The 72,089-nt window shown below is 35.9% G+C and overlaps 1 protein-coding gene across 1 annotated transcript; it reads right to left on the reverse strand.

Annotated features, from left to right (window-relative positions):
* Positions 1 to 5,881: 5,881 nt before the first annotated feature.
* On the reverse strand, positions 5,882 to 32,696 carry NMD3 (NMD3 ribosome export adaptor). Its single transcript, XM_079155560.1, is given in 18 exon segments — positions 5,882 to 7,432; positions 7,824 to 7,894; positions 8,763 to 8,869; positions 10,117 to 10,189; positions 10,986 to 11,098; positions 13,179 to 13,324; positions 14,299 to 14,416; positions 16,694 to 16,728; positions 16,731 to 16,775; positions 16,778 to 16,788; positions 17,366 to 17,444; positions 21,986 to 22,076; positions 22,374 to 22,502; positions 23,564 to 23,644; positions 29,016 to 29,112; positions 30,171 to 30,305; positions 31,761 to 31,816; positions 32,585 to 32,696. Coding segments are annotated over 17 exon segments (1,506 nt in total). The 5' UTR covers positions 31,805 to 31,816; positions 32,585 to 32,696; the 3' UTR covers positions 5,882 to 7,301.
* Between the last annotated feature and the right edge of the window lie 39,393 nt (positions 32,697 to 72,089).

The following is a 72,089-nucleotide window of genomic DNA, read 5'->3' on the forward strand; positions in this document are numbered from 1 at the left end:
AACCTTGCTGAAGGAGATGGGGGAAAGATGATGACCTAAATAACTCTGGAAATGAGTACAGTCTGTTAGGCTTAAGGCAAAAAGAACTGCACATAAGCATTTACTTAATAAAGTTAACAAAGTTTTTTCATGGATATATGTTAACAATTCTGATGCTGTGATACTTCTATAGTGAAACTAAACAATTAAGTAAAAGGATGACATATGAGAACCAGGTTTCTTTACTATTGAAGTGGGAGTTAAAGATAAACAAGGGAAGAAAGCTAGACTGATCCTTCTGGTAATTACTTTGACTTGCAGACATCAGTATGAACTCAGATTTTTCATGTAGATTCCAATTGGTTACACATAGAAGCATTTATAAATATATGTAAATACACAGGTTAGTGAATAGGCATCATTTTGCTCTGTCAGTTGAGAGGAACTGAAATGAAATGATACTTAGTAGCAGACAGCATACCTATTACCTAGATAATAGTCTCTTAAACCACTCTCTAGGAAGTGAAACCAGACCTTGGAAAAATGGATGATACTAGGGAAGTAAATACACAAGATGAGACTGCAGTAGTGTGTAGCAATAGAATATAAGGAAATACTCAGCATGTACACACATGCATGTGTACACACACACTACAACATTCTCCAGTTGGAGAATATCATAACAGCACAGAAATTTTTGAGTTCCCAATGGCCAAAACTACAATGATTCAAACAACCAAATAAAGTAATATCAGATTATAACTCAAAATATAAAATAAGTATCCGTAAGTCCATACTGCTGTGACTGAATAAATTAAGAAAGGACAAATCTTCCAAGAAGAATTTCAAATAAAATTTATGAAAATTTCCCATAGTATAACTCACTATCTCTTAGTTATATGGGCTGCACCCAGTGACTTCCTTCCAAAGTGTACAGTAAAGAAAGGGGGAAACAAGAATATCTTTTCACTGGCAAAGCCTGACAAATACTAACTCAGTCAACTGATCAAGGCCAACATCAACTATGATAAATCTTGTTGCTGTATGTTCCCTTGATTACATCATGAAAATGACACTTTGCCTCTGTGATCTTCTTCCTAATAACCCATAACCTCATTGTTATCATGATTAAAAGTATTGGACATATTCCAACAGTGGGGAATAAATTATCTGACCAGTACTCCTCAAAATCACAAGGTCACCACAAAGAAAAACTGTCATCATCAAGAGAACCATAAGAAAGTATGACAGTGGAATTCAATATGGTACCCTGGATAAGACTCTTGAAAAGAAAAAAAGTTCTAACCATTAGGTTAGAACTACAGAATGCTAAACTATTAGAGTTTAGTTAATAATAACATCAATATTGGTTGATAAATTACAACAGAAGTATTATACTGATGTTAACAGGGGAAATGGAATAAAACAGAATGCTATATTGTGATGATTTTTCTACAAACCTGAAACTGTTAAAAAAAATAAGGTCTACTGAAAAAGAAATATATCAAAATGTTAACCAGTAATTACCTTCTGTGGTGGGATTACAGATAATTCTTTTGTCTTTATAGTCCCCATACAGCTTCTAGAACAAGCTCTATGCTGCTAAGAAGTACATGGATAATTTTTTTTCTCAATCTATTTAAATACTAAACACTAAAGTTATCATTGTAAACTTAAAAGCAAATACTATTTGTTGAACAATTACATTTGATCACATACTTACTATGCTAAAGTTTTTAGCAATACTCTGTGTATTGAACACTATTATTCTCTTTTTAAAAATGAGGAAACAAGTGTTTAGAAAGCTTAAGTCACATATCCAGTAAGTGGCAGGTAACAAGACTCCAAAACATGTTTTTATGTCCTTATCATACAGACTTCCTGGAAATGCTTGTTTAGCATTTCATAAAATTGTATTAATACATACATCATCTTAAAGTACTTCACGACAATATTGTAGTTGTGAAGGTGTAGGTTATAAAGACCTGTATTTATATGAAACTGTCAGGACAATTTATGACAAGCGCCACTGTACTTTAACTTGGGGAAAAAAACAAAAACAACAAAGAGCATCCATCAGATGAAACAATGTAGGCAGCAGTGAAAGCAGCACAAGAAACACAGTAACTGCCCAAGATACTCCAAATAATTACAAATCTTGTTTTGTCCAAAGATACTTGGAATCATCTTCCCCTTAGGCAATAAGGTAATTCTTTCAAAATATATGAAGTTGAAGAACTAAATTGAATTTTCTGATCATACTACTTTAAAGAGGTATCTAGTCTGATTTCTTCCTTTCATCACAGCTCATAACTGCACTCATCAACAATTGGTAAGCTGAGAATTAATAGCTTTTACACCTGTTGCTTTTCATGAAACCATTTCAGGATTTCTTAAATCACACAGGACTGAGGCAGCCCTATTTCTAAATACACTGGTCCTTGTAAAGCAAAATAAGCCAAGCAGATTGCAGGTAGGGCCCACATAGAGAAATCCAAAACCTACCCAAAGAGTTACCTTATATCAGCATCCAAGAAAAAATCAAAGACATTGAAACACCTTTCCAAAAGACACAAGACCTAGTTTGAAGGTATACTCATTGGTCAATTCTGGGATGTGAATGTAAAAATAAAAAATCAAGTCATGGCTGGGTGTAATGTTGCATGCCTATAAATCCTAGCTACACAGGGGGTTGAGGCAGGAGGACTTCAAGCCCAGCCTGGACAATTTGGCAAGATTCTGTCTCAAAATAAAATAAAGGGCTGGGGATGTAGCTCAGAGGTAGACTGCTCCTGGGTTCAAGTTCCAGCACCAAATATTAATAAATAAACATCACAAGAGAATAAACAACCTGTTATTAACTGAATATTTATGTTCCCCCCAATTCACATTTGAAACCTTAATGCTAAAGTGGTAGTAGGTGAGCACTTTGGGAGTGGTAGATAATAAGGGTGGAATCTTATGAGGTAATTAGTGCACTTAAGAGGAAAATCAGAGATAGCCTGCTTCCTCTCCATTCTGTCATATGAAAACCCAGAAGAGGCCCCCACCCAGAACCTGACCATGCTGATACCCTCATCTTGGACTTTCTAGCCTCTAGCGCTATGAAAAGTTAAGTTTCTGTAGTTTAAACTACACAGTCTATGGTACTGTTGTAGTAACTGAAACTAAGACACAAAACAATTTTTAAAAAGACAAAAGATTTGAACAGCCATTTTTCCAAAGATATACAGATAACAATTAAGTACATAAAAAGATGCTCAGTATTATTAGTCGTTAGAGAAATGCATATAAAAATCACAAAAAGATATGAGCATTCACCTGTTAGATCAGCCTTAAAAAGTCTGATAAAACAAAGTGCTGGTAAAGACGTAGTCACTGAAGCTCTCACACACTGCTGCTGGGAAAGCACAGTGGCACAAGCTACTTTGGAAAACAGTTTGGCTAACTTTTATCAAGTTAAACACTTACTATAACAATCACATACCTAGTTATTTACTGAAGTAAAATAAAAATCTGTATAGAAAAGTTCTTAGCAGTTACCACTAATAATCAAAAATTAGACACATCAAATATGCCTCAATAAACTGTGATATATCTATACAATTCAACGTAACTCAGAAATAAAAAGCCAACTCTTCATTTATACAACCCGTTCGATGAATCTCAAGTGCTAAATAAAAAAAAAATTTTTCAGAAAGCAACATACTGTATGGTTTCATTCATTTATCTTGGAAGAAGTAAACTTTAACATGAGAAGTTGCCAAGAAAACTCATAGGGGGTAGCATGAGGGAATCTGTGGGCCCGGTGGTGAAGGGGGATAATGATGATAGAATTGTTCTCCATTTTGATTGATTACCTAAATCTATGTTTTAAAATTCAGACCTGTACATCAAAGAGCAAACTTCAGTGTCTGTAAATTGAAATGAATTTTATTTTAAAAATCAAGTGAAAATTAACAATTACAAGCAATTGAACCTCATGGGATTAAAATCCTGGAGTCCATACTCATATGAAGCTCTTCCTTACAGAAGAAATCCAGCTAATAATCCAAGGAGATTTGGGGATGTCTGGACTAATTGAAAGCACTGTCCCCTAATATAATGCATTGAGAATTTGGCATGACTTCTGGATCCTACCAAAGGGTATAACCCAAATCTAATCATGAGAAAACATGAGACAAAGCCAAATTGAGGCCATTCTATGAAACTGGTGTGACTCTTTAAAAAATGTCGATTACATAAAACATACTTAGGAACTGGTTCAGATTAAAGACAAAAGAGGTGTGCAAATCTAATACAATGTACAATCTCAAATTTATTTTTTCTGTAAATACTTTATTGGGACAAAACCTCCATATAGTTTACAGATTAGATAACAGTATTGAGTCAATGTTAATATTCTGATCCTGAACACTGCATTATGATTACAGGATTCCTTGTTTTTAGGGAAGATAAGCACTGAAATACTTAAGAGGATAAGGAAGCATGTCTGTATCTTACCTTTTGTTCTTCATGATGCAGGGAACTGAACTCAAGGCCTTGTGCATGCTAGGTGGGGTTCTAACTTTGAGCTACACCCAACCTGTATCTTACTCTAATGGCTGACTAAAAAGTAATTAGTAAGAAGGAAAAAGAAAGTAAACGAGGTTCAAATGTTTACATTTAGCTAATTTGGGTAAAAGGTAATTAAAGAATTCTTTGTAGTATTTTTGTAACTTTTTTTAAGTGTGAAATTATGGAAAAAATAGTTATTTCAAAAAATAAATGTTCATTGGCTAGAAGTAACAGGCCAAGCAAGCTAGAAATAACATATCAAGTAATCTAATCAATATAAACACGTTTACTAACATTTAAGATTCTAGTGATAATTTCTGGCATTGACTCAGTACTGATCAGGGAGGCATGTCCCATGGAGTCTGGACTTCCTGAGTTCCTGTGTTCTGTTGTGGCAAGGAATCAGTCTGACGCTGTTAAAAGTCTCAATTACACAGGCAACTAACTCTTGGCTTCAATCTCTTTCCTTGCTTAAAAATTACTTTTGACTAGAATACAGCTTCAAGTACAGGTCTGACTAGATTAAGATAATGATTATACTGACTTCTAAATTAGTCATATTTATAAATCTGTTATAAGTTAGCCTCTTGTACATTTGATTAATAATAGCCTTCTCAACCCATATCAATTCTGGGCTATTTCTGAAAGTGTTGGGGAACCACAGACCTCTCTAAAATGGAGATTTATCAGGTTGCTTAACTCTGTGCAAGCTCTTAAATGATACCTTTATTTGTATTCTCTTGCCTTGTCACAGTCTTCTAACTAGCAGGTTTCAATACTCGTAAAGATAAAACATCAAAAATAAATAAGACTGGCTAGGCTTGGTGGTACACTCCTATAATCTCAGTGACTCAGGAGGTTGAGGTATGAGGATTACAACTTTGAGGCCCGCCTGGGCAAGTTAGTGAGATTCTGGCTCAAAATAAAAATAAAAAAGGGCTAAGGTGTAGCTCAATGGTAGAACACCACTGAGTTCAACCTCAGTACCAAAACAAATAAATAAGACCACTAGGTGTGGCACATGCCTATAATTCTAGCTACTCATGAGGTTGAAGGAGAAGGATTACAAGTTCAAAGCCAGTCTGAGCAACTCAGGAGAATCTTTTTACAGAATAAAATTTTTTAAAGTAGGGAGGCTATAGTTCAGTGGTAGAGCACTTGCCTAGCATGTGAGGACCTGCATTCATTCTTCAGCGCTGCAAATAAATAAGACTAAATAAAGTTAGATACTAAATTTTTCAGGGAAAATCATGACCAATACATGAATAACATTAACAATTCCACTTTGGAAAACTGAATGAGACACTCTCATGTAAATGACAACGACCATTTCAAGGACACAAAATAGGGAAGGCTATTTTTATTTTCATGCTTTTTAATATCTTGACATAGAAGAGAGAAAGAACTTGTTGCGGCCATGCTCACCTATGAAGAACTAAGACAAGCTATCACCAAGAATAGCATATGCCTTTTACATTCAACTTTAACTAAATATGCAGACAGAAAAGGAATCAATTGGAAAATTCAGGATTTCATTCATAATTTCAAAATTGGGGAGTTCAATCTCAAAAAAGTAAACATTCTATTCAGCACTTGCTCAATCTATTTAGTGGAAGGCATATAATTAATGAAGTAGCACTTAGTTTGGTATAGTTAGTAAGATCTTGCTGCTACAGAAATAGAATTATAATACTTCACTCTCAGGACACTAAAATTCAAGCCAAGTCTCTTTCTTAAGAATGTGGAAGGATTCTACATTCAAACCCGATTCATGGATTTTAAAGCATGTACTTCAATTTTATTATTTTACCAACTACATGCTGGAATCTAATATTCTTTTTGATGGAGATGTGTTCAAATGATGAAACTTAGAGAAAATTTATTTCTTCTCAATCTGTAAAGCAAAATTTTAAAAGCAAAATCTTTTAAGTGATAGGAAGATATTTTTATGACACAGACTACAGCCCTAAGCTGCTGGTCCAGGCAAAAATAACAAAAGAAGAAATTATTATTTAACCTTTAAATAACAACTCCATATGAGCTACAAATATGTAAACATTTTATATATATTTCTTTGTACTACAGTAGAAGTTAAATGTTTAAAAACTTTTGCAAGACTGGGAATACAACTCAGTAAGAGTTATATAGCAAGCAAATGCCAAGCTGTGGATTTGATTCCCAGCGCCACACAAAAAAAGAAATAAAAAGCTTCTGAAAATGTTAATTTTATGATGAAATAAAAAAAGATTAACTTCCCTCTTGAATGTCCAGTGATAAATTGAACCCCAATTTCCCTTCACTAAGGACATAAAAATGATCTAAAGTGGATCAAAATGCTTAACAAGTTCATATTAAAAATGACCTTCCATATGCTCATAAAATGATCAACATAAAAAGAATGTAAAAGCTCGTTTTATACTTGAATATTTAGTTAACAGCCAAAGAATCACTACATTTGAGCTTTTAAATCTAGTACTACAGTATGTAAAAATACTACAGTACATAAAAAAAGCAGTGATAAAACTGCACACATAAAAATGGCCCAAATATCAGCAACAATTATATTCTTCCTAATCTTTTATTATCTAGAACTTCAAAACTATCAAATCTTTTTAATGCTTAAACAATCAAAATAGTTTTATTTATTCACATTTAAAACTAAATTTCTCTTCCTGAAATACGGAAGCATAGAAGCAATACACGATAAAAATCATTTTGTTCCAACTTCCTGAGCCACAGATGGTACAGTCTATAACATGATCTCATTATGTCATCATTGATGCACCTTCTTCACCAGTGGCATCTTGGGAAATATGAAGATCTTCAAGCATCTCAGCCAAACTAATTCGAGGTGCTCCTTCATCATCTGTGTCACTTTCCACAGGTATAGTTGAATCTAAGAATCAAAAGGAGGATTTCAAATACAAATATGAAATTATACAAATATCAGCTCCTACCACTACTAGTATTATCTAACTATATGGTATTAGAAGTTCTTGTATTTTACCTAGGGCTGGCATTCAAAAATTCACTGAATGAATGGACTGAATAAATGTATAAATAAATTTCTACCAGTAAAGGAGCTATCATGATAGGAAAAAATTGATATAGAATGTGGTATAAGAAACAATGTAGTTAAGTTTTACTATTCTATAACTAATTTATTAGTAAAAGTTTAACTACAGTAGTTTAAAAAATAAAGAAGTAACATACAGGAATCAAAGTTTAAGATACCAAAATACTCTCCCTGGTATAATATATGACTTAAACACTCCTAAAACACCAACCTCTATAGATGTTGATATTTTTTCTAATTGCCTCATCTTCTTCAAGATCTTCAAGGAAATCTTGATACTGCCTATAGGATAAAGAAACATTTACATATTTCACCTTCACCAACAAAGTATGAAGTTCTCTTCATTTTCAGTACTGCAAGTTAAATGTGCTCTAAGCATTAAAAAAAGTCAAATATGGATGCCAATTAAATATTGATAGGCTGAAAACAACTTTTCTTTCAAAACTACATGAAAACGAAACGGTTGAAAATAAAGGTGAGGTTAAATAAAAGACAATGAGAAGATACTCCTCCACCAAAAAGTCTTATGACCAAGTTGAAATACACTTTCATTTTACAGATGAAGCAGAGAAATCATACTTAGAGAACTTAATTAACATGTTATAAATTTATGCATATCTTAACTGTAAGGTTATATTTTAGAAATACTGCTGTTTTCCTATTTCAAATTTCATAAAACAGTTTTATTATAAACTCTCCATTTTTTCCCAAAATCAGTGGTACACCATCATCACTAAGAGCACTTTTGAGTCATTCAAAAATCTTTTTTAGAACACATTATCTTGCTTCTGGTTGTTTCAAAAATAACATTTGATTTCAAAAAGCTGTTTTCTTTTTATCTCAAATCATAAGTACTCATCTGCTATTTGTGATATCCTTATTATTTATTATATCCTTACTATTTATTATATTTTAACTTTTCACCTGAATTATTTACATAATAGTGTAATTATAAGGCAATAACCCAGGATATAATTACTAAATCTGTTATATTCTCTTAAATTTATTCCATCAAAACCTAGACAGGAATCCAAAATTAATACTGAGTGCAAGGATCAACTGTGTGATGCCTACTTCTTTACAACATAAAATCAATTTATCCTAAAGATTTTCTCTGACACAACATATAAGGTTAAAATCAAAGTGGGACCTTTCATCATCTGTATCCACGTTTTCTCTATCTCTTGCAAGTTCTTTCAGTTTCCAGTTTCTACGACGCTGGCGTTTGGTGCGGTCATAGCTCTTCTTGATTAGTACCTGTAACAGAAATATCTGCAAAGTTATAAAACACAAGCACTACAGTCAGACCACAAAATCCAATTAAGTTTTAAAAAATGAAAGGTTATAGGAATACCAGAAAAGTCTTGAAACCGATGGCAGTGGTTACACCACAAGAGAAAGGTACTGAGACCAAGAAGCATTGTCAAGGGAACTTTTATAACTTTTTCTCCACGTATTTATGTGAGAATGCATTTGGGCACTATTTGTATAACTTAGAATTACTAAGTAAAATTTTCCAGTGAATGAATATTAAATTTTTAATACCAAAACTCTGCAGCTTTTTTTTTTTAACTTGAACTTCAATTTTCAGCTACCATTAATATGAACTATTTCAAAATATCATAGGCATTTTTTCCTTTTTTATTCCCACTAATAAGCACTTACAGAACTATTTACAACTTTCACAACAGTATGTCTTAGAACACCTTAATAACTGTGGAACAGGTGAAAATAATTTTACAAAATACAAAATCTTGTAACATCTCCATGAGTTCCTCTTATGACCTTGTTAGAAATATCTACTTTGACTTACACCCAAATCATCCTTCTCTTTCCTAATTTCATCAGTTAATTAAAACACAACTGGGTGATGATGGTAGTTGTGGGAAGGAGGGTGTCTTTCTTTTACCATGACTTTATTTTGGCCACAGCTAAAGAAATCAATGTTAATTTTAAAAAATTAAGCAATTAGGAGATAGGGTCTTTCACACTGATTTCATTCACTATTGTTCATGATACTTAATCATGTTTGAACTTAATAGATTTTCACAAGTAACAGTCTTTACTCAAGACTTGATAATGTGAAGATTATTTTCAACTGCAATTATATTTAACTGTGAACAATGGTCTTAATTCTAAATGTCTTCTTAGCTGGACAATATACATGAAATATGCTGAACGTAGATCAGCGTAAACATGAGTAAACTCTAAAAGTCACCATTTCTAGCAACAAACTTATTTTTGCTCTATAGATAAGTACCAAGTATTTTGACAGAGAATAAAATTTTAAAGAGCAACAACAAAAAAATTCAAACCTTGAATTTACCCCAAGAAAAATGATTTAAAATGAATATTCCTGCTATTATGCCTTAACTATACTTTCAAAGATATCTCTAAGTTGATTTGTTATTTTCTAAAGTGTGAACTCATGCATCTGTCTCATAAGAATTACAAGAATCCTCCTCAACACAGGAAAAAAAAAAAAAAAAAATCGAAAGCCTTACCACATCTGGAACTCTATCTGAGTTCATTTTATTGACATGCTCATCATTTAAGTTACAGTTGGCCAAATCAAACCTGAAATACAAACAAGGAAAAATTTGCTATTTCCCTCTGTGTGTTATTTTTTATTTTAGGGATGTTACCTAAAACTTTCTCTTAAGTCAAACATTTAATGCTTTTCACTTTAAAGTTTTGCAATTTACTATACAGTGAACACGGCTCTGTACATTCCAGAAAAGACGATACTCCAAGTTTTACACATTATCCATTACTGTCTACCTTACTATATGCTTTTACTATATGCTGCTGTCTATCTTACTATATGCTTTTGTTAAAGAAGCAACACATACATACATCCATCTAACTCATTTCGTGGAAATGAACAAAACAAAATAAAAACACTTCCCATTCTCCAGCAAAAGGAAATGAAACCATCAAGGTAATGTTTAAAGTACACTGATTAGCTTTGATTGAGAAAGGATTGTTCCATGACATTATAAAGATTTTGCATATATGGCTACCATTTCTTAAAAGTGAAATATTTGAGGAGAAGCATATGCACAATAAAAAACTACCCACTCCCCAGAAAAAGCTGCAAATATGGATCTAACTATATACATTCAGAAGTCAATTACCAAAATCTTAGAACAAATGACTCCTAGATGATGGTCAAACCAGAACAACTATAAGCTTCTCTCCAAGTCAGAGTTTAATTTAGATATTAATATTTTTAAAAAGCTGTAAGACTCCCAAAAAACTCTTAAAATATTTTTGGAATGAGCAACTTTAGTATTTTAGGTAGCTTTGTTGGCACCCAAAGAAAATTTTTAATGCTAATTGGAAGTTTAAAATACTGTAAAATAATACAAACCCCAATACCAGGTCTCCAGGATTTAGAAGGTGTCCCAAATGAGTGCGACAAAAGTACTGTTTATCTGTATTCATTTCAGATGTTTTTTGTACCCAGACTTCCCCGAGGGTATGCTTAACAGGAAAGAAAATGTGTTTTTCAATAATCTGAACATAACTCAAGAAACATCTCATAGAAAAATTAAATACAATATTGATTTTCAGTTTTCTAGTTTTCATTTTAACAAGAATTTTTCTTTTATTTTCCATAGTTTTGAAACACAGTCAAAACTAATAAATTACTGAATCATGGGTATGAAAAAAGACTCAGAAGGAAATCATAAAAATGAATAATTGATTTTTGTTAAGTTTATTCAAGGCTCTTATAAAACATTAACAATGTCCTCTGAAAAATACATAAAGACTTTTTGAAAGAAGTGTTTTTCACAGGGAGATTGGGCATATGGACTGGGAAAATAAGATAGCTGAAAAGGTAGAAGAATCTTAAAACACGAAAATATTCTAAACAAACATTTATTGACATAAGGGGTTAAAAAAAATGTGTTCATGACAAAACAATCTTGGAATCCCAGTAGTACACCACTACAGAATCCAGATCTTCATCAAATTAATTTTGAGGTACTACTAGTTCATAGTATAATTTTTTAAAAAGTATTGCTGCAGAAACAACATCCTGAATTTGAAAGTTTAAAGAAGAAAACTCTCAGGTTTACAAAGGACAAAAAAAAAAAAAAAAAAATTACCAGAGAAACTAAGTAGTATTTAACAGGATTCACTTTCTAGTTCTTATATTGCTCCTAACTATAAAAGACTTAAGGATTTGTTCTAGTTAAATGTATTTTTTGAAAACCAAGAAAACATACTATCTGGTTTTTCTATATTTATTATAAATGAAAAGTTAGCTCTTCACTATATTACTTTTTAAATAAATATATAGAAAGTGATGTCTTCCACTTTCAGTGATTTTTTTCCCAAGTTATCTGATGTTATTTTTGTCTCAAAAAGCAGTATTAACTCAAAGAAAATGAGCATACTTAGAACCCAGATTGGAGGTCTCTAAATACTATATCACACTAGAAGAATCCCAACTTCTATTCTTGAAAAACTATTTGATTTCAGATAGGGGTTAGGTATCATGCATGCAATGTGAATTCTAGGACACCAGAATTCTGTTTTGGGCTTTCACAGAAAGCAAGCATGCTTTTAGACTAAGAAAGACATCTCAAAAAAACATAGGAACCATTCTGAAGGGGCTCTCACTGCCCAAATTAGGGCAATCTGAATATTTTAAAAGAAAAAGAATAGATCTGTGAGGATGGAGGAGGAATAAAATATAGTAAATACATATAACTTCATAAGCTCATGATGATAATCACAGATGATAATCACTGTCAAACACAAAAATAAGTCTAAAACAGATTTTTTTCACCACTGAAAGATAAACCAGACCAACTCCTTATTCTGAAAATGTCAAAAGAGAGAGAAAGAATTAAGAATTAGTGCAGAAGAAAAATATGTCAGGGAAACCAAATAGCCCTATGTGATAATGGACAGCTCTTCCTTAATAAAGAATGTTGGCTAATAAATGTATAAGAAATAATAGAAAGGTCACCACTTAATACTAAATAAAATAATTAATTTAGGCAAGAATGCTAAAGACAAAACACACACACATACACACATAGATAATAAGAACTTGATATGTACATAATACGACAGTATCAATTCACAGATTACTTGCTGGTTACAAGGTGGAAAAAACATCCTAACAAAATGGAGGGATCTGGCTATCACTATTTTAGTCAGTAAAATAGACATTACTTGTCTTGATATAATACCATAAAAAGTATACAGCATCACTTCTCAGATTCTGGCAAAAAATATTTAACTTAAATTTAGCTAATCCTTTATATCCAGTTTTCCATTTACAGGAAAAACAAGAGATTTAGAGCAAGTTAAATGACATTATGAGAAAACAGTAAGATATAGTTCTAGAAGGGTAGAGTACAGAATAAATGTTCTATTTGTCTAAGCAAATTAGTATTACGACCAAAAGAAACAAAAACAAAAACAATGCACTTTTAATCAAATGTGGTGCTACCTTCGTTTGGACTCCACATTTTGAAGTTAAAAAAGAAAGACTGAAACAATAGTAAGACGAAAAAAAAAAGGTGGAGGGTAGGATACCGCTTACCTTTTTTGATATCATTCCAGCACCTGCATTGCGTTTTACATTTCTAATGATGCTGCATTCCATCACAATAAACTCCTCTAACTGTTTGGGATGGCATAAACTATTGAAAGGATGACTCCAGAAAGTGCTCCCATCAATATCTGCAACTAAAAATAAGCACAGAAAACTAAAAGACAAAAGAACTCATGTATTTCAAAGAGTCATTAAATGTGTTAACTAGGGAGGAGATAGTATATACTAACTGGGAAGTGTCAGGTCAACAGGAGCTACAATGCCAACTCAGCCCCAAACTCATAGCATAAGAGAAAATCAGGTGTCAAAACATAGATGATGTTGTTTTTATAATCAGAATGCTAAAGACCTAAGTAGCTTTTAAATAAGCTCAGATTCAACCAGTTGTATACTTATTTCACGTGCTATCATTTTATTTTAGAAACATTTTAGTTGCTTTGTTTATAGGAAATAAGGCCTAGCTCTACTGACAAACAATGTCTACACTAATACTACAAACAGACCTTTAATTGATGAACTTTAATTGATAAGGATATGAATGACTTTTGGAAAATATCAAAATATACTCAAGTTTTATAACAGAAAACTTGCAGGAAACTTATTAAAAAGATTAAGTATGAGATACAGCCAAATACTGAGACACCTATCAATGAGGCCTTTACAAAAAAAAAAAAAAAAATTTTTTTTTAACAAAAAAATATGATAATGATAAAATTTGTGAAAGTTCACATGCAAACTAAATGTTCCACCAGGTCACAAAAAGTCACGTGTTTCAAAATTTAAAATATCTGTCAAATACTGAAATTCAGCAATAAACATATGTAATTAGTCACAAAACTTAAATGAGGCAAATAAGTCAATTTTAGTAAAAATTCATGACATAAAACTAGGAAATCTATTAAAATTCACAGAATTGTTTCTTTAAATAAAAAATATATAAGGGTAACTAATTCAAATACTTTATAATTATACAGCATTTCATAAGTATTCAACAGTACAAATTTTAACTGTCCCAACGTAACATTATTGAGAACAAAATTAATATTATAAATTATTATTGCCCATTGTACAGGACAAAACTGTCAAGGTAAATTTAGTTTTCAGTTACCTTGTAGGGTGTTTGGATCTATGAGGTGGATGGCACTGGTTACTCGAATACATACACAGATCTGGTTCATATTTCCCAGACTTTGTGCCAGTTTTGGAGACAAACAGACAACATTATCCTAGACATAAGAATAACATTTTAAATGATATAAATCCTAAATAAGTCACCAAAAAACACTTATTAATGTAAACCCAATCCAACTGTAATTCCCCAACCAAAATTTTAGTTTTTACTTAGTACCAACAAAGAACCTAAAGAAAAGAATCAAACCTTAAATTGAAAATAAGTTATACCTTCTTAAGGCAGGCATATCTGCCTTAATTAAAATGCTTTAAAAAAAAGTCTTTTAGGACCTAATCTCCAAGTTGTTAAGATTACTTCAATTTTATTGCAATTCAAATGCTTGCTTATCACTCTAAATGTTAGTATTGTGTACTTCCTAAGTAAAGTGTAACATCAGTAGTAGAATGATTTTGTATATCTACTTGTGAATTCTTTTAATATCCATAAAAATTTCTAAGGAATAACATTTGTCTTAAATGGTACATGTACAAATATGTTAATCAATGACTTAATTGCCCCAAAAAGTCACACATGTCTACATGTATATTGGGATATACTGTAGTAACTAGTAATATAATTATGTTTTTAAACAACATTAAAATATAACAAGGGTCTGGGTTATATTTTAAGCTCTATCTATTCACATCCATAGACTCCTCCACTAAAGGAACACTATGTGCATACTAGTTCCTCTTTAACCCTTGGTTTTCAACTCAAGAGTTTTAGGGCTGGGGATATAGCTCAGTTGGTAGAGTACTTGCCCTTGCCAAGCACAAGGCCCTGGGTTCAATCCCCAGTACCAAAAAAAAAAAAAAAAAAAAAAAAATTGTGGTCAACTCAAGAGTCTTCCAAAGAAATGAAGGAATATACAGTTAGCCCTCAATATCACATGTTCCACATATGAGGATTCAACGAACATAGAATCAAAAATATTTTTTTAAAAACCTGCATTTGTAATGAATGTGCATGTACTTTTTTCTTGTCATCATTTCCTAAACAATACAGTACAACATTTACACAGCATTTACATTGTATTAGGTATAAGTAATCTAGAAGTGGTCTGAAGCATAAAGGAGGATGTGAATAAGTATATTCAAATACTATACCATTTACATAGGGACTTAAGCATCCTCAGATTTTGGGACCTGCAGGGGTACCAAATATTTTATTCAGAACCCAATCCCCTATAGATACAAAATACGACTGTATTTCACACTATGCATTCCCCTAGATACTTGTATGAGTCACTCAAAGCAGTTAATACACAGGGGTAAATATGTTCTCATACCTAAATTCCTATTTTCCTGGCTTCAGGTTCAGTTTTAAATCAGGGTTGGTAAAAGATGGCAGTCAGGACAGATTTGGCCCACTGCTCATTTTTTGGAAAGCCTTGCTAGACACAGCCCTGGCCATTCACTTTTATGTTATTCACGGCTACTGCTATGCAAAATATTTACTAAACGGCCCTTTACAGAAAGTCTGTTAATGCTGTTTTAGAATATCATTTCATTCCTGGTAAAAGCTTTAAAGTTACAGATCTGGGTGTAAATACTGGTCTTATTGTTTTGTGGTTATATAACTTTGAGAAAGTCATCTAACCTCACCAAGCTTCAGTTTCCTCATTTTCAAATGATAGAGCTTACTTCAGTTATTGACACATGATGAAGTGAAAATATAACAGCACCTATATAACAACTTTCTGTAGAATAGTTACCCAAAAATATCATGGCAGTTAGCATTACATGTAATTTAATATCGACATGTAAGTTTCTACATGGTAAAGACCTACATTATCCTTATACAGCCTAAGATGATCAATAAACTGTTTAATTTTAATTCATTTATATTTTGAAGCAAGGTTTCATTTCTTACAACTAAATGAAATAATCTACATTCCAAATGTTTTATTCAGATTATGTTTTCAAGTAAAAATAATTCTATGATCTAATTTCCACAATATTATTTAATCTTACCAATTGTTTGCACATGTACCACAAACTGGCTCACTTTTTTTTTTTTTTTTTAAACGTCATTTCTTTCAATTCAAAGTTTCAATAACTGTCATATGTTCACTAGGATCACAAATTTTAAGGAATAGGTACTTATAAAACCACAACCAGGTCTTTCATCTTAATACATCAAATGAGAGACATGCCAATTCATAATTAAAAGCATGATTATTTTTATCTTTTTTGTAACAAGGCTGAATGTGTCATGAAATCATTTAAGAAAGTCTAAATGTTAACCACCTCTAAAGGAAACCAGAAGATTTAAATCACCTATCAACCAACATGTGTACTCTTTAAATATGAATTAAGTGAAAAAAATATACCTTGCATATTGGAACAATTTCCACAGAAAAAGTGCTTTGTAATTGTATGTGTTACTATGAATATCCTGAGAGATCAGTCTTGTGAAGCTTTATATCTATTAAGAAAAAAGTTAATAGTAATAGAAAGGCAAAGGTCTTTACTTATATAGGACTCAAGAATATCAATTTTCATCAAATCAAATTATTGCCTATAGGTCTTAAACAGTTTCCTGGTGCCTGCTTCCAGTAAGGGCTAAATTCATCCACTTGTTATCTCAAAACTTTCATCAGTATGACTACAATCTAAGACCTACTTAATACCTCCAAATATGCCAATGGCTCAGGACCATCTACTTTACATAGCATCCATTAAAAGTCATGCTAATGCCCATCATAAGTCTTTGTTCATGGTAAATTCACCTTTTGATATAAATTCCGCCTATGAAAAATTTCCCCATCTTGGAGTGTAAGTACTACCTCCTCTATAACTCTTGTACTCAAAGCCCTCTTAACCCATCTTTCCTTTTTCTTATCATTTAAATAGTCATCAATGGTTCAGCACTATAGTAGTGTTAGGTCTAGCTCTCCAAGGAAATTCTTACATACATGTTACTAATGTATCTCTTGAAGAATAGATGTGACCTATACCCATTTTCAGGTCCTGAACTAGTTGCATTTGGGTTCACAACATACCTACAGGGAACTGTACACTGAAGAAATTCTACCATCTTCTGAGCATGTTGTTTTGAGGAATAATAGAAATCCAGACCATCTTTTTAAAAAAAAAAAAAAAAAAAAGCTTCATAAAAATAATTCTTCAGAACAAGATATTCCTCTACTAATATGACTACATTGCACATTCATATTAAACAAATCAAATTATTAGAAAATATTTAAAATTTAGGAATGTCACTTAAATTGTTTGGCAAAGAACAGACTAAATAAGACAAATGCTAACAAATGAAAAACAACATGATTAATTTTAATTCTAGAGGGAAAAAAGGCTGGTTCTAAGGGGAAGGAAAAAAGAATAGTTCAGTGTGATAGTGCATGCAATTAAGCCCAGCTACCTGGGAGGCTAAGGCTGGAAGACGGCAAGTCTGAGGACAGCCTGAGCAACTTAGTGAGAGCCTACCCAAAAATTTAAAAATAAGACATAGCTGGGTACAGTGGCACTCACTGGAAATCCCAGTGATTTGGGGGGCAGGGGAAGAAGGGGTCCAAGTTTGAGGACAGCATCAGCAATTTAGAAAAGCCCTTAGCAACTTAGCAAGACCCTGTCTCAAAATACAGAATAAAAATGGCTGAGAATGTAGCTCAGTGGTAAAGCACCTTTGAGTTCAATCCCCAGTACCCAAAAAAGAAAAGAAAAAGGGTTGGGGATGTAACTCAGTGGTACAGTACTTGCCTAACATACACAAGGCCTTAGGTTCAATCCCTAGCACAAAAAAAGAGAAATATTTTATGTAACGAATTTAACAAACATTTATGTAATAAAATCTACCAAGAACATAACTGGAATCCATCTGAGATTTGAAATGCAAAAGAAAGTATATATTTGAAAAAGCTTCAATAAACCCCAGACAGCTAAAATCATATTATCTGTTCACAATGCAATAACATTAAAAACTGTCAACAAACAAAAAGCTAAAAGCAAACTCACTAAGAAATATTTAGAGACATTTTTGTAAATAACTACATGGGAAACTAAAATTATCCCTAATTGCCAAAACAATTTTGAAGAAACTGAACAAATTCATAGGACTCACACTAACTAATCAAGACAGTTTGGTACTGGCATAAGGACAGATATAGAAATCAATGGAATATATGATATCCCAGAAACAAAACATATATTTAGTCAACAGATATCTGACAAAGAATACAAGATATTCACTAGGGAAAGGATAGTCTTTTAGTTGGGACAAAGAACATGTATACAGAAAGATGAACTTACACACTTAACTTCACATCCTGCACAAAAACTAACTCAAAAGAATTAAGATCTAAATATAAGAGCTAAAACTAGTGAAAGAAAACATAGGAGAAAATTTCTGTGACCTTGATTAGACAAACAGTTCTTAAGCACAACACCAAAAGCATGACTTACAAGAAACAAAACCTGATAAACTGGACTTCATCAAGATTCAAAACTTTCACAATTCAAAGGACACAATTAAGAAAATGAGCCCAGCACAGTGGTGCATGACTAATCCCAGTGACTTAGGAGGCTGAGGCAGGAGCATCAAAAATTCAAAACCAGCCTCAGCAACTCATTGAGGCCCTAAGCAGCTTAGTGAGACCCTGTCTCAAAATAAAAAGAGCTGGGGATGTGGCTCAGTGTAGGTACCCCTGGGTTCAATACCTAGTAACAAAAAAAAAAAAAAAGGACTATTTTGGAAGACAATCTATCAGTATGTAATAAAATTTAACATTTGCATATTGTCCAGTAATTCCACTTCTTTAAATCGATCCCAAAGAAAACCCACTTACATATGTACAAAGAAAAACATATAAGGCTATTACAGTGCAGCTTGCAGCAGCAAAAAAATGAACTGGTAAGCCCGTTAATGAAGAAATAATTAAATTAAAATACACACTGATTAATGAATACCACACAGTAACGAAAAGTAATGAACAAAACTACAGACAATGTGTGCAAGTTTCCAAATATCTTAAATAGAACAGTAAGTCACAGAACATTACAAAAAAATCCCACTTGAGAGGAAATCATTATATCACAATTTACAAAGAATGTCTTAATTTTAAGGAGTATACTATATATAAGAATGCCAGGTAGATAAAAATGAAGTGAAAATCCTTCATTTATATATACTTCCATTTTTAAATTTTTGAGTATTATTTTATAAATGAAGTTATAAATAAGAAAACAAGCCAGAGATTATTATCAAACCAAGAACAAACAGGAAAAAAAAATTGCTCTAGATTATAAAAGACAAGTTCTTAAACCTATGGCACTTTTGGTTTTGAAAGTAATTACAAAATATATCCAATTCTTTTCCTACCAAAAAAATTCTGTGTGAGAATGCATCTACCTACCATGGCAGTAAACTATAATAATAGGATTTTGCATCCTTAGACAATTTGAGTCTCTGTATCCCCCAAAGAATTATCAGAACAAAGTTAAATAGAACAACAGTGTTATCTCTGTCTGGTAACTAGTCAATAAGGGACCTTATCCACATAAGTATTAACTAAACCCATTTCACAAAGTTAGACTGTCAATCCTGAGTCTACTAATAATACACTCAATTCTGAGAGAAAGCTTAAAAATGTTCTCCAGGAGAAAAAACTAGTATTTGCCCTATTTAAGGACAAAGAATCACACTTTGACATACTTTCCTTAACATTTACAGACAAATAAATAACAGATCAGTAACAATGGAACTCATGGTTTTAAAATAAAGAATACAATTTAAGAATTTGGCCATTAAACCTGTATTTTGGAAAGAGACTACAAAAACAATTCACATCTAGCAATAGCAAGTGCGATCCAAAAACATAGTTTCTGTGGGATTTCTGAAATTGATAATATAAAACACAAATATTTTTACCACTTTTTAAATAAATCTTTATAAAATCATAAAGATGTTTGTGTTTTATGTTACAAATTTTAGAAATATGTATTCACCACCAATATGAGTAATTATACTACATCAAAACAGTAAGTGCTGCAGGCTTATGGGATAAACAGTGGCAGACGACTTGCATACCATTGTGCAAGGGCTTGGGCTCAACGCCTTGCACCACAAAACAACAAAAAAGCAGGAAGTGCCTAGACAGAACCATGATCTAAAGAACCCCTATGAAAAATATGCAACAATTTTAAACTTCCATCAAGAATTCTACTCTTTGTAGGTGGGGTTGTGACTCAGTGTAGAGCAGCCTAGCACATGTGAGGCACTGGGTCCAATCCTGAGCACCACATAAAAATAAAAAATAAAATAAAATGAAGACTAAAGAAAAAAAAAGAATGTTTTAATAAATTTTTTTAAAAAAGAATTCTGCTATTTGTATATAATTTTATTATTATTGAGTTTAGACTTCTGAATTAACATCCATCACAAGTAGTGCTCAACATATAAAAACATGAAACCACAACAAAAGAACTTAAACATCTCAAAAATAATAAGGTTCTTCCAATCAGAACTGATCTTTCCATTATATAAAACAGGTTTTTAATGAATTTTCTATCACAGCACTTTACACTTTCATTAATGTAAACACTGATTTACTCTTCTAGTAGCAAGATGAGCAGCCTACTGAGGGCAGAAATTAATTATGTTCTAAGAACCCCAAATGGCATCTATCACAATCCAGATGCTTGATAAATGTCTTGAACTGGGAAAAGAGGAGAACATCAAGGGAAAAAAAATTTATTTCTCTAGATATGTGATATCCAACAAAGAAGACACTAACCACATGTAAATTTAATATAAACTTATATTAAAATGTAAATTTAATAAGGCAGACTCAAAGAGTTGAATGTTATATATGGAGAAGGTAGATCAAAACAAGGGAAAGAGGGCAGTGGGGGAGAGAATTGGATATCATAAGGATTTAGGGAAGATTAGTGGAATAAAAGGAGAACAAGAGATGTGAGAGAGAGTGAGAAAGACAGACAGACAGACATGGAGAGATGAGGGAGAGGGGGAAGAGAGAGAGAAGGAAGAAGGGAGAAGGGAAATGGAATGAATTTACCAAAATCATGTTATATACATATACAAATGTACTGAAGGGAATCTCACCTTTATGTGTATGTAGAAAGTACCAATCAAAAATAAATAAATAAGAGCTGTGAGGTGGCTCAGTAGGAAAGCACCCCTGAGTTCAATCCCCAGTACCAAAAATAAATAAGAAAAAGGAAGATCAGTAGAGGAGGAGGAAAAGGGGGAGGGAGGAAATGAAGGGGATGGGGATTGAAATCATATTCCTTGTATTTACAATTTTGTCAAAATGAACCCAAATACAATATCAATTAAAATGTTCTAGTTTAAAAAAATGTGGAATAAAACTGATTTCCTATACCCCCCAAAATATAAATTTAATGTAACTTTAAATTAAAATAGAAGAAAATTCCAAACTCAGTTCCTCAGTTGTACTAGCCATCTTTCAAATACTCAATATATTTCAAATACTCACGTAGCTAGTAACTTCATATTGACAGTACAGATATAAAACTAAAATTGTTTTCTTCCTAACAAAGTTTTTTTGGATAGTACTAATCCAAATGTTATCAGGAAAGATAAGTAAGTTGAAATAAAATTGAAGTTATTTTAAATTTTAACTCACCATGAATCTCTTTGATACGAAGTATATTCTGATGCATTCCATATTTCAGAATCAACTGTTCCAGATAGTAGAATGTTTTTTTGTGTAAAGTCTAAATATAAAAGCATTACTGGATCAATAAACTGAACACCAAAATAAGTCATTTATAAATATACTACAAATGTACCATCTATAGGTATAGCACACTGATTTTTCAAATAAAAACAACATTTAAAGATTACGTAAAATGTAAAATAATTATCTATTTCCAAAGCTGAATGCTCCAGGGATCTAGAATCCCTGGTGCTTAAAGGACTTGGAAAGAAAGGGAAAAAGAGGTTTTTTACTACTGTTTATAACTGACAAAGATTAAATACAATGTAGAATTTACTCATCTTTTTCTCATTACCTTTTGCCTGACTTGAATCACAGCCTTCCAGAAATCCTTGGCTTCTACTCTGTGACAATCTCCGCACATTTGGGACTGAACAACATAATCCACCACAAACACTTGCTGAAGGATAGCACCATTCATCACCTGGGAAAGAAAACAGTTACATTTCTTCATCCTTACAATTGTTTCATGATAAATACCTTTTTTAAAATAATGCTTTAATAATTTAAAATCTTTTTCTTTTTCTTTTCTTTTTACTTTCTTTTTTTTAATTTTTAATTTTTACAGACTGCATTTTGATTCATTGTACACAAATGGGGTACATCTTTTCATTTCTGTGATTGTGCAAGATGTAAAGTCATATCATTTGTGTAATACATGTACACAGGGTAATGATGTCTGTCTCATTTTACCATTTTAAAAATCTTTTCCTACATTTGGGGATATTAATATGTTGAGTTTAAAGACAAAAGTAAGTCATATTATTTTAAGATAGGTATACAAGTTTAAATTCTTAACATTTCAAATTTACCTTTAGTTGAAATGATTGTGAGGATATTCTCTGAAGAATGTGTATACACATGTACATGCATTTGTGTGGGCATAAATGTGTACCTTCTTTGAATGGAAACAGAATTCACACTTAGAAGAAAAAAATAAGAAGGAAAATTCACAAAAAGGAAAATGTTCCTTAATTTAACAGCTCCCCAACATGACCAATCAAAAATCACCTAAGCCTTTTCAACATACAAATAGGTTGGGGATATAGCTCAGTGGTGGCATGCACAAAACCCTGGGTTCAATCCCAGCACCACAGTGAAAAAAAAAAAAAAAAAAAAAAAAAAGAAAAAAGAAAGAAAAGAAAGAAAGAAAGACTATATTAGATTCCAGATCCTCACATCCAGAGATTCTGATTTAGTTACTGTGAGTCATTATGGTGATCGGGCAAGTTTGAGAATCATTACCTTAGCCCATGTTTTTACTTTAGTCCTTTTGACAAATTACTTAACCCACTAATGATGAGCAACAGCTGCTCTTACCACTGACCAAGCATTTGTACAGATGATCAGAGGAAAACAAAAGACTAAAATTAAGATAGTACACTTTTCCTTTTAAGCTATTTAAGGTATAAAATAACTTGCCTCTAGGCCCTCATTGTCATTTCCTACACTTTAACCATATTTAGAAAATAATGTATAGCTTACCTCTTTTTGAATAGTCAGTTTAACTTTAAGTCTCTTAGAATGGGGCTCAGTCCAAACAAAGCCCGCATCTACAAGGCGTACCTTCGATGAAACATAAACGAAAAGAAACATGAGTTCCTACCTGAAGGGCGGGGGGGGGTGAAATAATAACTATTTAGTATTTAGTGTAGCATCACTATAAAAAAAAGTTTCATCATCAGGGGTATGGAAATGACAGCAGCAAATAAAAGGACAAACTAATGGCTGTATTAATACAATTGATACAATTCAAGAAAGTAAGTATATGCATAGGAAAAATCATTTTCTCTTAACTGTATTGAACTTTCTATGGAAGTTACATTTTTTTTTTTGTTTTTGTTATAGAAAGCAAAGAATTGGTGACTTCATTACTTACAAGAAACCTCATGAACAAAATTTCCACTTGGATTATTCTCTCATAAAGTCTAAAATCTGTGGCTTTTTTTTTTTTTTTTTGAATGGACATTCATTAGAGGAAGTTTAATGCATCCAATACTGAATCCACAATTGGAACTCACTTCCCAATCATAACTCACTGCCAAATCTGCAGTACTTACAGAAGCCAAAAAAGAATTCACTATATGTGAGAGACTGGATATAACTAGAATGCGGGTTTTAGGACAAGAGGAATGGGAAAACAAGAATGTAGGATGTTGCAATAATTTGAGAAGAAGTTGTAGGTAACCTGAACTAAGAATTGGGAATAACAAGAAAATCCAAGAGCTACTCAGGTGATGAAATCTGTAGAATTTAATAAATGAATTTGAGAAAGAAAACAAACTCTTGATTATTAAGTATCAAGTATTAAACATGATTATTAAGTATCCAACTTGGGCATAGGTAATACAGTTTTTCTGACATGAAGAACAGACTTAATTGGGAGAAATGTTGCATTTAGTTTCAGACATTTAAATTTATGGCATATCTGAGATATCCAAGTGGATTTGTTCAATGGATGGTATGATACATATTGATCTACGGATCTATGGAAAAATCTGTGCTATAGATAACAGATCTGGGAGGTATGAGAAAGCAGATTATAATTTTATTCAAGTACATTTGATGAAAACTCGTCTAGCTAGCGTAGATGCAACACTCCAGAGTAAAAACTTCCTTATGTAACTGGTTGTCCTAATGCAAAACCTAGTAGTCAACAAGCTGCCAGGTACAGAGTAACACGCAGCTTCCTATTCCTATGTCTCCATCTACAGAATGGAGATAGGGTCTTTGTCAGTCACTCAACATTCCCCAAACCAGTATTACCACACTAACTGTCCTTAAACCACCACAACTCATCAATCTTATTGGGCCTTTTATCTTCTTTACCATAGACCCAGATACCTCAGTCATCCCTCATTTTCCACACTCCAATTTTCATATGGTTCCACATACATCCTATTATGTCCTCATCTAACATTTTCTCTCAAATCCTGTAACCCTTTTATTGGACTCTCTAGAACCCAATACTTGCTAACAAAACCTCCTAAGTCCTCAACCATTTTGCTGAACATTCATCTTCTAGATCCCCTGATTATACTGCTCCCTTATAGCTAATGAAAATGTTGACTGATTTTTTTACTCATTTTCTTTCTATCACTAGACCAGGAGCCAGACAAATGTCTTCTTTGTTCTTCATTGCTAATGCTAGACCATTCTCCCTGCAGCCTCATTCAGTATACTGAGACTGAATCTAAAGTCATCAGACTCTACCCACCTATTGCTCTCTTTGGTATAGTTATCCTTGTACTGCTTGCTCTCATTTCTTAAGGATTTTAGCTCCTGGCTCACTCACTGTCAGTCTTTCCAACATTAATATTTAGCAATTTCTATAATAACATACCCTAACCCCTCCATTATTTGAGTTCTATCCCCCCAGTGTTTTTCCCCCCTTCCTATCGCTAGTATTCATTTCCCTTTATTACCAACAACGACAACTTCTCTAAGATCTTAATTCCAAACATCCTATTCACTGACTACCACCTCTCTCTCTAGCTCATTACTTCTATTCCTAGGCACCAAAAATCCTTCAACACAACAGAAAATCCATTCATACTTTTCACTAGCTCTCATCAGCCTTCATCTACTCATTTCCACCCTATCCTAGTTAATTTCCAAACCAAACACCAAAATTATTCCCGTGTATACACTCTCAATTTCCTTGGTCCCTCTTTCACTTCACTGTATTAACCAGGCTAAATCATAATTTAGTTCAATTCAACCCTTTGCCTGCTCTATATGCATGATCTGTGCAGCTAAAGGGATCAGAGAAACACACATCATGTGACTGATCTTTAAATCTCTAACAGTAACTGTCAGCACTGCCCAGCACCTATTCAACACTGTTCTAGTATATTCCCTCTTCTTCTCTCCTAGGACTATTTTAAATCTGTCTTCAAACATCTAATAGCTCTTCCCTCATGGCTACTTCCCTTGCATCTGTTTTCTTAGAATTTCCAGAAGCTCCCACTTATCAACAACTTTCCTGTTACCACAGATGAACTGCCCGTGTTCCTAACATCAATTTCTAGAATGTCCCAATAGATATTTCAGGCTTCCAAAACTGTACCTGTCAGAAAGTAAGTACTGGATAAATGAAAGAACAAACAAATGTATTCTTCCACTATCTGCTGTATTTTATCTCTTTCTACCCTAAAAGGATACCTCCAGCCAATTATTGTCTCCTTGCAGTTTAACAAAAATTTTCCTTTGTATATTATCATTTACAGAGCTTACAAATACACTGTTAAATCTCTTACATCTTCTATCTTCCCCAATCTCCTCTCTAATCGTTGCTCCATTTCTGAGTCCTTTTGCAGCAAATCTCAAAAGAACTGTCTATATCTACTGCCTCCAATTCCCTCTGCCATTGTTTCACTTCCACTCAAAGCACATCTTTAACATCACCACTAAACAGAAATTGTTTCCAGAGTTAACTAATAACATCCACATTGCTAAGTCTATAGAACTCACCATTGCAAAGCACACAGTCAGCAACTCCCTTCTTCGTAAAACACTACCCCTTGCCTTCTAGGATATCATACTCACTAATTTTCCTGCCTTCCTAGCAGTTCCTTTTAGTCCCCTGTGCTGGTTACTCCTTTTATCATTAAAGGACTCCAGGATTCAGTCCTCCAGTTTCTTCCCTTCTCAATCTAAACTTCCTAGGTAATCTTATTCAAGGCATGGCTTTAAGTACTATGTATATCCCAAATTCATTATCTCTAGTGTGGACTACTATCCTCATTTATCTAGCTGCCCACTCAATATTGCTACTTAAATGTCTGGTAGACAATTATCAATTACAGATGAGCTCTTATCTCCCCCACTCTGACCTATTTCTCTTGAAGCCTTTCTTACCCCACTAATGACAACTCCCTCCTTCAGGCTGCTCAAATTGACAAAAGTGGAAGTTATCCTTAACTCTTCTGCCTCTTACACACCCATCCAGCTACACCAGTAAATGTAACTGACCAGCTTCAAAATAGATCCACAATCTGTCCACTTCCCACCATCTCCATTTCTGATTCCAAACCATCAGTTCTCAGTATTACTTCAATCACTTCCTAAGGCCTATGCACCTACCTTTACGACCGCCATATGCACACTCCACTTCTATTCTAAACCAGCAGCTAGAGAACTAACAAATCAAACCATATTATCTCACTATTCTGTCTTCTTAAGATCCTTTACATCTATTACACTTGGAGTAAAAACCAATCCTCAAAAAGGTCTATAAGGAAAGGTATACTCTGATCTTCCATAATTTCTTTGACTTCATCTTCAACTACTTTTCCTCTCCACCACTCCACTCTACCCACACAGATGTGCTCTCACCTCTGGTCTCTACATTTCTTGCTTTGCTTTAACCATAATGCTTTTCTATCAGATTTCTACATAGCTCCCTTTCTTACCATCTTTAATGTTTATTTAAAGGTCACCTTCGCAGTGAGGTCTCCCCAGATACCCTATTTTAAATTGCAACTCTTCCACTAATAATGATTTCCTTCCTAGTTTTTTTTTTTTTTTTTGCACAAAATTCATACTTTTTAATAGGTCATATAACATACCTATTTTAATCACTGCTTATTCTACACACTACTCCCTCCCCCAAACTAAAAGAGAAGCTGACACAAGGATTATTTTCTCTTAATCACTACATGTTCCCAACATCAAAAAGCAGTTTTGGCACACAGCTGTTACTTGTTAAATATCTTTTGAAAGAATTTACAAATTATTAAAATTCACAAGACATGGGGCAAAATATGAAGTATAAAAGTGAAAATCTAAGATGCACAAAAATGGAAAAATCAGGGAACAAAAGTTAAGTTTTAAAAATATCCTACCACAGGTTAAGCATTCCACAATCTGAAAATCAAAAATTGAAGTATGTCAAAATTCAAAACATTGAGAGTGCTGGCATAATGCCACAAGTGGAAAATTCCACACCATGAAACACAGATTACTTAAAATATTATATTGAATTACCTCCAGGCATATATATAAGGCATATATGAATAAATGAATTTTGTGTTTAGTTTGTGTTAACTCAGTACTGTACATATAAATAATAAAAAATCTTAACTCAGAAATTTGAAACAATTCTTGTTCCAAACATTTTGGGTAAGGAATGCTCAACCTGTTCAAACTCCTTTGAAAAACTCAAAGACAAAAATGCATCAAGAACATGAAAGATTCCAGAACTTAAAAATAAAGTTATTTTAAAATATGAAGGGTTTTAAGCCACGAAGACCAACATGTGACAACAAAAATTACAGAGTACAGAAGAAATAAAGGGATGAATTTCAAAGAACTATTACATGAAATTGTATAAGAGCTTAAGGAATCAAAAAAGTCTTCAACTGAAAGACTCCATTTCAATTAAAAACATATATGGTAGAAGTGAGCCATAAAGTTTTAACGAAGAAAACTGAAAGTGTATGTTAAATAATTAGGACTCTACAAACAAATAATATTTGGATTTTTTTTTTTTTTTTTTCCTTTTTGGAGACATTTATGCATTGACTTAAAATAATAGGCAATTTTCTTTCCAGACCAACAATGAAAACAAAAAATAACCAAATAGCACATTCCCAATACTACAATCTACTTGATTATGTATAGTGATAGTTTTATATAAAGATTTTCAGAAAAATTAATATTACACAGAAAAGGTTCTCAATAATGAGAAGAGTTGATTCTGTCTTTCAAAACAAATAATTTCATTTTCCATAAGAGTATGTATGTATGTGTGTGTGTGTATCTGTGTGTGTGTGTATAAGAATAAAACACTTTTAATTAAAATATTTGTAGTGGAGTAATATTGGTAACAACAGTGGCATTTAATACTTTTGAAAAACCCACTGCCCGACTTTCTGACAAAGAGAGTTTTAATCAAAGGGTACCTATAAACACTAATATTAGCTGTTTGACATACCTTACTCAGAGGAGTTTTGATTTTTTTCAAACACAAAGCAAGAAGTTCCCTGGATTCTAAAGCACACTGTACCCAAGTTCCTGGTGGCTGAAAATATCTAAGAAGATAAGACACTGAAATTCAACATATCAAGGAAAAACAAAACTTTTCATGTGAATAGTCAGATGTAATAATGATTATTTACCAGGAAATAACAACACCCAAAGTTGCTCTGAAGCATTAACCCAAAGAGTTCCAGAACTAAAAAACCAAAATTCTGACTGAGAAAGCCAAACTGAAATAGCCTATTAAAATGGTCTTATTCCTTCAAGAGTTGACCATTGAGATTTTCACTTTTCAAGGTTCTATCAAAAACATTACACAGATTCCCCTTTGCTTATAAGTACACTTTTGGAGCTAGAAAGGGTTTCCCAAATCATCTAATAAAATTTCTTCACTATGGTGAGAAAACAGAGATGATGAGTTACCAAGAGTTTAAAAAAACTAGTTTGTAAGAAATCCAAAACAAACTAGGCCTCTTGATTCTTTGTCTACTACTTTTAAAATTCTACCATGCTTTTAAGAATAGCAAATGTTTATAATAAATTATCACACTTGCCAGGCTCGTACACTATTAAATCACTAAAAGTCTGTATATCTATGTATATGGAACATTTTCTGGGAAGACAGTTTTCAAATTTTCCAGAAATCCTTGAACCACCTCTATACTATAGTCATTTTAATTACATGTGAATATTAAGAGTTTTTTTTTTTTAAAATTGCTAAATTACTTAAAACATAAGGTGGGTTTTTTTGTTTGTTTGTTTTTATCATACAAAGCTCCTAATGAAACAACTTCATGGACATAAAGGTAATATATCCTTAATAATCTGCTCTTACCCTTATAGACATCAACTCTTATCTATCAATTATATGCATCAAATCTATTAAATTCTTCAACAGAAAAAGAACAGATTCAAATACCTTTACACTTTCTTTACCAGATTAGTAGAGCAAACTAAAAATTATATTTTAAAACACAAATTCTAAAGTCTTTGGCAACACCAAGTAAAAATTAAATCTAAATTGCATGTGCTTTATTCTGTGCATCTTGGTATATCTCAATGGATCTCTATGTAAATCCCAACTTTAGGGTAAAATAGTAACGCACTATACCTTTGACATTGTTTGCAGAAAGAAATCGAGACTTGTTTTGGAATACCTTGGCTGATGTCTACTTTACTTCGCAAACAGGCCACACAAATATTGGCAGGATTTGGACTAATTGGGACACCACACTCACAGCACAAGCTTGAAAAAAATAAAAGATAAATTTTCCAATTTACTTTTTAACGTACTAGTTATATAAAAAGTTACCAAACAAAAGACTTCAAGTTAGGCCATATTTCTGCCTTTTTAAAAAAACATTACATAGAAACAGCAATCTTCAAAGATACAGTAAAGAACAACCTTGGAGCAAACATCAAAAAAATCTGATGGCTACAGTTTTGAAAATGCTTAAAATAAGGCAGATGTTGTAAGTAGTCTAGAGAGTCAACACTGTCCAACAGAACTTCATGTAATGATAGAAATATTCTATTTCTGCTCAGTTCAATAAGGTAGCCATTAGCTACACATGGCCAGTGGGTCAGCTGCAGTGACTAGTGCAGTCACTAGGAACTAAATTCTTTTAATTTACATTCACATTTAAATAACCAGAAAAGATATGAATAAACATTTCCTATGAAAAACAAATGTTAATATGCTTCATTAAAGTGAATGGAGACATAATGATAGAAAATACAAAACTTGCACTAATCTCAATTTCAAATACTTAAATATTAAAATGCAAAGAAAGGTTAAAGTTCTCTTTACCACACTCAACCAAGGCCACCCACAGAGATTAACAAACATAACTAACCATTTACATATGCCCTTCCAGACATATTCTATAAAGACACAAATATGTATATTAATTTTTACCCATAAAAAGACTTAACAATAAATCGCGCAATTGCGAATGCAATAGTAGAGCCTACAAAAGACCTCACAGCTTTTTTGCACATATCACACACCCAAAAAAAAAAAAAAAAAGTTTTGAGGGAAAATGTATGACCTCAGAATATACCAGTGGAAAGTGATATCTAAATCATTTCTACTAGCCATTAGCAATATACTCCAAAGGCTATTTTCACACACACACACACACACACACACACACACACGCGCACACACACACACACAAATATTTACCCAAAGGAGAACTTTTTTTAAAAACAGGATAAGAAGTGTATCAATGTCTAATGATCCATTTTAAGTGATGGGATTATCATGATTCCAAGTACATTGGGAGCAGAAAGTTTCGAAATCATTGGTACAGATCAATATTCTCCAAAAATTTGATACTCTTCCAATGCTGGCTACTGAGCATCTGAAATGTAGCTAGTATGATAGAGCAGCTGAGCTTTCAACTTTATTCTAATTAAATTTAAATTTAAATAGACGTATGGTTAGTGACTACATATTGGACAGTGTCATCTACAAGACGCATAGGAAATATTTTAACCTTCTTAAGCATGTATTTACTGAAACAAATGTTATAACTAAACATGAGTTTGATTTTCTGCAGAAATAGACTTTCATTTTTTCCCATTTTAAAAAACCCTCTCACCATCACCACCAAAAGTTTTCCACTATTATGGCAGTACGTTTCAAGAACTCACTGTAAGATCTTAAAATTGTAGAGGGATTAGTGTCACAACTCACATGTGTCCAGGGCTGCGGTCGGTGGATTCTGTCATATACTCCATTGTTTTGTATACCTTAATTTAAAAAAATAATTCGGGAATGTAAATCATTCGCCTAACCTCCTCTTTACTCTTTTTTGCCTCTCTGAATAAGCAACGGAGCTTCGTACGAGGCAGGGAAAAAGGAAAACCACCTCCAAATGGTAACTTCAGAAGCAACTTTTCTAGACTTAAGACCTACTCCATTTCTGCAGTCTCCCATCTGCCCTCACGGTGCTCACATTTTAAGATGAGACTAAGAGTCCATAAGTAGATACTGTGCTTAAAGATTTACAGCAAAAAGTGAGAGAACTGGCACCCGAACTGCAGTTCTCCATACCCATACCCTCACCCCACAGGCTGCCTTTCAAGGCTCAGGCCATCTATTCCATTCCGTGCTATTCTATCCGAGCTCTGCCGCGGACCTCAGGCCTGGCCTGGGCGCCAACCTGGCGGACCCACGCCGAGGTCTGCGCGGTCAGCGGACGCCGGGGCTCTGCCCACTCCACAGGGTCCCTACCCGCACACAGCGCCCGCCCTCGGACCCGAGCTAGAGGAGTCCCCAGGCGGCGTCACGGCGCCTGCCATCACCCACCTGGACCCCAACTCCAAGCCCGGACTGGAACCCGGCCGGCGGCGAACACGCTGCACGCACGCGGCCTGAGCCGGCCCGAACCCGGCGCTGGTCCCCGCTCCCTCCTCAGGAACCCTGCTGGCGCCAGCACCCCAGGTCTCGGCCCCTGGGACCTAGTTAATGCCTACGGGATCGGCCTAAATTTATGGAAAATCAGCAACAAAACCAACCCTCGTCTCACTGTCAGTTGCCAACACAGCCAGACTGGTTAGGGCGAAATCTCGCGAGAGAGGTCTCCAAACCCCGCGAGCTGAGAGACAAGTGCTGAAGGAGCAACGGGGAGGAGAAATGGCACTGATGAAAGGAAGAAGGAGGGGCGGAGGAGAAGGGGCGGAGAAAGGGGCGGAGGGGCGGGGGAGGGGCGGGGGAGGGGCGAGGGAGAGGAGGAGGGGCGGGGCGGAGGGGCGGGGCGGAGGGGCGGGGCGGAGGGGCGGGGCGGAGGGGCGGGGGAAGGGGCGGAGGGGGAGGGGAGGCGGAGGGGCGGAGGGGGAGGGGAGGGGGAGGGGCGGAGGGGGAGGGGAGGGGGAGGGGCGGAGTTGCTGGGACAGATCTCCTGTGGCCTTTTTTAGTCTCGAGTTCTTGCTTTTGAGTTATCTTTCTTCCCGATTTTCCATGGCCAGAGTTCATTCCGAGTCAGCTTCGCCCGTATATCAATCTCTTTTCCGATATCTCGACTGGGAGCTTGCTTCTTGATTTATATAAAGGTTATTTGTAAGCAGTGCAACATTACACAAGGAAAGTAAAACACCATTAGAGCAGTGTTTTTGTTTTATTCACTATCCTATGCCTAACACCTGCCACATCCTATCCGTTCAAATGATTATTTGTTGAATGGTTGAAAGAACGAATTGTAAGACATAATTATCTGTGAACTCTATTTTTACACTAATTATTAGAATGTGCTTCCTGATAGTGTATTAATATTTCCTTAAGACTTTATCCCTTGATCTTAAATCAGCTTATGCCATGCCTAGTTGCTCTTTCTCATGATAGTACTTCAAATATTTTAAGAGCACAACCATTTTTTCCCAAGGTCTTCTCATCCCAAATTTAAAGGAATAAGCGAGGTCACTTTAGGGACAGTGATCAAAGAATGCTTCTTAATCATTTGTTGGCCAGGATATTTAAGTTATCTCCTGACTGTTATCCCTACTTAGAGACTCTGACCCATCCTTCTAAAAGGCAATTCTAATTTTGCCACACTCCCCTCTTTTAACCCTTAAGAGGTCGCTGATTACCTTCAGGATTATTTCCAATTTCTTTGCACAGAAAGAAGATCCTTCAAGATCTGATCTCCAAATATCATGTAACACACCTAAGTACACAGACACCTGGCAGGTCCTCATGGGAAATAGTCTACCTTTGCCTATGCCTGGAACACACTGCCTTGAACATTAAACCAGTACTAGTTTCCTGTTACTATTTCAAGAGATTACCACAAATTTAGTTAGCTTAAGATACACAAATTTAATATCTCACAGTGCTGGTGATCACAAGTCTAAAATAAATTGGCAAACCTGCATTCCTTCCAGAGGATCTAGGAAAGAAGCCATTCCCTTGCCTTTTCCAGCTTCAAGAGGTTGCCCACATGCCCCCAACTTGTGACCCCAAGTCATTTTGCTCTTCCATCTCTTTCTCTTAGCCTCCTGCCTTCTAACCAGATAATCCAGAATAATCACCCTATTTTAAGATCCTTCATTTAATGATATCTGCAAAGACCTTTTTACCATGTAAGGCAATGCAATCACAGATTTCAGGAAATGAGACCTGACATCTTTGGTGAACTATTATTCTGTTCACTGCACATCCCCTCTCTTGATTCCCTCTTTCCCTAAGGACCAGAGGATTAGATGCTCCTTTACATGTGGTTCTATTGTAACGCATTTTATGGGAGGTGTATGTCTACCTGCTAATGCTTTGAATTGGACAATAAATTTTCTGCTCTGCATGTTCTGCGATTTCAAATTACTTGAAAACAATTTGGGACTTGTTCTTTTAAATGTGCCCTGCATTTAGCAGAGTGCATGGCACAAAACAGATCATTGATATTTGTTCACAAATTAAATTATCTGTTTGAAACTCACAACAACTCTGAAGAAACTCCCCAGTTTTCTCCCCAGTTTCCCTATTCACACTATACCTTCAACCAAACGTTCCTAGAAATACAGCTAGATGGGTTGTGTTTCCTACTCTTTGAAACACAGACACACATCATGAGAAGTCATATGTTTCCATAAGAGAGTATGATATGCTTTGGATATAGTTTGTCCCCTCCAAAACTCATATTGAAATTTGTTTCCTAATGTCAGAGTGTTGAGAGGTGGTAGGAATTTTGCCAGGAGTTTGGGTCATGAGGGCTCTGCCCTCACAAAGGTATTAATGCTGCTTTTTCAGGTTAATTCTTTTTAAAATGAGTTCTCACTGTCCTGAGACCCGATTAGTTACTGCCAGAACAGGTTGTTTTAAATGGTGCCACCCCTATGTTTTGGCCCTTTTGCATGTATCCACTTCCACTTCTGCTTTTACACCATGTTATGACACAGCATGAAACTCTTATCACATCTAACTACTCTTTCAGCCTCCAGAACCATGACCCACAAAACATTTATTTTTAACAAATTATGTGGTCTCAGGAATTATTTTATAGCAACAGAAAACAGACTAAGCCAGGGTATATGAAAAAGCCTATTTTAGGATTTGGGCTTTAGCTGGGTGATTTGGAAGAGGGTCTAAAGAAAAAGGGGTTTGCTGTAGATTGTATGCTGTAAGAAAGTAAGGGCAATTTTCTGACTGTACATCTCAATAAATCTTATCCATTGGAAGTGAGGCAGGAGGATAAAGTGGTAATTAGCAAAGAAGTAGCAGTCATTTTGACAAAGAAAGTGAATGTTGGGTATTTTGTGGGTAGTATAGCCGACTTGTTTATAATCTATGCTTAGATGAGATTATGAAATGGTCTTGCTTTGTCTCAACATGGTTGCAGAATAATCTTGTGTAAATTGTTTATATCTAATAGAAAAATGTGGCCTAGCTCTGGTCACCAGGCCAACTTCTAAATGTCAAGGGCTGCTTTTCTATTCCTTACACATTCCTTCCATGTTTATTTGATTTGGAATGTGATATCACATTGCCAGAACTTGTTAAGCACAGATATGATGTCTGCCCTCATGGTGCTCATACTTTAAGATGAGGCTAACATTCCACAAGAGTAGATAATGTGCTTAAAGATTTATAGCAAAAAATGAGAGAACTGGCACCTGAAATGCAGTTCTCCTTACCCATACCCTCACCCCACAGGCTGCCTTTTAAGGCTCAGGCCATCTATTCCTATCCATGGACTTTTGGTAAATGAAATATTCATGCAGTTCCATAAATATGTACAACTATTATGTGTCAATTAAAGATTGTATATATTTTAAAATGGCATGCAACAGAAAGCATCTCTTTCTTTTCCTCCATCTCCCAATCCCTACTACTAAGATATCTAGATGTCAGAATTAAGGGCTTGATTTTAATTATCTCTGCCACAAGTGTAGGATGGACTTGCTGTGATTAGTCTCAGTGTGAGGATAATGTCAGCAAATTATCCACTTCAAAACCTCACTTTGTACTTATTGTTTAATTTTCAAATCATACCTGAAAAAAAAAGTGTTCCCTGTCCCATAGTCTTTGCACTTAGAATATTTGACCTTATTCAAATCTATGTTTTAATATACTTTTACAAACTTAAAGTCCATGTTTTGACCAGAATCATGGTTCATGGTAAAAGAGTGAATACATTCCCTTTAAGATTGGGAACAAGGCAAAAACATTCACTTTCACCAGTCTTATTCAAACTTAGTGCTAGAACTTCTAACCAGTATAATAAGGCAATAAAAAGAAATAAAAGGCATCTATATAAGAAAGGAAGAAACAAAACTGCCCTGAAAAAAATGCAGATAATTACTTACATGGGAAATCCCAAGCAATCCACACGCATACACAGGAAAAAAATAAATAAATAAAATTAAAACAGAAAATAAACTAGTAAGTGAGCTCAACAAGTACAATATACAAGAAAAACCTACAAAAATCAATTCTACTTTATACACTAATAATAGAAATGTAGACACCGAAATTCAAAATACAATTTACAATTGCTCAAAAAAAGATATACACAGGTAAATCTAGAAAAACATGCATAGGACTTCTATGCTAAAAACTACAAAAAGATGATAAAAGGAATTAAAGGAAGCATAAACAAATGGAGAGACATTCCCTGTTCATGGATTGAATGACATAACAGTCAATTCTTCTAAAATTGAAAGAGGTTTAATACAATTCCTATTAACTTTCCAGAAAGATGTTTTTGTTGTTGTTGTTGTTGTTGTTTGTTTGTTTGTTTTTGTAAGTGTAGACAAGATTATTCTAAAATGAGTTTGGAAAAACAAAGGAACAAGAGTAGCTAAAATAATTTTGGGAAAAAAAAAAGTAGGAAAAAATATCAGTCCACGTGATTTCAAGACTTATTATGGAACAAAAGTAATCAAGATCATGTGATATTGACTCAAAATTAAGCATACATACTTTGGATTAGACAAAGGGGAGTGAAGAGAAGGGAGGGGGTATGGGGATAGGAATGATAGTAGAATGAATCGGACATTATTACCCTATGTGCATATATGATCACACAACCTGTGTAACTCTGCATCATGTACAACCAGACGAATGAGAAGTTATACTCCATTTATGTATGATTTTTTTATTGATTTTTTTGATGTGTTTTAATTTTTTAATTTTAATTAAAAATCATAAATTTACATAGGGGAATGTTGTTTGATTCATTGTTATTTTTTTCCCTTCCCCCCCCTCCCATCCCACCCCTTTTTGCCCTCTATACAGTCCTTCCTTCCTCCATTCTTACCACCCTCCTTATCCCGAACCCTAAACCTAACCTTAACCCTAACACTAACCCCTCCTACCCCTCCCTTATATGTCCTCATCCGATAATCAGCGAGATCATTCGTCCTTTAGTTTTTTGAGATTGGCTTATCTCACTTAGCATGATATCCTCCAATTTCATCCATTTGCCTGCAAATGCCATAATTTTATCATTCTTCATGGCAGAGTAATATTCCATTGTATATATATGACACAGTTTCTTTATCCATTCATCAACTGAAGGGCATCTAGGTTGGTTCCACAATCTGGCTATTGTGAATTGAGCAGCTATGAACATTGATGTGGCTGTATCTCTGTAGTATGCTGATTTTAAGTCCTTTGGGTATAGGCCAAGGAGTGGGATAGCTGGCTCAAATGGTGGTTCCATTCCAAGCTTTCTGAGGAATCTCCACACTGCTTTCCAGAGTGGCTGCACTAATTTGCAACCCCACCAGCAATGTATGAGTGTACCTTTTTCCCCACATCCTCGCCAACACGTATTGTTGCTTGTGTTCTTCATAATCGCCATTCTAATTGGGATGAGATGAAATCTTAGGGTAGTTTTGATTTGTATTTCTCTTATTACTAGAGATGTTGAACATTTTTTCATATGTTTGTTGATTGCTTGTACATCTTCTTCTGTGAAGTGTCTGTTCATTTCCTTAGCCCATTTGTTGATTGGGTTATTTGTATTCTTGGTGTAGAGTTTTTTGAGTTCTTTATAGATTCTGGAAATTAGTGCTCTATCTGAAGTATGAGTGGCAAAGATATTCTCCCACTCTGTAGGCTCTCTCTTCACATTACTGATAGTTTCTTTTGCTGAGAGAAAGCATTTTAGTTTGAATCTATCCCAGTTGTTGATTCTTGCTTTTATTTCTTGTGCTATGGGAGTCCTGTTAAGGAAGTCTGCTCCTCACCAACAAGTTGAAGGTTTGGACCTACTTTTTCTTCTATAAGATGCAGGGTCTCTGGTCTGATTCCACGGTCCTTAATCCATTTTGAGTTGAGTTTTGTGCAGGGTGAGAGATAGGGTTTTAATTTCATTCTGTTGCATATGATTTTCCAGTTTTACCAGCACCATTTGTTGAAGAGGCTATCTTTTCTCCATTGCATATTTTTGGCCCCTTTGTCTAGTATGAGAAAATTATATTTATTTGGGTTTGTGTCCGTGTCCTCTATTCTGTACCATTGATCTACCTGTCTATTTTGGTACCAATACCATGCTGTTTTTGTTACTATTGCTTTGTAATAGAGTTGAAGATCTGGTATTGCGATACCCCCTGCTTCGCTCTTTCTACTGAGGATTGCTTTAGCTATTTTGGGTTTCTTATTCTTCCAGATGAATTTCATAATTGCTTGCTCTATTTCTGTAAGGTACATCATTGGGATTTTAATTGGAATTGCATTGAATCTATATAGCACTTTTGGTAGTATGGCCATTTTGACAATATTAATTCTTCCTATCCATGAACATGGGAGATCTTTCCATCTTCTAAGGTTTTCTTTAATTTCCTTCTTTAGTGTTCTGTAGCTCTCATTGCAGAGGTCTTTCACCTCTTTTGTGAGTTTGATTCCCAAGTATTTTATTTTATTTTATTTTTTTGATGCTATTGTGAATGGGGTAGTTTTCCTAATTTCTCTTTCTGAAGATTCATCACTTATGTATAAAAATGCGTTGGATTTATGAGCATTGATCTTATAACCTGCTACTTTACTGAATTCACTTATGAGTTCTAAGAGTTTTCTGGTGAAATTTCCAGGTTCCTCTAAATATATAATCATGTCATCAGCGAACAGGGATAGTTTGAGTTCTTCTTTTCCAATTCGTATCCCTTTAATTTCTTTGGTTTGTCTAATTCCTCTGGCTAGAGTCTCAAGAACGATGTTGAATAGAAGTGGTGAAAGAGGGCATCCCTGCCTTGTTCCAGTTTTTAGGGGGAATGCTTTCAGTTATTCACCATTTAGAATGATATTGGCCATGGGCTTAGCGTAGATGGCCTTTACAATGTTAAGGAATGTTCCCACTACCCCAATTTTTTCTAGTGTTTTGAGCATGAAAGGATGCTGTATTTTATTGAATGCTTTTTCTGCATCTATTGAAATAATCATGTGATTCTTAACTTTTAGTCTGTTGATATGGTGAATGACATTTATTGATTTCCGAATGTTGAACCAACCTTGCATCCCTGGGATAAAACCCACTTGATCATGGTGCACTATCTTTTTAATATGTTTTTCTATGCGATTTGCTAAAATTTTGTTGAGAATTTTTGCGTCGATGTTCATTAAGGATATTGGTCTGAAATTTTCTTTCCTCGATGTGTCTCTGTCTGGTTTAGGTATCAGGGTGACATTGGCTTCATAGAATGAGTTTGGGAGGGTTCCCTCCTCTTCTATTTTATGGAGTACTTTGAGAAGTATTGGAATGAGCTCTTCTTTAAAGGTTTTGTAGAACTCGGCTGAGAACCCATCTGGTCCCGGACTTTTCTTTGTTGGTAGGCTTTTGATGACCTCTTCTATTTCATTGCTTGAAATTGATTTATTTAAGTTGTGTATGTCCTCCTTGTTCAGTTTAGGTAATTCATATGTCTCTAGAAACTTGTTGATGTCTTCGAGGTTTTCTGTTTTGTTGGAGTATAGATTTTCAAAATAGCTGCTAATTAGGTTTTGTTTTTCACTCCTGTCTGTTGTGATATTTCCTTGCTCATTCCAAATTGTAGTAATTTGAGTTTTCTCCCTCTTTCTCCTTGTTAGCGTGGCTAAGGGTTTATCAATTTTGTTTATTTTTTCAAAGAACCAACTATTTATTTTGTTAATTTTTCCGATTGTTTCTTTTGTTTCAATTTCGTTGATTTCGGCTCTGATTTTAACTATTTCCTGTCTTCTACTACTTTTGGTGTTGGTCTGTTCTTCTTTTTCTAGGGCTTTGAGCTGTAATGTTAAGTCGTTTATTTGTTGATTTCTACTTCTTTTGTTGAATGCGCCCCATGAAATAAATCTTCCTCTAAGTACTGCTTTCATAGTGTCCCAGAGATTTTGATATGATGTGTCTTTGTTCTCCTTTACTTCTAAGAATTTTTTTATTTCCTTCCTGATGTCTTCTGTTATCCATTCATTGTATAATAGTGTATTATTTAATCTCCAAGTATTGGAGAAGTATCTGTTTTTCATTCTGTCATTTATTTCTAATTTCAGTCCATTATGATCTGATAGAGTACAAGGTAGTATCTCTATCTTCTTGTATTTGCTAACAGTAGCTTTGTGGCATAAAACATGGTCTATTTTAGAGAAGGATCCACATGCTGCTGAGAAGAAAGTGTATTCATTCTTTGTTGGATGGTATATTCTATATAAGTCGGTTAAGTCTAAATTGTTGATTATGTTATTGAGATCTATGTTTTCTTTATTCAATTTTTGTTTGGACGATCTATCCAGTGGTGAGAGAGGTGTGTTAAAATCGCCTAGTATTATTGTGTTGTGGTCTATTTGATTTCTGGAATTGACAAGGATTTGTTTGACGAACATGGATGAGCCAATGTTTGGGGCATAGATATTTATGATTGTTATGTCTTGCTGATTTATGGTTCCCTTAAGCAGTATGTAATGTCCTTCTTTATCCCTTCTGACTAGTTTTGGCTTGAAGTCCACATTATCTGAAATGAGGATGGATACTCCAACTTTTTTGCTGTGTCCTTGTGCATGGTAAGTTTTTTCCCATCCTTTCACCTTTAGTCTATGGGTATCTCTTTCTATGAGATGGGTCTCTTGCAGGCAGCATATTGTTGGATTTTTCTTTTTAATCCAATCTGCCAGTCTATGTCTTTCGATTGATGAGTTCAGGCCATTAACATTCACGGTTATTATTGTGATATGATTTGTATTCCTAGTCATTGGACTCATTTTTGTTTTTTGACATGATTTGGTTTCTCCTTTATTTGGCTATTCCTTTAGGCTAGTTCCTCCCGTTGCTGATTTACATCGTTGTTTTTCATCTCTTCCTCATGGAATATTTTGCTGAGAATGTTCTGTAATGCAGGCTTTCTTTTTGTAAATTCCTTTTGCTTTTGTTTATCATGGAAGGATCTTATCTCATCGTCAAATCTGAAAGTAAGTTTTGCTGTGTATAAAATTCTTGGTTGGCATCCATTTTTCTTTCAGGGCTTGGTAAATGTTGTTCCAGGCCCTTCTAGCTTTTAGGGTCTGGATTGAAAAATCTGATATTCTTATTGGTTTCCCCCTGAATGTAATCTGATTCTTTTCTCTCGTGGCCTTTAAAATTCTGTCTTTATTTTGAATGTTAGGTATTTTCATAATAATGTGCCTTGGTGTAGGTCTGTTGTAATTTTGCATATTTGGAGTCCTATAAGCCTCTTGTACTTGGATTTCCATTTCATTCTTCAGATTTGGGAAATTTTCTGATATTATTTCATTGAATAGATTGTTCATTCCTTTGGTTTCTTTCTCTAAGCCTTCCTCAATCCCAATTATTCTTAAATTTGGCCTCTTCATGATATCCCATAATTTTTGTAGATTCTGTTCATGATTTCTTACCATCTTTTCTGTTTGGTCAACCTTGTTTTCAAGAGTAAATATTTTGTCTTCAATATCTGAGGTTCTGTCTTCCAGGTGATCTATCCTATTGGTTATGCTTTCTATGGAGTTTTGAACTTGGTTTATTGTTTCCTTCATTTCAAGGATTTCTGTTTGTTTTTTTTTCAGTATCTCTAACTCTTTATTGAAATGTTCTTTTGCTTACCTTATTTGCTCTTTTAACTGTTGATTGGTGCGTTCATTTAATGCCTGCATTTGTTCTTTCATCTCCTTGTTTGCTTCCCTGATTGTTTTAATTATGTATCTTCTGAACTCCCTTTCTGACATTTCTTCTGCTGTGGTGTCATTGGGTTTTATTGATATAGTATCTAGGTTTGTTTCGGACATTTTCTTCCCTTGTTTTCTCATATTGGTCAGATGTCAGTGGGACTCTGTGATATTGTAGATTTCCTCTATTGGCTTATAGTGTCCCTGTAGATTTCCAGTGTATCACCTACCAGCCTTCAGTAGCCAGAAGTCTTGGATTAACTTGATAATGTAGTGCTTCCAAAGAACACTGCCCCTAGCCCACTACTGGTTCCAAGGAGAGAGACCTGGAGAGGTCTCTTGCTGCCCAGTCCTGGTCCCAGAGGCTGGCTGCAGGTCAGAGGTCTCCACTGGCTTGGGGACTTGTGGCTGGCTCTGTGTAGACAGGCTCTCACTGGGCGGTTTGCCCCGAGAAGCTAGTCTAGAGAGGCGCTCCCTGCCGCCGGAGGGGGCTGGGCTTCTTGGGGAAGTCCCTGGCGCCCTGTGCTGGTCACTGTAGTAACCTGCGGGCAGGCCAGAGCTGGCCCCGCGCTGCTTCTGTGCAGAAAGGCTCTCACTGGGGGGCCTGCTCCGCGAGGCTGGAGATTCTGTCCCTGTGGGAGTAGCTCATCGCCAGAGTGCACAGAGCTGTCTGGGGGAGACTCTATTTGCCCTGTCCTATTCTAGTAAGCCGCTGGAATCCAGGCCTGCCGCCCAGCTGAGCTTCGCTGGGTGGGGGAGACTCACCCAGTGGTTCTATTTTAGTCCGAGTCTCTCAATGCCTCCCCTTCTTGAATCCTGGGTTCTGGAGCGACTGGAGATGCAGTCACCCTCTAGTCTGCCATCTTGGACTGCCTGTATGATATGTTAAAATCCTTTCTACTGTCATGTGTAACTAATTAGAACAAGTAAAAAAAGATTAAACATACAGATTAATGGAGGATAATAAAAAAAATCAGAAATAGACCCTGCATAAATATGTCCAAGTGGTTTTTTTCTCCAAATTTTTTTAACAGAAATGCAAAAGCAATTTAATGGAGGAAAGATAGTCCTTTCTATAATTGGTACTGAAATAAATGAATATTTATAGACAAAATGATAATTATATTACATCTTACAGAAAATAAACTCCAGTGTATCCTAGATTAAAGGTAAAATGGAAAACTACAAGTTTTTGAACAAAACATAGGAGAAAATCTTTGCCATCTAGAACTATACAAGAATTTTTTATACTTGACTCTAAACACATGATCCACAAAAAGAAAATTTACAGAGTGAACTTTATAAATTAACATTTTTTACTCTGCTGAATGTGCTGATAAAAGGATTTTTTAAGAAAATACTACAGAACCTGGGGCTGGTGGCACATGCCTGTAACCCCAGCAGCTCTGGAGGTTGAACCAGGAGAATCTCAAGTTCAAAGCAGTCTTAGCAACTTAGTGAGGTCCTAAGTAACTTAAAATAAAAGGGCTGGAGATGTGACTTAGTGGCTAAGTGCCCCCAGATTTGATTGCTGATACAAAAAATATAAAAAAATAAAAATAAATTCTAAAAGTCACAGAACAGGAAAATATATGTGCATGCCATATCTAACATAGGACTAGTATCCAGAATCAATTAAGAACTCTCAAAACTTAACAGTAAGAAATCAAACAATCCAAGTAGAAAATGAGCAGTATACATGAAAAGATTTTTCCACTGAAGAATGCATACAGATGTCAAATAAACATGATTAACTGCATTGGTCATTAGAGATATATAAATTAAAAGCACACTAATATGTTACTGCACATTTATCAGGATAACTGAAATAAAAACTGGTGATAACACCAAATGCTGGCAATGATACAAAGAAGTGGTGGAAATGTAAAAGGGCATAGCCATTCTGGAAAATAATCTGACATTTTCTTAAAAAACAAAACATGTAACTACCATATGACCTAGTAATTATACTCTGAGGCATCCATTCCAATAAAAATGAAAACTTACACATAAAAACCTGTGCATGAATGCCTATAAGTAGTTTTGTTCATAATAGTCAAAACCTGGAAACAACTCAGTTATCTTTCATTGGGTAAATGGTTAAACTATGTGGTACATCCCTGCCATGGAATACTGTTCAACAATCAAAATGAGCAAATTGTTGATACAAGCAACAAACTAGATGAAACTTCAGAAAATTATACTGAGTTAAACAAATGCCATAGGTTGTATATGAATGCACTTATATAGCATTCTTGAAATGACAAAATTATAGAAAAGGGAAATGGATCAAGAAGGGACAGAGGGTGAAAAACTATAACTACAAGTGGGCAAATTAAGCAATCCTTATTGTGTTGGAAATAGTCTGTATTTTAGCTGTATCAGTGTCAATATTTAGTTGTGACATTGTACCACAGTTTTACAAGATGTTACCACTGGGGGAAACTGGCTAAAATATTAAGGGGATCTTTGTATCATTTCCACAACTGCATTTGAATCTACAATTATCTTAACATTTTTAAAAGCTCATTTATTTTTTGGTACCAGGGATTGAACCCAGGGATCCTTAACCACTGAGCCACATCCCCTGTCCTTTTTGTATTTTATTTAGAGTAAGAGTCTCACTGAGTTGATAAGTACCTTGGTAAGTTGCTGAGGCTGACTTTGAAATCTTGATCCTCCTACCTCAGCCTCCAGAGCCACTGGGATTACAGACGTGTGCCTCCGCACCCCGTTAAAAGTTTATTTTTTTTGAAGTGAAAATTTCTTGTTAAGAAAACAAACCTCTGGTTTTATCATTTGTAGAAATTAGCTTTTTAAAATTTTTTCTTGGTGCATTTTAACTATATATAATAGTGGGATTCATTATGCCATCTTCAAAGTTGCATATAACATAATTTGATCAATCTTATTCCCAGTATCTTCCCTTTCTCTCCCTTACTCCCTCACCCAATCCACTTACTCTACTGATCTCCCCTCTATTATTATTACTTTAATCATTGCATTATAGTTACACGCCCACACTCACACATGCTCACACAAGGGATTCTCACAAGTCTAACACTTTTGTCTTCACTTTGGGCTGACTGGTTAATCCCATCCACTTCCCCCTTCTCCAACAAGGAGCAACCATAAGGAAATGTTGGCCGGGAGAGAACAAGAAGAGAAAATCTTTTGGACAAACTTCCAGGAAAGCCTTAGCTCTCTCAATAAAAAGGCTCGGATTCCATGAATATGTCATTTTGCCCTCCCTCTGCTCCGTCGACCTTCCAACTCTTTTGCGTCTGGAATACAAATGTGATCCCCAGAGGTGCAGAGCCATCAAAAGACCATAAAGGCAACAAGCAATGAGGGCAAATGCCACCATTCTAAGGCAGACAGACAGAAAGCTAGAAAGAGCCTGCATCTTGACAAGGTTATTATGCAGAGGTGCCAGTCCTGAACTGTCCAGATTTAGATTCCTTCTGTGTACGGAAAAAAAAAAAAAGACTTTATTTGTTTATGTCATTGTTGGCCAGATTTTCTCTTATTTGTTGCCAAACACATGTCTAACAGACCCTGACACTCAGGAGATTCTTAGCAGGGCTAATATTCTTTGCCTACATTATGAGACTGTCAGGAGGATGAAAAACATAAGAGCTGCTTAATATTCCTTGTGTGTTCCAGAAACCAAATTGCTGATACTGCCTTTTCCTTAGTCTTTCTCACCAGCATTTTGTGTTTCTTATTCTCCTCAGGTTGGTCTGAATTTGTATTATAATCAGACTCTTGCCAGTCACTCTCCTAATTGAATTGGGCTTTTGTTGCAGCTCAAACGGTTCAGAATTTTTTAATGGTCTTTGTAAACCATTCCAGCCCAAGGCAGCCGCTCCCCTCTTTGACCTCTGGCACTTACTGTCTGCACCTCCCAATTGCCAATTCATCATGCACTGGCCCATGACACTTCTCATACAGCTGTCATGGAATAATCAATGTTTACCGCTGGAAGGAACTTTAGAGATCATCTTCTCCAAGTACCTCAATGCATGTGAATTGTGGCTTAACTCTTGGATTTTTCTTCACCTCTTCCTGAGTTTACAGTTTATCTACCCAACCGGATCTTAAGCTCCTAGTGGAAAAAAAAGATAAAGAATAAATATTTGTTGAGTTGCCTACTACACACTAGGTACCTTACACACACAATTTAATTTCATTTTTCACAACAATCTCAGAAGGGTATTAATCCCTATTTGACAGGTGAAATACCTGAAGCTCACAGAACTGTTACTTAGCAAAGGTAAGATACTAGAAGAGGGGAAGTGTAGATTCTGACTCTGTTCTTAAGATATTGAAGTCTTGCTTCACACATAGCTAAATCATAAGGATTTTGCTTTGGGGGGTTCTTCTACCTTTAAACTTCAAGAAATTTTGGATTTTGTTCCTAGGCTTTTTCTTTTATGAGAGATTTAAAATACATCCAATAGTAAAATAAGGTCATGGTTCTTTGTTTTTAATGCCTTGTGTGTGTGCGCACACATGTGTGAGAGAGAGAGAGATGCTGGGGCTCAAACCCAGAGTCTCCTACATGTTAGGCAAGCACTCTACTACTGATCTGCACCTCAACCCTATTAATATTTTTTTAAATGCAGTACTTTTAGAAAAAAAATTGTATTGGTTTTAGTGGAAAAACAATTAGGATACCTGTCGTGTTAAATGTTAGAAAAAATACAAATATCATTAACAGGACAGTTTTCATTCTATCCAAATAGTAAAAGATAGAAGCACTTTGTAGACAATAACTTTGTAAGCTATTTGAGATAATTTGTACCATAAGAAACAATAAGTATTAAGAAAAACAAAAAGTAGCATTTCTAAGCTCCAAGAAATGTCAAATAACTTTCAATTCCATTCAATAAATCAATTGCATCTTTATTATTTTTATCTGAAACTTTTCAAATTTTAATCTGAGTCTAATAGCTTTTTTTAATTTGGAACTTGAATGCTTCCAGTTGTATTACAGTTTTTGCAGAACTTCCTTATTACCAGATTGGTGATTAAAATATAGTTTTCCTCATTGTTCAGATAATAAGAAAAATATCAGGGTAGTTGACTTTAGACATTTTTCCCCTAAATTTTTGCTAGACTTTTTTTGCACTCCTATAATTAATGTATTTTCATGACAAATTTTTTTTCAGAACTTCTGTTCTCTTCAACCAGTATCACATTTTATTTTTGAAGTATATAAATAATATCTTTATTTTAAAAGGTCTAATTTTGCAATCTTTATTTTAAAAACAGTTTGGTCACAAATTTAGGTGTATATTTTTAATGTACCTATATGTGTCACCTTTGGAAACACATCTTTATAATCAAGTTCATACCTTTCCAGTTATGTACTGCTTATATTTGTGGACTCAAGATAATAAAGTAAATGCCAATTCTATAGGTTATAGAAATTAGTAATAAATAACCTAATTTTAAAAATATGTATTCTGTGTGGCATGAGTTCACACTGGTCTTTAGTCAAGTGAATTGTGAATTATTTTAACTGTTTACTATAAGCCCCAGAAGATAAGGACTGTACCTTACAGTACATCTTTGAATCTAAAGGGTCTAGTAAAAAAATTGAAAACTACATGATTTTCCATTTAAGGGTAATCAAATGATTCACACTTCTTTGAGTTTCTCCAGATTGTTAGTACAATGTTTTGCTCAATGGAAACATTCACTGATTGGTGTGAGTGTTAGCAAAGGAAAAGTTTCTTTTTTCTTCCTTCAGACATTACTCTTTCTCCCGGGGATACATTATTATTCTGGGTATTATGGAATATGAATTTTCCAGTCAGTTAATCACAGGCATCACAGTGTATGGTTTTTCAAGAGCTCAAACTAAATCTGCACTCTGGACTAGTCATTCTACCCCGACCTGTGCCTTTTCCCTGAAACTATAACACTTTTTTAAATAATTACTTGACATTATTCCTTCATTTAAAATGCCATTAAAAAAGACAAGATGACATATTACCTTGATAACTGAGAGAAAAAAAAATAGAGTTAACTCCAATTAACTCTTCATATTTTGTCTCCTCCCACTTCCATTTATTAAGGGGCTCATAATCTCTCAGGGAGGTCTCAAGCTGGTGCACCACACACCAGTTCCATGCCATGGGAACTATTGTTATGGCTAACCTTGACTTTTTGAAACCTGAATGGATTGCTCTATCACATAATGATCTTATGTGCAAGCTCAAGAGAAATGATCTGACTTGTTTGTGACTCTGGTTTTGATAGCTCCCAGAATCCAAAGAAGAGGTAGAGGACTAGACTCAGGATACTGCAGCTAGGAACACCACCCAAAATCACAAGGCAGAGCCAACTTACCCAGTCAAGACCACGCAGATCTCATCCTTGTGGAATACACGCTGCTGCTGCTGCTAGTACTGCAGCCCCTGCTCCACTATACACTCAACTGTGGGGCCATCAAATGGTCCCCCACAGTCCCTGCTTCTCTGCATCATTATCCCATAAGTTCAGGGCAGGCACATCTCCTCAGCAGGGCCCACATCATGTAAGCAGATGAGACTGCACAGTATCTAGAATGGAGGGATTGTTGAGCCACCGTTTCCTACTGATCAGTCCCTTTCTTGCTAATTTTCAAATAACTTCCTCCTGCTCCTCCACTTTTGCCTCTTTCAGGTTTAGAAACTGTGATAAGCTACACGTTCATTGCCAAAATTAACACAGTTGGAAGCACTACGTTAAGAAGTCTAATAGCTGTCTGTTCTTGGTAAATATTTCTTAGACCATTTTTAGACAGAGGTAATGTGCCCAATTAATATTTATAAATGTAAAATAGAAAACCCTAAGTGGCCATGACTGCATTCATCCAGCATTTCTTTAAAATTCAGAATTAGTTCCTGAATAGAGTCTGCAAGTGCCTCGAGAAACCAATTAAAATCTTAATCCCTATGTAAAATGATTTTCCTTCCCTGCATTATTGTTCAGGCTCACCGGTTCTTGGCCCATCAGCTGCAGTGCCAACTATAGTCCTTCTCCAATAACCTATAATCCACCTAACAGAGTGAACAAACAACTCAGTGAGAATTTACTTAAGTTCAACCAATTCTTGGATAAATTCATTAATTTCCTCAGAAAGCTTCCAAGAGGGTGTCAGCCCAGAATTTGATATTTATTTGTGAATTGCTTGGCATGTAGCCTTAATTTCACATACAAGGAAATACTTTTAACTGCAAGAATTTGTATGTGTATTCAGGACATACTGAATCCATCCTTTAAAATTCTAGCAATTAATTTATCTCTGAAATGCAGAAGTTTTTAAAAGTAAAAACCCATCAATGGCAGTAAAAGTCACAGACAATAGAAAAATTTTGCACTTGATACATTCCAAAAGACTAAATTTGTCGATTTAAACTCAATTTAAATACATAGACTATGTATCAAGTCCGGTTCTAGGCAAGTTTATAAACATTATCTTAGTTGTTATAATTAGTTACAAATATATCTTAACTGTCTTTACAATGTCACAGACACTTTCCTTACTCTCACTACAAACCCATCAGATAGATTTAATTCCATTTTACTAACAAGAAAAACAAAACTCAAGGTCAATAGGCCCTGCCAGAAATCACAAAGTTAGAAGGTATTAAACCAGAGTTGGAGCCCAGCTTCTGATTCAAATCAGCTCTTGCTCCAGCAGAGTAATTCAGGATCACTAGGAGTTCCAACATGACAGAGAAGTTAGGTAGACTAAGCTTTGGGTAGAAATGTGTAACTTCTAGCATTATTATGCAGTGTCAAATACTATGAATTAAGCCAATAATAGGACAAAAGTGGATTTCACTGAGCCACTGCAATTTGGCATCTTATCATTCAACTCTGATGGAAAGAATGAGTGTATCCAAAGCAAATAGGATTTTCACCTAATAAAAGGGTGCCCTAAAATGATGAAAGATGGTTAGACTCAAAGCCTGGTACATCAGAATAAGAAATACACCTGACTCTTCATATTAGCTTGAGATAAACCTGGTAAACTGGTGTGGATGAAATAAAACCATTATAGAAACCCCTCCTTGTTATTTCAATTGTGGGAATCCATTTGTCTTACTGCTGCACCTCTGTATAAATTTCCCTCAATATACATTCTGCAATCTTAGATCTTTCTGCCTCTTTCTATGGTTTCATAGCACCTTGCAATCAGTTCTTACACCCTGGGACTAAGTTATGCTATAACAATATATGTCTTAACCTGCATATTAGGCCTTAGAACTGGTTCAAGGGTGCAATACTATGCCCCCCAGGGCCATCTAGGTAACAGACCCTTGCTCTAGCTCCACAGCCTAGAATTCAGGATTAAATTGACCCAAGCTGTTTTAGCTCAGAGAGATTTTCAAATAATAATAAACAAGTTTCAAGTAATAAACAAGTTTATTTAGACACATGAGTACCACATGCTGTGCTCCTGCAAACACATATAGCATATATATACACATATATAGCATAGGTACACATATATAGCATATATACACCTTGCAAGGTACAGTTGTCTCTAGTATATATCCAAGCATGGCCATGTCCTCAACCGCTTTGTCATCATTTTTTACAAGACAATGTCATTAAAACTTAACTAGTTGTTAAGCTTTGAAAAAGCTCACTTGTTTCAACTTATCATCATCTGTGTACCTGCTGCTGTGGCCATCTCAGGGATCTTCCAGTGTGAGCACTTTTATCTAAATAGGAATGAGAGCTGATCTCTACTACATACCCTAGCTTCTCTGCACCCTTGGATATATAAACTTTATTTGATTTATCCAAGTGAAAGCTTTGTTTGGCTGCTCAGTCAATCTGAGCCTGTTATTTGCTGCAGAAGACATGTTTGGGTAACCCTAAGATGGCAGCTGGCGTTGAGCCAAGAGGTGGTGCATAACTAGTGTTAACACGGCGTGATCTACTTTTGCCTGATTAGTTAATGTCTCCTTTGTGCTAGTGGTCAACAGATATTCCTCATTCTTTCTTGATTGGTACCGAGGGGCGTGCCTCAATTGTGCTAATCCTAAACTGATTGGCTGCCGGCTGCCTTAGGTACATAAGACACACACCTATAGGAAGCACTGTCGTACAAGCAGCACCTCTGATAGATCACTGGGCGGAGAGATAACAGCATCTCTGATAGATCGCAGAAGGCAGATGGCAGATCACAGAAGAAATACCTCTGATAGCACGCACCTTTAGTTTGCAGGATGCAGGACTTTAAGAAGATATAAATCTCTGAAAGTGTAGTCTCTCTTAAGCAAAGTCTCTCTTTCTCTCTTATGCAAAGCCTCTCTCTTTTTCTAAAACTTCCTCTATAAGCTAGGGACTAAGCAAACAAGCAAGAAAGCAGACCACTAAAGAGAAAGATAATAGAAGTAGCTCAGTTTCCATTCCACCTCCGATAAATTACCTTTGTTGCTGCAGGCGGCAACAATTTGCATCTAAGTGGTGGTTATGCAGAGTCAAATGTCTATAAAAATTCCATAACTGATTATTGATTAAAGACTCCTTTCAAAGGAGATGGATAGATTTATCGCCAAACTGATGCCCAAGGATGATTCTCATTCTTGACCAAAATGTAAGCTCACAGGAACCTTCAAGGATGACTCTTTCTCTCACATCCATCTAAAGTGATTCTCATTTAGACATTTCCATATTCTTACACTAAGTTCAGCTAAGGAACTCACTAGAAAGGAAAGTATAGGACAAAACAGGCATAAAAATTTATGAAATGTGAAATGTGATACGGCAATAAAGCTTCCAGAAGGGGAGATCATTGTGTAACCACAGCCTCCAGTGCCCTCTGTATATAATATTTGGACGTGCTATATACGGAAAGAGAAACCCTTCAAAACCAATTTGATACTAATTTGAAGATCTAGGTATAGATCTATGATGATTAATAATTTCTGGAAAATATTTTTTACCTGAGTATATAATGTTAAATTAACTCCAACCCAACAGGAAGCTGCTCTTTGCCATCCACTGCATTTATGGCTGATAGATCTCTCACTCCATTTCCACCAGTCATTTAACCATTTACCCATATCTTTTACTAGGAAACACTCCTTTCCTTACAATTTTATTAGCTTGCAGATGTTTTCTCTCTATGGCTCTAGGCCAAAGGGAAAAAATGAACAAGGTTATGATGTCTTTGAAACTTTTAAAAAGACTACTTTGTTCTTATCATTAAAGTCAAATGATAAAGGAAAATGTGGAATTTTTTGGATATATTACTTTTGATATAATTTAGTTTCATGAAAGTTTTAGCTATTTTTTAAATTAATTAAATATTTGTAAGGCTTTTTTCAACTATTTTCTAGTTTGTGTAGCACACAATAATACTTCTATGTTGTGTAAAAAGGAATGCATCACAAAAAGAATAAAGTTCCCTGCACAGAGTCTCATAGCTAGATAATGGGACTCTATTACTTAACCTACTGGTTCCTACTCCAAAACTCTTTCAGATATAATTAAACTACCCAACCTACTTCCATTTTGAAATTAATTTTGCTTTTTTTAAATCTAGGGATTGATTTTTTTAAGTGTTTTAAAGTAAACTCTTTACTTTGAAACTGATGCCCTGATGCCCAAGGATGATTCTCATTCTTGACCGAAATGAAACACCCATAGAAAAGTTCACAGACCTTAAGTTAGACAGGTGGATAAATTTTCACAAAACGAGCATGCCTGTAAATAGCAACATCCAGGCCAAAACAAAACAACAACAACAACAACAAAATGACCAGAACACAAGATGTCCAAGAAGTAACCACTCTTCCTAATTCTGACTTTCATATTGTAGATTACTTTTGCCTATTTTGAACTCTATATAAATGGAAACATACAGCTGTAAATATTTGGACCTGATTTCTTTTATTCAACATTTTATTTATGAGATTCATCCACATTGGTATATGTAACAATCATTTATTCATTGTTGCTGTCAAATACATTTTAATTTTTTGTCCCTTCTATTATTGATGAACTTTTGGGTTACCAGCATTTCAGGGCTACTACAAATAGTGCTGCAATGAACATTCTTACATGTGTCTTTGGTGAATATGTGTGCATGTTTCTGTTGGGCATATATCTAGGAATTGAGTTGTCAGGTCACGGGGGTTCACTTGGTATTGGTTATCTTTGCATTCTGGTAGGTTCAGTGGTGTGCTCGAATTGGCTCATACTAACTCTCAAAAGCAAATCGTTACGTTTTTTAGGAATTTTGTGAACTGGTTGTTAAACACAAACATTATTAAAAATTAAATTATATTAAAACAAAGGTAATAAGCATTTGAAGTTCATTGCCGTCTTACTGTATTTGACTATCATCTTATACCAATTGTGTCTGAATGACAGAAACATCATGAAGTGATGTGCAACTCTTCAGCGGCATCTTGTAGGTATTGTGAAATGGCCACAGAGGAAGATTCACACATGGAGAATGGGAAATGCTTCTAATCAGGGCTCAACTCGCTGCTTTTTGGGGTAATGTAGACTCAAGAAAGTGATGTAGAAAACACTAACAAGGCAGATTAAACTCAAAGGTGTCATGTTTATAGCTACGTTGGATTAGCACAGAAAATTTTCAAAGTATGGTTGAATTGCAGCCTCAGATGTGAATGTCTGAACTTAACAAAAGCATTCTGTAAGAATCAATGAGTTTCGTGGAATTTACATTAAAGAGTATGTCTACATATATTTATTTTGTGCTACTCACATACTCACACTTTTTCTTCCTTTCAAAAACCTGTTGTTAAACATTTACCAACAAGTCTCCAATTGTACTGCTGTCTGTCACAATGTGAATTTATTTCCCTGATGACTAAGGAAGTTGAACACATTTTCTTAAGTTTATTGTCACCAAAATATCTTATTTTGTGTTGAAGTCCCTAGTAAGTCCTTTTTACTGTTTCGTTGTTGTTGTTGATAATGATGATGATTTTTAGTATTCTTTACATATTCTCAATAAGAGTCCTTTATATATTGAATGCATGCAAATGTCTTCTCTCAGCACCCGAGCTGCCTCCTTGCTCTTTTCATTGGTGCTTTTCTTTTATTTTTGTACTGGGGATTGAACCCAGGAGCACTGTACCACTAAACTACTTCTCCACTGCCCCCCCCCCCTTTTTGAGACAGGGTCTCACTTAAGTTGCTTAGGGCCTTGCTAAATTGCTAAAGCTGACCTCAAACTTGCAGTCCTCCTGACTCAGCCTCAGGAGTCCCTGGGATTACAGGCATGTGCCACAGTGCCTGACTAGAAAATTTCTTAATTTTCAATTAGTCTGGTATGTCAATCTTTTCTGTTATTGTTAGTGATTTTTTGCATCCTGTTTGAGAAATATTTGCTACCCCTGAAGTGTCTTTATGTTTTCTTCAAGAAACTTGCTATTTTACTTTTGTGAAAGCTGATGTTATCAAGATGAAATTGTTCGTGTTAGGGCCAAACAAAATTGGATTTGGGAAGTTATGAAGGGGGAGGGCTGAAACATTTTTTATTGTTTGTTCTATTTGTTATACATGAGAACAGAATGCATTTTGATTTATCGTACACAAATGGAGTACAACTTTTCATTTCTCTGGTTGTACATGATGTAAAGTCACACCATTTGTATAATCATACATGTACATAGGATGATGATGTCTGTCTCATTCCACCATCTTTCCTACCCCCTGCCCCTACCCTCATTTTCCTCTACATAATTTGAAGTTCTACCACTCTTCCCTTCCCCTTCCCCATTATCAGCATCCACTTACCAGAGAAAACATTTGACTTTTGGTTTTGGGGGATTGGCTTATCTCACTTAGCATGATATTCTCCAACTCCATCCATTTACCTGCAAATGCCATAATGTTATTCTTCTTTATGGCTAAGTAATATTCTATTGTGTGTAAGTATGTGTGTGTGTGTGTGTGTGTGTGTGTGTGTGTAAAGAACATGTGTTATGTGTTAAGATTCTGATAATGCAATCCAGATGATCTATTGAACAAGTCAATATTTGCTTGTATAAGTTTATCAGAAAGAGTAGATTGAGAGATTGGTACCTTTTTTTAACAGAAAAAGCAATAGACATTGGTGCTATGACAATTTGATTGTTCCTATTTTCAGGATAATGTATCTTGGAAGGAGCCCAAATAATAAAGTCTTTCCAAGAATAACATATAACTATGAGGGAATTAATTCCTTAACTATGCTATTGATTCTGTCATTAAGAACAAAATGCATTTTTGATAGATGCAGAAAAAGCATTTGATAAAATACAGCACCCTTCATGCTCAAAACACTGGAAAAAATAATAGGGATAGTGGGAACATTCCTTAACATTGTAAAGGCCATCTATGCTAAGCCTATGGCCAACATCATTCTAAATGGTGAAAAACTGAAAGCATTCCCCCTAAGAACTGGAACAAGGCAGGGATACCCTCTTTCACCACTTCTATTCAACATCGTTCTTGACACTCTCGTCAGAGCAATTAGACAAACCAAAGAAATTAAAGGGATATGAATACGAAAAGAAGAACTCAAACTATCCCTGTTCGCTGATGACATGATTATATATTCAGAGGAACCAGGAAATTCCACCAGAAAACTCTTAGAACTCATAAGTGAATTTAGTAAAGTAGCAGGATATAAGATCAATGCTCATAAATCCAATGCATTTTTATACTTAAGTGAAGAGTCTTCAGAAAGAGAAGTTAGAAAACTACCCCATTCACAATAGCCTCAGAAAAAAATAAAATACTTGGGAATCAATCTAACAAAAGGGGTGAAACACCTCTACAATGAGAACTATAGAACACTAAAGAAAGAAATTGAAGAAAACCTTAGAACATGGAAAGATCTCCCATGTTCTTGGATAGGCAGAATTAATATTGTCAAAATGGCCATACTACCAAAAGTGCTATACAGATTCAATGCAATTCCAATTAAAATCCCAATGACATACCTTACAGAAATAGAGCAAGCAATGATGAAATTCATCTGGAAGAATAAGAAACCCAGAATAGCTAACGCAATCCTTAGCAGGAAGAATGAAGCAGGGGGTATCACAATACCAGAACTTCAACTCTACTACAAAGCAATAGTAACAAAAATGGCATGGTATTGGCACCAAAATAGACAGATAAATGGTACAGAATAGAGGACAGCGACACAAACCCAAATAAATACAGTTTTTTCATACTAGACAAAGGTGCCAAAAACATGCAATGGAGAAAAGGTAGCCTCTTCAACAAATGGTGCTGGGGAAACTGGAAATCCATATGCAACAGAATGAAACTAAACCCCTGTCTCTCACCCTGCACAAAACTCAACTCAAAATGGATTAAGGACCGCGGAATCAGACCAGAGACGCTGTATCTTATAGAAGAAAAAGTAGGTCCAAATCTTCATCATGTCAGCTTAGGATCAGACTTCCTTAACAGGACTCCCATAGCACAAAAAACAAAAGCAAGAATCAACAACTGGGATAGATTCAAACTAAAAAACTTTCTCTCAGCAAAGGAAACTATCAGTAATGTGAAGAGAGAGCCTACAGAGTGGGAGAAAATCTTTGCCACTCATACTTCAGATACAGCGCTAATTTCCAGAATATATAAAGAACTCAAAAAAACTTTACACCAAGAATACAAATAATCCAATCAACAAATGGGCTAAGGAAATGAGCAGACACTTCACAGAAGAACTACAAGTGATCAACAGATATATGAAAAAATGTTCAACATTTCTAGTAATAAGAGAAATGCAAATCAAAACTACACTAAGAATCCATCTCGCCCCAACTAGAATGGTGATTATCAAGAATACAAGCAATACCAATAGGTGTTGGTGAGGATGTGGGGAAAAGATACATTCATACATTGCTGGTGGGGTTGCAAATTAGTGAAGCCGTTCTGGAAAGCAGTGTGAAGATTCCTTAGAAAACTTGGAATGGAACCACCATTTGACCCAGCTATCCCACTCCTTGGCCTATACCCAAAGGACTTAAAATCAGCATACTACAGTGATACAGTCACATCAATGTTCATAGCTGCTCAATTCACAATAGCCAGGTTGTGGAACCAACCTAGATACCCCTCAATTGATGAATGGATAAAGAAACTGTGGTATATATAAACAATGGACTATTACTCACCCATAAAGAATAATAAAATTATGGCATTTGCAGGTAAATGATGCAGTTGGAGAATATCATGCTAAGTGAGATAAGCCAATTCCAAAAAAACCAAAGGATGAATGATCTCGCTGATAAGCAGATGATGACACATAATGGGAGGGTGGGAGGGGGCCAAGAATGGAGGAAGGAGGGACTGTATAGAGGGAAAAGAGGGGTGGGAAGGGTGGGGGGGAAGGAAAAAATAACAGAATGAATCAAACACCATTACCCTATATAAATGTATGATGACACAAATGGTATACCTCTAGTTCATGTACAAACAGAGAAAAAAGTTGTACCCCATTTTTTACAATAAAAAAAAGAACAAAAGAAAAAGCCTCACATCACAATTGAATGTGTGGAGCATTTTATGATGTAGATTTTCTATCCTTTCACTGTAATTGTAGAGAGTACATAATCTTCCACTAGAGGGCATCTTTACCCCATTTGGTCTATTGTAAAAACAAATACTCTTTTTCTTTTTAATGTCATTTTGCCTTTTAAGTACACCTGATCCTACAGAGAAATTTGAGGAATGATCCAGATGTTAGGAAACCTCTTAATAGAAGCACACTTTCATACACACACAAAGTTTTTTCATTAACAATTGCAGCATTAATAACTGTAATTATTACAAAATTCTTGGATGTAATCAATATTCTTTCTTATTCCCTCTTTTCCACAAAAGAAAGCCCCCTTCAGTTTTCAAGTTGAACAGCATAAATATAATCAAAACTAAAATATTTATTATTTACTCTATAAAAATAGTCTGTAAGCATTATAGCAATTGGGAAAAAAAGAGTTTTGATTCAATTTTAAAAATCACATATTTGAATGTAAAGTAAAAGCAAAATTAAAATATGAATAATAATAATAGAAATAATAGAAAAATCATTGTTTTCAATATGGGAACACTTCATGCAGATATAAAAACACCAAGCTCCAAAAAAGGTAGGCCCTATAATTTAATGGGAAATTTAATAATAATTTAATGGGAAAGGTAATCATTTAATTAACCTTATTAATAACCTAGGGAAAAAAGTTATGGTATATTTTTTAACCTATGAAGTTAGGGGAAAATAATAATTTTGAGCATGGAGAAAGAGGGCATCTCTTATGCACTATCTTTTCTTACGTAGAGTCAATTCTTAAAAAACTTTTTTAGGACATCTCAAATGTTGATTTCTAATACCATTTCCTACTAGAAAGACCCAGGATTCTTTGCAAAAAAATGGATGGACAGAGAGAGGTAAAACGTGAGCTTGGAGCATCTTGTTACATCAGTAAGCAAGGAACTGTTAAAAAAAAAAATGATAAGGGCATGTCGCGAGAACAAGAGCCAGCTTGAGGGGACTCCCTCTTGTCAAGTATGAGACAGTGTGAGCACTAACCATTGAAAACATGGCATTTCATGAGTCTGTGCTGACAGTAAGCAGATACGTATATAAAGAAGAGCTCTTGCTTACAGAAGAATTCCAAGCACTGACTTACAAATGTAAAACGAGTACTTGAATCAGAAAATCTTTAAATCATCAATAGATGCTAAATCTAGAAGAAAATTTTTCATGAGGAGCAAGATATTTGCATGGTCATATGGTGTTGTCCCACAGATTGCTTATTAGTAACAAGATAAAAATCTACTTAACTATAATGTGAATGATTCAGCAACACCTTGATCAGGAGATCAAAATTAATGTCACAAATGGGGGACAGATGGCACGCAGATTGTGTGCCTCTGGGCATGCTCTCCTGAGGACACAACATCACTTATGTACTATTCTGGCCAGGATGCATAATCTGACACTAATCATGGGAAAATTCTGGAGGAAATCCAGGTAACAAATTGTTTATTGTTTTTGAAGACCCCACCTACTTTTCAAAAATGTTAATGTCATAATAGACTTTATGACATTATAAGCCATGGCTTTTTCACTTAAAGCCATGTTGGAGGAAACTGAAGAGACCTGACAACTAAGTACAGCATAATACCCATCCTAGACTGGGTCATATGCTGGAGCAGAAAAAAATTACAAAATACATTACTATACTATACTATACTATAAAATACATTATTGGATCAATTGAAAAAATTGGAAAGGGATGATATATTAAGATAAAGAATTGTACCAATATTAAGTCTACTAAAGTTGATAACTGTACTGTTTATATGAGATATAACTTTGTTTTTAATAAATGCAGACTGATAAATTGGGGAAAAATATGGTAGAAAAAAACAGGAAAAGATGTATGTTCTTTTTCTCCCTGTAGATATACATAGACAGAGGGAGTAGAAGAGATTAACAAATCAGAAAATGATGCCACAAGGTATAATTCTTTGGCATTTCAAATACTTTGAACTAAAGGAAAACCAAGTTTTCTCTGACCTTCTCCCCTTGCCTCTCTTCACTATTCCCTCCCCAAACAAAGGAAGAGAATTTCTCTGAAGTTCCTTTATCTACTTAAAGGCTAGATCCTCCAGAAGACTGACTTGCAGAAAGACAGATTCGGGTTGACACCACACTTACAAACTAAACTTTGACCCAGACTGTTGTCTGTTAATCAGATCCATGCATCTCACCTAAAAATCATTTACTCTTCCTCTAGAATTGCCTACAGTCCTCATTTCCCTCTCCCTTATGAAAAGGGTATTTAAGCTTCAATCAGCTGAGCCTTCTCTGAGTTTCATATTTTGTGATTCCTAGCAGTTACAAATTAATAAATGTGTATGCTTTTTCTCCTGTTAATCTATCTTTGGCAGTTTGTTTCATACACTCAGAACATTAAATCTTCAGGAGCTAGAAAGAAAGCTCCCTTTCACACGACCCACCAATATAAAGATTACTTCAAACTTAAAACTTTTGAATTACAGTAGATGCAGAAAAAAATCTTATCTGAGTTACCTTCAAGCTAACTAAAGGAGAATTTCCCCAAACTACAACGTCTATTTAACCTCATCTGAGGGAATTTCCTCTTTAGAAGAACAGCTCTTTAGGAAGGTACAAATTCAATGGCTATAAATCCCACCACTAGGGGAGTTTCCAACTAGGAAGGCAACTGGTCATTAGCATCAGGATGAAAAAACCCAATAGAACTTCCCATACTTTCCCACAGAAACCCTAAATGCATCTCTCTTCCCTTTCCTCCTATTAAGCTGGTATATAAACCTTATTCTTTTTGTTCACCAAGTACTCCTTACTGTGTACTTCCATGTTGTGAATAAACCTCTTTTCTCCTGTTAGTCACTTATCAGTTTAATTCCAGGTCCCCAACTACTCAAGGTAAGCTTAAGTATGTGGTAGGTGGGGAAATGACTAAATTTCTGCTTGTCTTCTCTGACCGTAACTTTTGCTTTTGATGGATTATATCCCTATAAGGATGTCCTTCTGGGGATGCTGACTATCTTCTCTAGAGCATGGTCCCAGATATAGGTCACATTTCCTTTTTTTTGACAGCCTTCTAAAGCATAGAATAAAGGTAATTTGCACATGTTGAGAAAAAAATTCCTGTGAACAAAGAAAGACTCCTCCATATTAATGTAGAATGGAAGAACCAGATTTATCACTGCATAAGCACAACAAAGTTTTTGCACATAGATAGCTTGTAACTATGAAACCAGAATGAAATTTTACACAATTAATTCAGGAAAGTAGAAGAGGATGATAAAAATTTTCTTACATAGATAGCTGAAAGTACCAATGAAGTCAGAACGAAATTTTGAACAATTACTTGAGTAAAACAGAAGGAAGAATAAAATTTCTCTCCTCCAAAGGCAAATATAGTCATGTGTCACTTAATGATGGGAATACCTTCTGAGAAATTCATCCTTAGGTGACTTCATCATTGTGTAACTATCATAAAATGCACTTACACAAATTAAGAAGACTATGGTATCACTAGGTGATATGTTATGGGACCACTGTAACATATACACTCTGTCATTGACCCAAACGTCATTACAGGTAAATGACTATAGTTAAAACTCGAGATGTACTCCTAGCATAAGTCCAGAGGTATTCCTAGGAGCTATGAGGCCTGGACCCCAGAAATATCTCTGTACAATGAAACAAGAGACAGAACTTATCTAGCCCCTGAGGAGATTCACCTATATTCCAAAAGGATAAAGACTCAGGTCTCTTCTGTTTCCAAGGATACCCTTTCAAAAGGAAAAGGGGAAGGGACAGGTCTCTTTCCCTTTAAAAGCAGCACATGCCTCAGCTTTACTGACTTTTGCTATGATGTGCATGGTGGATGGGACCACATAACATCACCACCTGGAAAATAATAGAAAGTTGAAATCAAAGTATCTTTTCTGTGAAAGTCTTTTGGCCACCCTGATGGTTGGAATTTCCCAGGGGGGTACCTTGACCCTTCTTCTGTTCTTTGAACACTTTCCTCCCCTAGACGACCCCAAGAAATTCAAGTTCCCTTGTGTTATTATGATTATGCAGAACAATTTAGTTTTCCATCTACTACCAGGCTTTGGAGTTGCAAAGATATTTCCATTCCCTGTAAACTTTAAAAGCTGTTCTTGTACAACTGCAGGCATCAACTTCATTTTCAGAGAAAAATAGCCAGGGACTTTGAAATCACAGCCTTTTCCTTTCTTTCTTGTCCACCAATCCTTAAGGAAAAGGAAGAGATGGATTGCTGACAGGAATTATGCCATTCTATCCTCCACAGCTCCCTCAGAAAGCAGAAATGGCAGTATTCAGTTCAGTGTTTTCTCTGATTTTGTATATTTCTTTTTTTCTAAAATATCTATCTTTATTCATATTCTATCTGTTACGGCTTGGATGAGACATCTCCCCCCAAAGATCACATGTGAGAAAATGCAAGAAGGTTCAGAAGAGAAATGACTGGGTTATGAGAGTCTTAACCTAATCAGTGAATTTAATCCCTGAGGGATTAACAGTGGTAATTGGAGGGAGGTGGGGTGTGACTGGAGGGAGTGGTTCATTGGGGGTGAGACTATGGAGTATATATTTTGTATCTGGAGTATGGAGTCTCTCTCTCTCTCTCTTCCTCTCTCTCTCCCTCTCTCTCCCTCTCCCTCTCTCCCTCTCTCTCTCCCTCCCCCCCTCTCTCTCTCCCTCCCCCCCTCTCTCCCTCCCCCCCTCTCTCTCCCTCTCTCCCCCTCTCCCTCCCCCTCTCTCTCCCTCTCCCCCTCTCTCCCCCTCTCTCTCTCCCTCTCTCTCCCCCTCCCTCCCCCTCTCTCTCCCTCCCTCTCCCTCCCCCTCTCTCTCCCTCTCTCTCTCTCCCTCTCCCCCTCTCTCTCCCTCCCCCTCTCTCTCCCTCTCTCTCCCTGCTTCCTGATCACTGTGATATAAGCTGCTTCCCTCCACCACCCTGTCCTACCATGATGTTCAGCCTCACCTTGAGCCCTGAAGAATGGAGCTGGACTTCTCTGGACTATGACCTCTGAAACTGTGAGCCCTCAACCAGTTGTGCTGGTTGGGTCATTTGGTCACAGCAGTCAAAAAGCTCACTGAAACATTATCTAAAAGTTAAGATTCATCTTATATTTGCTGGGATACCACTGTTACATGAGAAATTAACAGCACACAATGGCATATGCCTGTAATCCCAACTACTCAGAGGCTGAGACTCAAGGATCAGAAGTCAAGTTCGAAGCTTAGTGAGACCCCGTCTAAAACAACAGAAAAAAAGGGCTCTGGATGCAGCTTAGTGGTGGCGTACCCCTGGGTTCAATTCCTAGTACCTAAATTAATTAGTTAATTAATTTAATGAAGATTTATGGTTTTATATAACCAGAGAAATTAAAAATATATTGTCAACATCTAGCTGAATAGTAAGTCAGCATTGGTAACCACATTCAAAGTTCAAATTTAACCTACATTTGGTGTTGTAAATTTCATAAGTTGTCTTAAAAAATCATGTACCCAAGGAGCACAGAGATAGAGCTACAGAAAGTAAGTGTTGGGTGTGAAATAAATATTAGCCCTAAAGGAATAACAACATATAGATAAAGCTGTCTTTCTTATTGTCATTAATATTAGTACAAAATGACTGCCTGTCATATACCAGAAAGTGCTGTCAAAGACTGCAAGAATTATCAGATCTTTTGGAATACATTGTAGAATTTTCAAGGCTAGGGGAAGTTGGTGTGACTCATTCATGGTTCATGAAAGACCATCACTAGATGTTGACCATTAATCTGTCAAAAGCTTCTTGCTGACTTTAGGGGAAGCTATTTTCTTCCTTCAAAATGGAATTCAGTTTAGGAATGCAATAGAAGCTATGAGTTTAACCAAATAGGAAATATAGTCAAAACCCTAAATTTCCTGGATAAGCTTCAAAGTAAAACTGCCTGTCTGACCATTGCTGCTTAGTTTTGTGTCACTTTACCAAAATACCTGAGGTTGGGTACTTCATAAAGAAAGAGGGTTTAGGTAGTTCACCATTCTGAAGGTCCAAGAGAATGGTACCAGGATACTAGTGATGGTCCCCTGTCTGCAGCACAACACGGCAGAGAAGGGGAAAGGAAATAGGGGTAGCTTCACTTTCTAACAACTTTTGTGAGAACTAACTCACTTCCACAAGACCAGCATCAATCCCTTTTGAGGATGACTCCCCCATAACTTAACTATCTTCCACTAGGCCCCACATCTTATAGTTTCCACCATCTCAACACCACTATACTGAGGACCAAGATTCCAGCTCCTGAACCCTATCTAAACCATAAAAATTGCTAAAGAAATCACAATTAGGAGTACATACAATAGAGAACACACATTCTGAACCTCACCTTGTCTCCATGATATACAGTGGGGAACATTTAGCATATGCAAAAGTTCTGGATTCAAATTTCAATTTCTATACTGAAAATTCAGAGTTAATTATGTAAATACATTGCATTAATTTGCTAAGGATGCCATAACAAAATACCACAAGCTGAGCGGCTTAAACAACAAAAATTTATTTTCTCACAGTTCTGAAGGCTGCAAGTCCAAGATCTAGTTGTCATCAACTTTAGTTTCTCCTCAGACTTCTCTCCTTGGCTTATAGATCATCACCTTCTCACTGTATCCTTACATGGCCTTTCCTTTGTGCCTTTCTCTCTCTCTCTCTCTCTCTCTCTCCCCCCCTTTCTATCTATCCTCTTCTAAGAACTGTCATATTGTATTATGACCTACTCTAGTGACTTCATTTAACTTTAAATGAAGTAACCTCTTTAAAGTCTGTGTCTACAAATAAAGTCTTATTTTTAGGTACTAGGGCTTAGGAATTTCAATATATGAAATTTGGGGGAAATTTCAGCTTATAATATGCATGTATTAAAAGATAATAGGATTATCAGTGATATGAGTAATACCTACAAATCAGTTGCAGTGATTTATTTAGGTAGTAATTTGTTTGATCATCAATTTTTTTCACACAGACTATTTTCTTTTAATTTTTTTCAGCAATGCTGGCAATGGAATGACCCATTCCAGGACCCAGCACAGGTTGGACAAATCTAGGTAGCTTTACCACTGAGCTACCTTCCCAGCCCCTCCTATGCAACTCTCAGAGTTCATCCTATACCTCCTGAAACTTTTAAAATTTTTTCTCTGTTTTATTTATTTATTTTTATGTGGTCCTGATGATCAAACCCAGTGCCTCATACATGCTAGGCAAGCGCTCTACTACTGAGCTACAACCCCAGCCCCTTATTATAGATTTTGAATATTTACTGTACTAGGAACTCTGATACTGATAGGGTTAATGAAATGTGTATAAATATGTGGTTCCTAGCACATAAACTTTTGTCAAGTGAATGGCAGCCTGGCTTTTGCCTTATAAGAGCTCAAATTATATTAGGCAAAAAAGATCATCATTAAAAAACATAAAATGTGAAAAGTTGTAGAACATGTATTTCATGAGGGCAGACATCTTTACTTTGTTCCTTGTTGCACCAAAATAAATCTTTGTTAAATTGAAAAAAAAAGTTAATAGAAAAGAATTGTGGGTTTTCAAGATGGCGGCCTAGAGGGTGGCTGCATTACGTGTTGCTCCAGAACTCAGGATTCAAGAGAGGAGATATTGAGACGCTTGGGACCAACTCAAAGTAGCCGGGTGACTCTCACCCCCTGGGGGGGCATCCCGGATGGGACGGGGGTCCCGGAACGCAGGAAACTTTGCGAAGTAGAACTGCCGGTGAGATGCCCCTCCCCCCGCTGGAGCGCCATAAAGGAGGCCGCTCGGCACAGCGCTGGGACTCGGAGCAGCCACTGGGGCTCCGGCGGCTGCCCGGGGGAGGAGTGGCGGGGAGAACTGTGTGGACTCAGGACACCGGGGCCTGCCCTGAGGAGGAGGAGAGGAGCGTGGCCACTTGGATTCGGAGAGACTGCACCAGAGCTGCAGGCGGTTGCCAGAGGAGAAGCCGCGCGGCGAGCTGTTTGGAATCAGAACGACGCTTCTGAACACCGGGGCCTGCCCTGAGGACAAGGAGGAAGAGGAGCGGCCGCTTGGATTCGGGTGACTACACGGGAACTACAGGCGGTTGCCAGAGAAGGGGCTGCGTGGCGAGCTGTTTGGACCCTGACCACTTCTGAACCCCGGGGCCTGCCCGGAGGAATAGGAGAAGGAGGAGAAGGAGCGCGGCGGGTCCTTTGGACTCGCAGTGACTGCATTAGCGCTCCAGGCGGCTGCTCAGAGGAGAAGGCGAGTGGTGAGTTGTTTGGTCTTAAAGTGACAGCTCCTGAACACAGGGGGGCTGCCTGGAGGAGAAGCGTGGTGGGACGCTTGGTCTTGAGGGGCCACACCAGAGCTCCGGGCGGTGCCCAGAGGACCCGTGCAGCGGGTCACGTGGATTCAGAGCCACTCAGAGGGACTGCTCCTGAACACCCGGGGGGTTATCTGGAGAAGGAGGAGGAATGGGGAGGGTCACTTCGACTCGGAGTGATTGATTGCCCCGGGCTACGGGTGGTTGGTGGGAGGAGGAGGCACGAAGTGAGTTTCTTGGACTCCTAGTGACCGCACCGGCATACTGGGCGGCTGTCTGGAGGAAGAGGCCTGTGGCGGGTCTCTGGGACTCAGAGCGATTGTTCGGGGCCCCAGGTGGCTGCTCAGAGGAGGGGCCACGCAGCCAGGCGATTAGGTGCAGAACAGGGTCCCAGGATCTAGGAGGCTTCTGGGTGGAAGAGCCGCACAGAGACAGGCTTAGGGCAGAGCGAAGGTTCCAGGCCTATGGGCAAATTCTCTGAGGAGGGGCAGCCTAAGGAGATTCATCTGCGAAGGGTGAGGCTCCCAGGCCCAGGAGGTAAGGCCGGGCCCCTGGAAACTTTGCAGAGGAAGGCAGCCCAGCCCAGGCAGTAGCTGTAAATTGAGGGGAACCTCTAGGAGGAAACTGACCAGCGAGACCTCCCCACCGGGTGAGTCTTCCCTGCCTGGTGAGGTTTCCCCACAAGGACGGTAAAACCAGAGACACAGGCCCAAACAGGCCTTGCCTCAGACCACAGCCTAGGTCCCCTTTGGATGACCATTGGTCAACAAGTGGAGGCACCTCTGCCCACTAGCAGGGAATATACCCCACCTGAAGGCCACCACTCCTAGAGAGGCAGCTTCCTTGTGGAGCACCGCATTATCAACCTCCTCCAAGACTTCAGCCTACTGAAGGCTAAGAGGGGATATATATAGAAATCTTCAGGGTCATTGTAAATCAACAGAGGAAATCTGCAATATCTCAGCGGTCCACTGATATCTGAACAACATGAGAAAACAAGGAAAGAAAATGCTGCAAACAAATCTAGATGTTACATCAATAAAACCCAATGACAGCATGGCAGAAGAAATGACAGAAAAGGAGTTCAGAATGTACATAATTAAAATGATCAGAGAAGCAAACGAGGAGATGAAAGAGCAAATGCAAGCATTGAATGATGAGATGAAAGAGCAAATGCAAGCATTGATTGATCGCACCAATCGACAGTTAAAAGAGCAAATACAGGAAGCAAAAGATCATTTCAATAAAGAGTTAGAGATATTGAAAAAAAAACAAACAGAAATCCTTGACATGAAGGAAACAATAAACCAAATTAAGAACTCCATAGAAAGCATATCCAATAGGATAGAACACCTGGAAGACAGAACCTCAGACATTGAAGACAAAATATTTAACCTTGAAAACAAAGCTGAACAAACAGAGAAGATGGTAAGAAATCATGAACAGAATCTACAAGAACTATGGGATATCATGAAAAGGCCAAATTTAAGAATTATTGGGATTGAGGAAGGCCTAGAGAAACAAGCCAAAGGAATGAACAACCTATTCAATGAAATAATATCAGAAAATTTCCCAAATCTGAAGAATGAAATATAAAATCAAGTTCAAGAGGCTTACAGGACTCCAAATACACAAAATTACAACAGACCCACACCAAGGCACATTATAATGAAAATACCTAACATACAAAATAAAGACAGAATTTTAAAGGCTGTGAGAGAAAAGAACCAAATTACATTCAGGGGGAAACCAATACGCATATCAGCAGATTTTTCAATCCAGACCCTAAAAGCTAGAAGGGCCTGGAACAACATTTTTCAAGCCCTGAAAGAAAATGGATGCCAACCAAGAATCTTATACCCAGCAAAACTTACCTTCAAATTTGACGATGAAATAAAATCCTTCCATGATAAACAAAAGCTAAAAGAATTTACAAAAAGAAAGCCAGCATTACAGAACATTCTCAACAAAATATTTCATGAGGAAGAGATGAAAAACAAAGAAGCAAATCAGCAAAGGGAGGAATTATCCTAAAGGAATTGTCAAATAAAGGAGGAAACAAGTTGTGTCAAACAAATAAATAAACAAAATTTTAAAAATGAACCAAATGACCGGGAAACCAAATCATTTCTCTATAATAACCCTGAATGTTAATGGCCTGAATTCATCAATCAAAAGACATAGACTGGCAGACTGGATTAAAAAGAAAGATCCAACAATATGTTGCCTGCAAGAGACTCACCTCATAGAAAAAGATACCCATAGATTAAAGGTGAAAGGATGGGGAAAAACATACCATGCACATGGACTCAGCAAAAAAGCTGGAGTATCCATCCTCATTTCAGATAATGTGGACTTCAAGCCAAAGTTAGTCAGAAGGGATAAAGAAGGTCATTTCATACTGCTTAAGGGAAGCATAAATCAGCAAGATATAACAATCATAAATATCTATGCCCCAAACAGTGGCTCATCTATGTATGTCAAACAAATCCTTCTCAATTTCAGAAACCAAATAGACCACAACACAATAATACTAGGTGATTTTAACACGCCGCTCTCACCACTGGACAGATCTTCCAGACAAAAATTGAGCAAAGAAACCATAGATCTCAACAACACAATCAATAATTTAGACTTAACGGACATTTATAGAATATTCCATCCAACCAAGAGTGAATACACTTTCTTCTCAGCAGCACATGGATCCTTCTCTAAAATAGACCATATATTATGCCACAAAGCTAATGTTAGCAAATACAAGAAGATAGAGACACTAGCATGTATTCTATCAGATCATAATGGATTGAAGTTAGAAATAAATGAAAGAGTAAAACACAGAAACTATTCCAACATCTGGAGATTAAACAATATGCTATTATATGATGAATGGATAACAGAAGATATTAGGAAGGAAATTAAAAAATTCTTAGAGGTAAATGAGAACAAAGAAACATCATATCAAAATCTCTGGGACACTATGAAAGCAGTACTTAGAGGGAAATTTATTTCATGGAGCGCATTTAATAAAAGAAGTAAAACTCAACAAATAAACAACCTAACACTACAGCTCAAAGCCTTAGAAAAAGAAGAACAGAACAGCACCAAAAGTAGTAGAAGACAGGAAATAGTTAAACTCAGAGCTGAAATCAATGAAATTGAAACAAAAGAAACAATACAAAAAATTGACAAAATAAATAGTTGGTTCTTCGAAAAAATAAACAAAATTGATAAACCTTTAGCCACACTAACAAAGAGAAGACGAGAGAAAACCCAAATCACTAAAATTCGGAATGAACAAGGAAATATCACAACAGACAGGATGGAAATACAAAACATAATTAGAAGCTATTTTGAAAATCTATACTCCAACAAAATAGAAAATTTCGAAGACATCAACAGGTTTCTAGAGACATATGAATTGCCTAAACTGAACGAGGAGGACATAAACAATTTAAATAGACCAATTTCAAGTACTGAAATAGAAGAAGTCATCAAAAGCCTACCAACAAAGAAAAGTCCGGGACCAGATGGGTTCTCAGCCGAGTTCTACAAAACCTTTAAGGAAGAGCTCATTCCAATACCTCTCAAAGTATTCCATAAAATAGAAGAGGAGGGAACCCTCCCAAACTCATTCTATGAAGCCAATATCACACTGATACCTAAACCAGACAGAGACTCATCAAGGAAAGAAAATTTCAGACCAACATCCTTAATGAACATCGATGCAAAAATTCTCAACAAAATTTTAGCAAATCGCATACAAAAACATATTAAAAAGATAGTGCACCATGATCAAGTGGGTTTCATCCCAGGGATGCAAGGTTGGTTCAACATCAGGAAATCAATAAACGTAATTCACCATATTAATAGACTTAAAGTCAAGAATCACATGATTATTTCAATAGATGCAGAAAAAGCATTTGATAAAATACAGCACCCCTTCATGCTCAAAACACTAGAAAAAATAGGGATAGTGGGAACATTCCTTAATATTGTAAAGGCCATTTATGCTAAGCCCATGGCTAATATCATTCTAAATGGTGAAAAACTGAAAGCATTCCCCCTAAAAACTGGAACAAGGCAGGGATGCCCTCTTTCACCACTTCTATTCAACATCGTTCTTGAGACTCTGGCCAGAGCAATTAGACAAACCAAAGAAATTAAAGGGATACGAATTGGAAAAGAAGAACTCAAACTATCCCTGTTCGCTGATGACATGATTATATATTTAGAGGAACCTGGAAATTCCACCAGAAAACTCTTAGAACTCATAAGTGATTTCAGTAAAGTAGCAGGTTACAAGATCAATGCCCATAAATCCAACGCATTTTTATACATAAGTGATGAATCTTCAGAAAGAGAAATTAGGAAAACTACCCCATTCACAATAGCCTCGAAAAAAATAAAATACTTGGGAATCAATCTCACAAAAGAGGTGAAAGACCTCTACAATGAGAACTACAGAACACTAAAGAAAGAAATTAAAGAACACCTTAGAAGATGGAAAGATCTTCCATGTTCTTGGATAGGCAGAATTAATATTGTCAAAATGGCCATACTACCTAAAGTGCTATACAAATTCAATGCAATTCCAATTAAAATCCCAATGACGTACCTTACAGAAATAGAGCAGGCAATTATGAAATTCATCTGGAAGAATAAGAAACCCAGAATAGCTAAAGCAATCCTTAGCAGGAAGAGTGAAACAGGGGGTATTGCAATACCAGATCTTCAACTCTACTACAAAGCAATAGTAACAAAAACGGCATGGTATTGGTACCAAAATAGAAAGGTAGATCAATGGTACAGAATAGAGGACACGGACACAAACCCAAATAAATACAATTTTCTCATACTAGACAAAGGGGCCAAAAATATGCAATGGAGAAAAGATAGCCTCTTCAACAAATGGTGCTGGGAGAATTGGAAATCCATATGCAACAGAATGAAACTAAACCCATATCTCTCACCATGCACGAAACTAAACTCAAAATGGATTAAGGACCTCGGAATCAGACCAGAGACCCTGCAGATTATAGAAGAAAAAGTAGGTCCAAATCTTCACCTTGTTGGTCTAGGACCAGACTTCCTTAACAGGACTCCCATAGCACAAGAAATAAAAGCTAGAATCAACCACTGGGATAGATTCAAACTAAAAAGCCTTCTCTCAGCAAAGGAAACTATCAGCAATGCGAAGAAAGAGCCTACAGAGTGGGAGAATATCTTTGCCAATCATACTTCAGATAGAGCACTAATCTCCAGAATCTATAAAGAACTCAAAAAACTCTACTCCAAGAATTCAAACAGTCCAGTCAACAAATGGGCTAAGGAAATGAATAGACACTTCACAGAAGAAGATCTACAAGCAATCAACAAACATATGGAAAAATGTTCAACATCTCTAGTAATAAGAGAAATGCAAATCAAAACCACCCTAAGATTCCATCTCACCCCAATTAGAATGGCGATTATCAAGAATACAAGCAACAACAGGTGTTGGCGAGGATGTGGGGAGAAAGGTACACTCATACACTGCTGGTGGGGCTGCAAATTAGTGCAGCCACTATGGAAAGCAGTGTGGAGATTCCTTAGAAAACTTGGAATGGAACCACCATTTGACCCAGCTATCCCACTCCTTGGCCTATACCCAAAGGACTTAAAATCGGCATACTACAGAAATACAGCCACATCAATGTTCATAGCTGCTCAATTCACAATAGCCAGACTGTGGAACCAACCTAGATGCCCTTCAATTGATGAGTGGATAAAGAAACTGTGGTATATATATACTATGGAATATTACTCAGCCATAAAGAATGATAAAATTATGACATTTGCAGGCAAATGGATGAAATTGGAGAATATCATGCTAAGTGAGATAAGCCAATCTCAAAAAGCCAAAGGACGAATGATATCGCTAATAAGTGGAGGTTGACACATAATGGGGGGGAGGGAAGGGTTAGAGATAGGGTTAGGGAGGGGGGCAAGTATGGAGGAAGGAACTACTGTATAGAGGGTAAAGAGGGG

The sequence above is a fragment of the Sciurus vulgaris genome (genome assembly GCF_902686455.1).
Source record: "Sciurus vulgaris genome assembly, chromosome: 10".
Classification (NCBI taxonomy): Eukaryota; Metazoa; Chordata; class Mammalia; order Rodentia; family Sciuridae; genus Sciurus; species Sciurus vulgaris.